This window comes from Neltuma alba, unplaced genomic scaffold (genome assembly GCF_004799145.2).
Source record: "Neltuma alba isolate B1F8T4 unplaced genomic scaffold, ASM479914v2 tig00005020_pilon, whole genome shotgun sequence".
Taxonomy (NCBI): domain Eukaryota; kingdom Viridiplantae; phylum Streptophyta; class Magnoliopsida; order Fabales; family Fabaceae; genus Neltuma; species Neltuma alba.
In genome coordinates, this window is record NW_021633946.1 from 1 (window position 1) to 71,925 (window position 71,925).

The window sequence follows — 71,925 nt, forward strand, 5'->3', positions numbered from 1 at the left end:
ACAGAAGGAAAATGCTTCCTCTGGGCAAGCTTTTTGTCCAAACCCAGAAAACCTTCAAGCAGCAGAAATAAATTTCACAGTGAATGTGAGATTGTAGAAGGACAACAGAGGGAAAAAAGCAAGTCTTAGACACTGGATATACAGACAGGGTTCAACAATTTATGGGTGGGGGCATTCTGAGGCGCCCTTCATTCTCCAGCAGTCACTCCATTTTGACGACCATATTAAAAGCACATTTTACCTGAACTATGCTGAGGGTTGCAGATGTCACAGGATCTGAGAAATCTCCTCCAGGCGGAGAAACAGCACCTACAATTGTGACACTACCAGTGCGTTCAGGACCTCCAAGGCATTTTACTTTGCCAGCACGTTCATAGAAAGAGGCTAAACGTGCAGCAAGGTAAGCAGGATATCCACTATCAGCAGGCATTTCTGCCTGTTTAAAAAATAAAATAAAATAAAATTAGTTAAGCTAAGCAAATTGAAGCAAGACAAGTGAATTTGCATTTAAAAAAAATATATATATACTGATCAATGTCACTCAGATGCTGGAAATGCTATAGGCTATTCAGCAAGATAATAGAAATTGCAAGTAGATCTTCTAGTTCTAGATCACATGAATACTAAAATCCAGTAAGAGGGAAGAAAGAATCCGATGAATAATTACATTGGAAATTGAAAATTGAAAAATAAATTAATGACATAATCCTCACCAGCCGTCCAGAAATTTCACGCAATGCTTCTGCCCATCTGGAAGTTGAATCTGCCATCATGCTGACATTGTGACCCATATCTCTAAAATACTCAGCCAGAGTGATTCCTGAAATTACAAAATAAATCAGTCACAAGATCGTCTCAAATAAGTTCACTTTCTCCAGATAATATATCAACCACGTTAATGTACCAAATTTGGAACAGTATTTACCAATGACAAATAAATCAATGCTTAAGAAGCATTGAAACAGTGAAAAGTTATACAGTAATATTAGATGAAGATATAAAGACAGACTTCTTGTTACGATGCTTTAGTATTTTTCCAGTTTAGTTACCACCTAGGATTTATCAATGTTACCCACTGAATACTTAATTAAGTCTTGAGAAATATAAAAAGTGACTATCATTAAAAAGCTACACAATAATATTAGATGAAGATATAAGACAGACTGCCCGTTAAAACCATGTGAATGACTCAGCCCGTAAATATGAAAACAGCATTTCTTTAAAATATGAGCAAATACCCCAAAAAAAAAAATTTCAGTTTAGATGGGAAAATAGAACTACAGACTAGTTACATATCATGTAACACAATGCTTGTCTCTCCTCAATTGTTGACACCATAAACACAGATCAACTATGAATTTGACTTATTGCTTTGATTTGTACAATACAATTCTTTTGACTGCAACAGTAAAAAACTTTTCATGACAAATATAAAAATTCTGATAGATGACAGCAAAAGAATTAGCAAATAAACTAATAGCAACAATAAACCTATTCACGGGGATTTAAGAGAGAAATCACCTGTATAATTGAAGCCTCACGAGCAGCCACAGGCATGTTTGAAGTGTTAGCCACGAGGGTTGTACGCTTCATGACAGATTCTTCACGACCATCAGGCAATGTCATTGTAAGTTGCGGAAGTCCATAAGAACCTGAGGATTTATTATATTCGTTTAATTAGCTGTGAAGATTAAATAGATATTTACTAGAAGTAGAAAGAAGGAAAACATACTTCAGCCATTTCATTTCCACGTTCCCCACAACCAACATAGACAACAGCATCGGAGTTGGAATACTGAAAATAAACATAACCAGAAAGGTGAATTAATTAGGGAAGAGATTTAATAATGACAAAATCATTATGAATTGATGGGTCATGTGAGGTTCACCTTAGAAAGAGCCTGACTGATGACTGTTTTGCCACAACCAAAAGCCCCAGGAATAGCACAAGTCCCACCAAGAACAGAGGGGAAGAGGGCATCAAGAACACGCTGATACAAGACAGAGTTATCAAACATCACAGATATCAAAGCAACATGGACAAGACCACCAACATCAATTAAGTTTACCTGACCAGTGAGCAGAGGAGTATCAGCCGCCAGTTTTGATGCAACAGGCCTTGGTGTACGAACAGGCCAAGTCTGCAAATGGGTGAAGTAAATAAAAACTATGAAATTTTTGCAAGGGATAACAAAAATATTCAATATCAGGAAATAAGTAACTAGAAGAACAAGGCAGGTAACCTGAAGCATGGTGAACTGTTTTTTAACACCTTGAAACTCAAGCTCCAACACAGTGTCCTGCATGAGTACATAGAAAGAGAAAACTAATGTGCCGCAAAAACAACAGGAAGCTTCTGAATAAACTAAAATTTGGAAATCTAATAAGCAAATAGTGGCCACAAACATGATGATTAAAATTTTTTTTAAATTTGATATCATTAAAGGACTCAAAAATCACAAAGTGTGTAGGTCGAGACAAAACAGTGAACAGTCTAAAACACAAACCTTCAAGGAATATTGTCCAGGTGGTGCAATGAAAGTAATTTTCCCATGGCATCAGGAGGAAGTGCAACATGATGCTGCATTAAACTGTTCTCAAAAACAGTCTGCAGTGGAAATGATTTACAAAAAAGCCAGGATACATCTGATAAACAAAAATAAAACGATTTGCAAGCTCATCTATATGGACAGGAAATTTACAGCATAGAGATCTCCACCAGTTAATAGGTCTCCTTCACCTGTCACCAAAAAATAAAGTTGAGTCTCAGAGAAAGATGACCACAACAAAAACTCTTTTCTACTTAGCAGGAAAAAATGATTAAGTTTCTCTGATTACCAATTTTTTTAGGGCTGAAACTCCCAGAGCGTATCTTTATCAAGTGCTGGAACAGAGACACCACGAGGAATGTAGACATCACCAGATCGTTTAGCAATAGTTTTCAATGGCCTCTGTTGCAATCAATAAAATAAAAGTTGTAAAAGAAGATAAAATAACATAATACAGAAAAGAAGAAACAAATCAGATGAAATTGATTTAGAAACCAACTGAATTAAGTAAAAAAATATTGCTTCAAGCAAAGGAACGACAAACCTGAATGCCATCAAAAATGTTTCCCAATATTCCAGGCCCCAACTCCACTGATAAAGGCTGTTATATAATATAGTGCTAATCAGGTGACAGGCATCAAGGTGCTAATAAAATCAGTAAATAACTAGAGTTCACTGAAAAAAAAATCAGTAAATAGAAATTACATATCTCACCTTGTGTGTTCGTAAGACAGGATCATTGACCATTAAACCAGCTGTTTCCTCATAAACTAAAATTGTACAGAAACAAGAAGCTTGTTGTCAAAACTCAGAAAAAGAAAATATCATACCCCTTATGTAACCATAATACATTGAGTAAAGTGAGGCAAATAAGCATGGACAGTAAGCACACATGATGAAAAATAACTCATAGTATGGGACCTTGGATAGTAGCAGAATCCCCTTCAAACGAATAATTTCACCAATGAGGTTGTCACGACCGACACGCACTAGCTCATACATAGCAGCTCCAGCCATGCCATCTGCAACTACGACTGGTCCTGATACCTACAGTAGCAGGATAAAGCATAATGATACAACTTTAGCAGCCATGGAACTTGTGTTTAATGCGCAGCTCAAATATCTTGATTCACAGTAATGGGGCATGATTAACAATTTGACGTAGGGGATATAGCTAGGAGCTACCATAACAACTCCATCATCCCCAGATCTCCAACTAAATGAAAAAGGCAATTATATCAGTGTGTACAATGACAGCATAACAACATCCAGATGCCGTATTATTCATCGTATCCAGCAACAAACGATGATCCAGATGCTAAAATAAAGACAATGGCCAGAGATCAAACTTCATAAAGGACAGTAATTTTACAATAAAACCACAGATTCAACTTAAAATGCAATCATTTTTATACTAAAATACGCAGCTGAGTCAATAGCTCACACTGCAGAGCATGTAAGAGGGCGTTAATCAAGCCTTCAACTGAACTTGGACAGACTAAACATAAGCACCGATTCTCGATCCAATCATAACGAAAATTAATATACAGATTGAAATATATAGAAGGGAAAAAAATCAGCTGAATCAATTAGATTACATTTGTGCTAGCCATTTGAAACTAGTACAATTGAACAGATCGAGAATTTGAACATACCTTACGAACGTAACCATATTCACTCTCCTTCTCGGAGTCTTCGAAGGTGGTCATGCGAGCTCCGTAAACAGCCGGCATTTTCAGGCAGAGACTGGATCGAACGACAGACGATGAACAAGGACAGAGCAAGGAATCTCAGATTGACCTTGAAGATCAGAGGTATTGCACGACTAAAAATGATCAAAACCCCCGAATTTCGATCGAATTGGGCAACAGAGATGGAAAGAACATCAAGTTTCAGGAAGAGGGAATAGATAGAGGAGCGTTAATCATTGACGGGGAAATTTGCAGCAGAGGCTCCGATGTGCGATTTGTCATTTGTCATTTGTGAACGTGGTGGTGAAGGAGATCGTGATCACATGCGTTCAGATGTAGCATAATCGCATCAAGCCAAGGAGAAACGGTGCGTCTGGATTTTTTCTTTTTTTTTTTGCCAGACGTGCAGATATTTATAATATCAAATTTAAAAAAAATCAATTTTTTTTTGCAGTCATATACATATCAATCAATATCAATATTTATATTTCATAACAACTGTACATAACTCATGTTTCACACTAAAAGTGAAAATAAGTGAAAGAATTTTAATCAAAGTCCAGTACAATTTTAGGGATAAAAATTATTTTTTTTTTAATTTTTATCTTTTAAATTATTATGAATGTGAATGTGAATTAGGCTTAATGAACGCTTCAATAAACCAGAGGCTCACTTCAGGCAATTTAAAAGACATGCTTTCTTTTCATAGGCTTTTGAATAAACTTTCATATCAAGCCAGATTTTTAACAGGTCCAAATTCAGCGGAAATAATATAATTCATGCACATAGAAAACAAATGTTAAACAAAATTAATTTGTTGTTAAGGTAATATTAAACTAAATTTATAATTCATAATACATAACATGTGAATGATTGACTTGTTTTATTACTGGAAAGATGCATTTTACTCAAAAATAAAAATACATTACGCGTTGTTTGCCAACATAAAAGGCTTAGCATCGATAATAAAACTTGATATTATATTAATCCTAATCCTTAATATAAGAGCTAGTTGAATAATTTGAGTGGATTAAGAAAACTAGCTAAATTAATTATTTGTAATACTACCTCCAGTCCTAATTATAAGATCCAGTTGACTAATTTGAGGAGATTAAGGAAGTAAGTTAAGTTAGTTATTTGTAACAAATAAGTGTTGTCATTCCTAAAATATCCTTGCTAATTAAGTGTGTTGGCTAGAACTATCATTATTAGAAGGATTATCTTGGAAAAAAATGCATAAATATGAGAGACAAAATGGATTGGGGTCTTATAATTAGGACCAAACTAAAAGTTAAACGGGGTCTTATATTAAGGACCGGAGGTAGTAAATAGGTACTACCTCTAATTCTTAATATAAGAGTTAATTGATTAATTTGAGTAGATTAAAGAAACTAGTTAAGGTAGTTATTTGTAATAAATATGTATTGTTTTTTTTTAAATATTCTTACTAATCAAGTGTATTAGCTAAAACTACTATTATTACCATTACAAGGAATATCTTCAAAAAAAAAAAAGGATAAAATAACAGGCAAAATAAATTAAAATCTTATACTCCTCTGATCCCTAATATAGGACCCAATTGTTGAGTTGGTTTTGGTGGAGAATTGTTACCAGATTTGATCCAAAAAACACACGGCGGAGTTACCATAATGGTCCTAAATATAAAACACATTTTTCATATTTATCAATTTTAAATTACCTCTATGGATACTCCCTCAACTATAATCAAGTAGAAGAGGGAGATGAGGTATTAAGAAAAATGATTACTACCTCCAGTCCTTAATATAAGACCCTGTTTGACTTTTATTTTGGTTCTAAATATAAGACCTCAATCCACCTTGTCTCTCATATTTATATTTTTTTTTCAAAGTAACCCTTCTAATAATGATAGTTCTAGTCAATACACTTGATTAGGATATTTTAGGAAAGAAAATACCTATTTATGACAAATAACTAACTCAACTTACTTTCTTAATCTCCTCAAATTAATCAACTGGCTCTTATAATTAGAACCGGAAGTAGTATGATGTTTTAGGAAAAATGTGTCACATTTTTTATAATTAATTAACTTACCTAATTTCTTTAATCTAATTAGTTAAATAGGTCTTATATTAAGGATATGAAGAGTAATTAAGATTTAAATGAGTTTTTATTAAAAACCTGGAGGAAGTACAGTCGAAGACATTTCTAAGCAAAACAAACTGTGCAACTATAGTCTCAGAAATACTAGATTAGTAGTAGCCGTTCACAGCAGCAAGCTTCCATTCAGCTTCAGATCACTGTTCGTGTCCAAAGGATCAAACCGATGATATTCAAAATCATATCAGGAAATATGTGATGTTGCACTGTTCAAATTATCCTCCATTAAACTACTTTTTTTTTTTTAAAAAAAAAAAAGCTTATTTTGGGACACCTAATGGACAATCCTTTTGGTGAATATTGGCAAGAAAAAAGATTCAAGTCACACAAAAACACAATGAAATATTATTAAGGTATTAATTACAATTCAATATATTATTAAAATATATTGCAATGTAAATAATATGTCAATAAATATTATACAATAAAAAATAAAATTGTAATTTTTTTATCTAATTTTTTTTTCAATTTTTGTCTATTTGATTTTTGAAAAAAATACATAATTAATAGGTGTTAATATAATCATTAATTCCTCAAATTGTCTTTATTTTAATTTTGATCTTTCAAATTTCAAACCATAAATTCTTATCCCTCAAAGTCAATGAGCAAAATGATCCAAACTTTTATTAAGTTATAAGAACCAATATTTTAAATAAAAAAAAATTGAAGGATCAAAACCTGCTATTTAAAATTTAAAAAACCAAAACTAAAATGAAACTAAATATAAGAAAAAAATATTAACGTAATAACAGGACTCATATTTTTGGTGTCCACCACATACATACAATTTAATTTTAATAAAATTCCATTCATGTAATCCGTAAGGAGAAGGAGAAGTGTTCATCCTAAATATAAATCATTTATAGTTACTTTTTTTTTTATCTGGAATTACTTACATTACTTTCAGTTCTAATTATAAAAGTTAGTTAATTAATTTGAGAAAATTAAAAAAATAAATTAAGTTAGTTATTTGTAATAAATAGGTGTTGTCTTTTCTAAAATATTCTTGCTAATCAAGTGTGTTCGCTAGAACTACTATTATTAGGAAGACAAAAAATATACATAAATATAAAAGACAAAATAAATTAAAATCTTAAGATTTAAATAAAAATTAAATAAGATTCTATATTTAAACATAGTTACTCGTATTCAATACGATTTGAGGCTGACAAGCAGAAAACTGGAAGGGATTTTGTTTTTTTGGGGCCCCGGGGGTGGGGGTAGGGGTGGAAACAGGTCAGGCCAGACCAGGCTTCACCCTTAACAGGCCTGGCCTGTGAAGAGGCTTGTTGGCCTGAGCCTGTGTGAAAGGCCTTTTAATAGGCCTGAGCCGGGCCTGTAATCAGGCCTGGCCTGGCCTGTAGCCTGTTAAGAGGCCTGTTTTTTTAATAAATTTTAAATACATATAAATCAATTTAAAATTATAATAATTCAACCCAATTTATCTAAAATACAAACAAAAAATATGAAATTATCAAATTAACACAATTTGTAAAACATGTCTCCTTAGGCCAAAAAAAAAATCTAATATGAAAAATTATTAGAAGACATAATTTCACTCTGGTATAAAAATATCACTTCATCCCATCTCTAGTATAAAAATTAGTTGATGACTAGATCTAGTTTAAAATATGAAACATCCTTAATCCCTTTTATCTTTTAAATTTATCATTTGTTCAAACTAATTTACTAACAAAATGATATTTGATTCTATTGTTACACATGGTTGTTTTTAAAAAAATATTACATTTATTATTTATTTATTTATTTAAATTAATTAAGCAACTATTATAATAAGAATTAGATTGAGCACACATATATACGGTTTAAAACATAATAGGTCAATATATATATATATATATATATTCTATATAAGATTAATATGAAAGCATGAATCAAATAAATGAATGATGCTTTTATTTTTTTTATTGCACTTATGTTTTCTTTCTCTATTTAAATATGTGTCATTATACATACATCAATTATTTTTATTATAGAGAATGGAAATGAAATGAAGCATGCAATAGGTTCTGGATAACAAGTTTATGTGGGTTGAGTTTGCTCAATTAACCAATTAGAATAACAAATTCCCTCCTGTCAATTTATAATTTTAACTTTAAAAAAAAAAAGATAACAGGCCCAGGCCGCCTGACAGGCCTAACAGGCTTACTATCAGGCTTGAGCCTGGCCTGATAAAGTAAACAGGCCTTTTTACAGGCCTGAGCCTATTCTAATACCTAAATAGACCAGGCCAGGCCAGGCTATTTACAGGCCAGGCTATAGGACAGGCCAGGTTATAGGTCCTGACAGGCTGCCTGGCCTATTTCCACCACTAGGTGGGGGTGGGGGTAGAGATCCGACTTTGATCATCAACATAACTAGGGGTGTTCAAGGCCGGCCCGTCCCGGTCGGCCCGTTCCGGTCCCGGTCTTATTGGGACGGGACGGATCCGTCCCGAAATTTTCGGAACGGGACAAACCAGAACGGGACAAAAAAGGGACCGGGACGGGACCCGGGACGGGGTCGTCCCGTCCCGGTTCCTTTTTTTTAAAAAAATTAATTTTTTTATATAATATCATTTTTTTCATATTTTTTTAAGATTTGATACTATTGTATGGAACTATGGATATATTTATTTAGAGTTTTTATATTTGTTAATGATTTGAGATTATTGATGATTAAAATTTTTAGCAAGTTTTTATTGTGTTAAAAGCTTTTGTTTAGAGTTTTTAATAACTATTATATGTAATATTTTGAGCTTTTGTTTAAAAGTGCCCAAACAAATAAAAAAGATGTTTTTATAAGATTTAAACTCAAAAAAATATAATTAAAAAAAATTAGATTTTTTAAAAAAAATTAAAAAAATAAAAAAAATTAAAAAAAATTAAAATAAATTATTTCGAGACGTCCCGGTTCCGTCCCGTCCCGACCGGGACCGGGACAACCCCGGGACGGGTCAGGACACGAGACAGAAAATCTGTCCTATTACTGTTCATCGGGACGGAACCGGGACGGACCTGTCCCGGTCCCGATCCGTCCCGTGAACACCTCTAAACATAACGGCTAGCGATGTGTCGAAGCGAACTTCCTTTCGTCCACCCATGTGAGGTCCACAAGTCACGACCACAACCACTCGTGGATTCGGGGGCGAGCCACTGTGGTTACCCCCAGAAACTTCGCGGAACTTCAGTAATAAACAATCACTCGCAAAAGGTACTTCGATTTTTGTTCTTATTTCACTTTTTAATTGTGGATTTCCTCTTAAATTTTGGATCGTTATGATTGCTGTGCGCATTACTATTCTGATTTAGATTCCGAATACTGAGATAGTCCATCGTACGGGCTGAAATGCTCAGACAAACTGATAACTTCACTTTTCTCATTCCTTGCCGAATTGAATGTAGCAATTTGAATTAATCATGAAAATTTGAAGTTTGCCCCGACCCGAAGAAAAGAAAGGGTTCTTTATTCACTTGACCTTTTTATGGTATGCCCAAGAAATTGGAGTCGAATTAACATAGATTCGATATCTTGAATTTTGTGTCAAGATTTCCTTATTTATTTCTGAAGATGAGCCAACTATAGGAGCCGATTCATTCATATAATGGAAACAGTACAGCTTCAGTCCTGTATTGTATGACGTTGGCTATAGGCCTACACGGACAGCAATTATTTTGATTTTTTTCGTGTGATAGAATTACGGTCATTATAAAATTCGAGCTCCGGAAAGTGAGAACCTTGTATTGTAAAATTTGCAGCTTTGGTACATGTTTTTACAGACTCCAAAACCTTATTTGTTGAAGTGTAGATTCTGTCAACATGCGAGCCGGAGAAGTTCATTTGCTCTAACGCAGATTTAGGTCGCTGGCTTTCGTAGTAACGGGCTATTGGAATTGTTTATCATCAATGCAGGAATGAGCTTGGCTTTCTCTTCACCTGCTTATTATCCACGTTCTGGAAAGACGGCCAATGGCCAGGTTAGGCCAGTCTTTGGTACCACCAGGAAATTCTTCAGGCCTAAAATGTTTGCACGTTCGGCATCAATAGCCACCCCAGACACTCAGGTTGGCCTTATATTATTTGTTCCACAGTTTCTATTTTAGTTTCAACTCCTTTTTTTGTTTCATCATAGTCGGCAATGTTTGGGATTGTAGGCATATGAAATTGAGTTAGAGGACAAGAAGCACATACTTTTAAGTGCTATCCAGGAGACACAAAGGGGACTCTCCACAACTGCTGAGCAACGCTCTTCCATTGAGGAGTCTCTGGTCTGTTGTTTATTTTCTTTGTTCCCTTCTTCATTATGATCTATGTCAGCCTTCCTCTTAATCTAAATTCTTTGCTAGATATTGTGGGGACCATTTAGGATGAAAACCACAAAGGAAAATGAAGTTGGTTAATATAAAATTTTCTTGGTATATGCATTTGGCAGGTGAATGTGGAGACGTACAACATGGGCGAGCCAATTGATTTGGTAAAATTGAATGGAACATGGCGCCTGCAGTATACTTCTGCCCCTGATGTGCTCGTTCTTCTGGAAGCTGCTGCTAGACTTCCTTTCTTTCAAGTATTAATAATGAAATTTAGTATCTTTCAGTCAAGTCTTGGGAGTTCTTTCTTTCTTCTGACTGAATACTCTGCCTGCAATGTCTTTTCTAATTATAAAAAACTATTTCCATTAACCATTAAGTAGATGAGGGTTCAAATAAAATTACCTTTTATCTTCTGCATTTATTGGATGACGGTTGAACTTGTCAGTACTTGGTAGTCGGTAGTGCCTTGCTGCATCAGGATTCTGTAAAATAAGGTCATGTAGGACTGTGTTAATGTTTTTTCCTTTGTTCTATGTCTTTTAATTTCGATCTCTTAGCATTTTATTAATCTCCTTGCTACTCTGTTGTGATAGGTTGGACAGATCTTTCAGAAATTTGAATGTCAAGATCAGACTAATGGAGGTATTATTCGCAACATTGTCCGATGGAGTATTCCAAATTTGCTGGAGGTAAAAACAATTCCTTCCTTTGGTTTACCCTGTCTTTGTCAAGAGGCTTTAACTCGGATATGAATACAAGCTCTGCAATTCAAAACTCAAGTTGCAATTTTTTGTTTCTCTCAAACTATAACTATGACACTTCTCTTCTTAATTTCCTCTTCCATTTCCACTATATCATGGACTAACTTCCTAGATTGGACTCCTCAAGTGATTATGAAATATGCAGACCTTGAATTAAAGATGGCTAAGTAACTAGTCATTTCTATTCCCGTTACTTTTGATAATTTCTCATTGGGACCATGCTTTTTGACCTCTCGAAATATATAAGAGAAGGAATCCTATTTGTATTGGTTTTTTCAGTAATAAGATAACCAGAATTTTATACCAGAAATATTTCGAAACTTCAAGACATATTAGTTGTCTGCCAACTGGAATGACGTTTCAAGTGCATACTGTTAGGGTGTTTCCAAGTCGGTTAGAAATTTGAGAAAATTCTCCTTGATCTTGGCATTCTAAAGCTTCTTCCATTTAGCTTTTTCCAGCATTACATTTTCCATTTTACCGTACCAATTGGCCTAAGCTTGATAGATGAGCAAAGAAAATTGGATGAAATGCTTGAGCTGTGGTGCTGCACCCTTGAACCATTTTAATAAAAATTTCTTGCCCTTTCCCATATACAGGACCAAGAAGGTGCCACATTGCTTGTATCTGCCAAGTTTTCTGCTGTATCTGCACGTAATATCTATCTTCAGTTTCAAGAGGTAATAAGTCTGAATTCCAGGAGTTTGCTTTCTACAATATTTGAGAAATAAACCCTCTCAAACAGAAACTATTTGTCATTATTTCATGATAAATATATGCATGCTTTTTTCCGTCTTAATGACATATTTCTCCGTAAGTTAGATCATACTTCAACTTTAACTTATTTTTTTGTGCATAGATTATGCCTTATCTATCAAAAGTGATTTTACTCTTTTAGCATAAACTAAAGATTAAAGCTCTATTATATAATGATGGTGATGCTGAGGTACTAATTGCCGGAACAAATGGACTTCTTGTTCAGGTTGAAGAAACGGGCATCCCTCTCAGTTTTTTATTTTTCTATTTTCTTGAAGACTAACTCAAATGATTTCATAGTGAAATGGGTAGTGCAGATAACTTGCACATACAAGAAATACTTATAAAGATATGCTATCTGAAGGCTCAAGGGGAAAAAATTTAAGAGACCAAAAGTTTATCTCTGACAGCTATTGAGTGGCAGAACCATATTTTTTAATAGTCATTCAACGGTTAATATTTTGGCAAACTCTCCTCTGCCCCATGGTTAGATGGCATTCAGTGCATGCATCTAATTTAATTTCTTGAAGGAAGTTTTAAAGCTTAATATATATGCATAGTTTAACATAAACTGACAAGATACACGTGGAGATGATGTTGTCCTCAAAATTCATATGAGCATCATCTCTGACACAGAAGAAAAGACTCTTCCACTATTGATATTTATTGTAAGTGATATCTTCTTCTATAATCAGTGTTTTATGTTACCCAATATTCGCAGATCACACTCCAAGATATAATTATTAGCGAGGAGCTACAGGCTGCAATAGCTCCAGCAATACTACCACGGTCTTTTATAAGCTTGCAGGTAATGGATTCAACATTAAGCAGCTGTATTTGGTTTTTCTACTTCATACTAGCATTCGAGATCTCATTGACATTCATTAAATTATTCATGAAGCAGAGTCTGTTAAAAAATCTGGTGACTCACCTTTTTTTTGTGAAAGACTCACTTTTTATATGAATGAATGAAGTTTTGTGTGCACTCGCACGCAAGCTGTTACTTACAGACTTCATTTTATTTTTTAATTATGTTATGTATACATGCCTGTGCAGATATTACAATTCCTCCGTACTTTCAAAGCTCAAATCCCCGTACGGGACCCTGGAAGGTATGTAATGTGCTATTCTAGTAAGGGAAAAAAGCCAATTATCATGGGACAAGTCTAATAACTGTTTTTTTATTTGGAATTAGGCAATCAGTAGGAGGGCTATATTATCTATCTTATTTGGATAATAATTTGCTTTTGGGTCGTGCGGTTGGTGGAGGAGGAGTATTTGTGTTTACCAGAGCCCAGTCTCTTTACTGATAAGCAATACTTGCGATAATTGGAAACTGTTCTCAGCAAGCCAATATTTATGCAAGTAGCAAAGCAATACGGAGAGCAAGTAATCAATTCTTCAGGCAAACTGGCAAAGGCTTATATGCCCAGAATTATTGATGTTTTCTTATCCTTGCATCAAGTATCTCAGTCGTGGTAAATATTCCATTTTCACGGCCAGTGAACTATGTTTTGCTCTGTGTTTCTCTCAAGAAAAAGGTTCGATTTTTATTTTATTATGCTGCTTCATAAAAATTGCAGGTAACTTAACAGCCCTTTTTTGTTCGTTGAATCCTCACACACTCATCAAAATAACATGTATAATCCACATTTAATTGGGTGGTTGAGGGCTTCTATCATTTGTTTGAGGGTCTCATTCTAGCGAAATCATTTGGTTGAGTAATGAATATTGAATAACTTGCCGGTTCCGTGCCTCTTCTTGTTTTTTTTTTTTGGGGGGGGGGGGGAGGGAAGAGGATAAAGAAAGTTTTCTTTCTCCATCATTGTTTTTCTTTCTTCCCAAAAAATATTTACTATCCCCCTTCTAAATATAAGAGCTATTTGAAATTTCAATTTAGTCTTAAATATAATACCTTAATTTACTTTGTCTTTTAGATTTATTCATTTTTCTCCTTATTATAATGGATCAACAAGTTAATTCACATAAACTAAGAAATGATAGTTATATCATTAAATGTGTTCCCAAAGTATAAAGTTTTTCAAAACTACCCTTATAGCAAATTTAGAGGGTGTTTGGATATAACCAAACTATGGTTTAGGGAATAACTTCTAAAAAATGGATTTTTAGGAGAATAGATTTTGTGAAAAAGTGATTATGATAAAATAAGAGTATTTTGATAGTTGTTAACAGAAATATTTTTTATATGTGCAAATTACTAAAAAAGACATAGGTTAATATGATAATTATATAAAAGATAGATTTTATAATATATTTTAATTTGAAGAAATAAAATGGTTAATAGTATATTTTTACCAACATAATTAATAATATATAAGATAATATAAGTAATAAATAATTAATATGTGTATATATATTTATAAAATATAAAATTAAATATGTTTGTAAAAAAATAATTGAGAGATGTTAAAGTCATATTATTATTAAGATCTATTTTAACAGGCGCAATCATATTTTCCAATTTGAGCCAAAAGTAGAATGGATTCACTTTTTTTGAAACCATCGTTTTGAGTTCAAAATCATGGTTTGTTAATCCCTCGGTTTGACAAATTTGGGACCCAAACTATAGTTTCTTATGTTATCCAAACAGGCCCTTAAAAGAGCTAATGAAAAGTTATTTACATGAATAATAATAATTTGTAATTAGGGGTAAACAAGGAAAAAATTATTAATAACCCTGTTGACTCTTCATAATAAAGATCAAAATTTTCTTCTAAATAACCCCTTTAATAAGGATCTGGGGGAGTAATTGTATATTAAAATGTTTTTATTCCAATACATATGATTAACAACAGTATTTAAAAAAAAAAAATACATTGGTTACAAATAATTAACTTAACTAATTTTATTAATATTTATAAATTAGTTATTCTTATTCTTAATATGAGGACCCGAGCCAGATATCATATATGGATTCTTCCAGATAAAAGTATAAAAACTTTCATGTATACGATGAGTCGACCACAATTGAGACCAAGTATGGGGGAAAAAAATATTTGCACTTTGTTCCCTCCAGTTTGCAGATTGTTTCCGCCCAAAAAACTGGAATTAATCCCTCCACGAATAACAAGTTGGAGTGTGTTGGAGAAGGAGCCTCAATCTGAATCTGAAACTCAAAGCAGGAATGGTGATGACAGTGACGTTGTTATCAATAGGTGAGTGATAATTGATGAAGATCGGACGCCATCAAAGCAGAACGGCGACCCATTCCCTTGACGTGAAGTCCTCAACTGTAGCACATTAATTTACTCCGCTTACCAGATTCACTCCCGAGTTAAGATTAGATCTTGTAAAATAAAATATTATTTTCAAGCATCTAAGACCAATGATCAATTGAATCATATCAGAATAGATGAATGTGCTTGAAACTCAAAAGTGATGATATCCAAAGCTCATTCAAGGGTTCTTTAAGCATGAAGGATGGAAAGGAAACCTGACTCCAATTTTTTCGGTACAAAAAAAGTCTAGATAAGTTGCATCTTAAGAGTTTATCAAGATTAGGACATGCCTTTATAATCAAACAAAACTTGCAGATTGTTCACTAACAAAATTCTTGTGTCAGTAACGAGATTCAAACTCACAACTTTATAAGTGACAAGCTGATTTTTTACCACATGGACTAATAAATTGACTCAGAATTTTTACTACGAAAGCTCACAACCTAATTCTACACTTCATATTCATACAGATATCTCATAAAAAACAGTAGGCGAAAATCATTCAAATGAGTTATAACAAGATAACTCAAAGAGGCAAAATAGCATAATGCATCCAATCACTTGTACATGTTCAAGTGTAGACTCCAAGATTAGGGGTGTGAAAAAACCCGGTGATCCAATCCAGTCCAGTCCAACCTGAAGTGGCCCGGTCCAGTCCAGTCCAAATAAACTATATAATGAAATTAGAATAGATTAGACAAGTCTGGTTGATTAGGTTGGAGTGGGTTTCGGACCAAGTGATCAGACCACATGGATTGGTCTAGTTCAGTCTAGTCTAGGTGAATTTTTTATTTTTCAATAATTTAATTTGGATGTTACCTTTAATTTTTTAATGTTTTTAGAGATTTTTATGTATTTATGATGAAGTCTTAATATTTTAGGATGAGTTTCATATGATTATAGGTATTTTTTATTATTTTACATTGTATTTATCATGTTGAAATCTTACTTCCCATAAAGAAAAAAACTTAAAAAAAATTAGAAACCCGGATTGTCTAGACCAGTCCACCAGTTTGGTGGACCAAGTCTAGTCCAACCTGATCTCAGTTTACCACTGGACTAGACCTGACCACAGACTGCCAAACCCAGCCCAACTAAAAATCAGACCAGACTTCGGGTTGGGCTTTGGTTCTGTCCAGTCTGTGCACTGTAGCCCTACCTAAGGTTATAAACAAGACAACAATGTCATTGTCAACACCATACCTGTTTTTATAATGTAACTTCAAGACATTATTGTTTTAGACATGTAACCATGTAGATATAAATTGAGCAATGTTCTCAAAGAATCTTTTTTTTAATATTTAAAAACGATAATTACCACCGTACTTAACACTAGTTGTTAGTATTAATAAGTTATAGGAATAATACAATATTTTTAGCTACATATTTGGATACGCTCATCATTCATGTATAAATTTCATTACCAGGACTGTTACAAATAAGTTCCACCTAAAAGGGGTTTTTACTGTAATAAATGTTAAATTTTGGGAACTGATATGTGAGTCCCCTTTTTCATTATTTTATTTAAATGACACTATCACCAACGTGACGCTTGCTCTTTCTGTTTGTCCTTTAGCCAAATAACGAAAACCCAGTGCGAGTTGTAATTTTTTTTTTCTTTTCCGTTTTTTTAATATTTTCTTGTCTTTTGGTCGTTTGAGAGAGGGGGGACGAGATCAACAGTAACAACAGAATCAACATACGTCCTCAGCCACTGCCTACCACAAATGGAGTTTTCAAGTTTCAACACTTCATAATATTTCAGAAAATTAATTTTTGCTTTCTTAAAATAAGATTAAATGAATTCAAAGGGGGGAAATATGACGTAATAAATAATCAGAATGTGAGAACAAAAACAAATCAATACTTCACCCACCGTCCATTGCGTGAGAAGAAATCATTTCACGAGTACCAAACTCAGCTGGAAACTCCGCAGTCCGAAGCTCACCGCTTTCTCTGATTTCCGCCGTCTGCTTCTGGAAGCACGTACGTCCTCTGGATTCCTCCAATTTACATAGCTTCAGTGTACTAACTATAAACAACACCTGAAAATTTGTGTTTCTTGTGATAATCGTAGTATTTTCTCGAGGAAAGTAGAGGACTTTGAGTTCGTTCGATTAGAAACTAACATGGGTTTCTTCTCGGATTCTTGTTTGGTGATTCTCTTTGGTTTCGTTTGTTTGCCTTTTCTACTTCGTTTATAGTATTTTCGAGATTCTTTCTATGCAGATTTCTAATGACCAATAATTGTGATGAAGAGGATTCTTTGTCGAGCGAAAATCTATTTGGAAGGCTGCCTGATCATTTGTTGATAGAAATTTTCGTTAGAGTCCCAGTTAAAGACTGGCCACAGATATCTTGTGTTAAAAGCACTGGGCCAGTCTTTTTCGTCGTGAATGCTTGTGGCAGGCAGCTTTAGCTAAGAATTTTCCTTTGGCAGATCAAGCTCGAAGATGGCCTGGGCCTATTCCTCGAGGTTTAAGCAGGAGGTAGCATTTTTCTAATTCAATACTTTCCTTGTGACACATTACAACCACATCGAACATCTGGAATTATTTAACATCTCAAAGCCCAGTTTTATTTTATGAAGACTGAGTTATTTGATTACTGCTTGACAAAATGCTTCAGCGAATCTCGCTTCCACAAGTATATATGATGCTTTGATACCGTTTGTCCTAAACAATAATAATATTGACAATTATCTATACATCTGTCATTCCTATTGTTTTACAATATTCATATCATAGTATGTAGAATTCGGTTCTTACTTCTTGCAGTTACTCAGACAGGATGACTGTATTTCTGTAATGACTTCTGTCAGAATCAAATACTCATTTGCAGACAAAAAATTTATAGCTTTATATGTTATTTTGATATTTAAAGTAATCTAAGCTCCCCAGTTCTATGCATTTAGGATATGCAAAGCATGTGTTTCTGACATTGTCTTCATATCGTTTCAGGAGATTTATGGCCTTTTATATAAGTAAACAAATATTTGCTTTGGACAGTGAGGTAGATGAGATTGTTGGCCATGTTTATCTATTTTTGAAAGAGCAGCTTGAACTTCCAACTATGCCACCTCACAGCGGAATACTTCATGGAACCATTATTGGTGTGGCCTCTCTGCTTTCATTTTGTCTTCTTTTTTGGTATTCAAGGCCTGTGCATCATCGGATTGCATTTATAATAAACACTAACATAGTCAAAATAAAGAACATATATTAAAATTTTCTGTCATTAACTGTTTTTCAACTGAACTGTTTTCTGATCTTAACTGCTTCTTTATTGTTGATTTCCTTTTGCTTTTGAATGCCTATTCCACACGATGCAACAGATCTTTGTGCATATATATAGACTCTAATCAAATTAAATCTATACGGTAATAACGTTGATCTTTTTCCAGAACTGCGAGTTAAACCAACCAAGCCCTGTCAAGCCTTTTTGTATGATGTCGTCTAGCTGACATTTTGTTAATGCCTTGTATAATTGTTTGTAAAAATTACTTGGCTATTTACAGATCAGTTCATTGCTTGTGGGAAATCAAGAGACTCAGCCCATGAGCTTGCGTCACTAATATGGCTAGCTGTTCTAGACAATTTGGAGGAAAATGAGCGCACATTTGCCTTACTTAAACGTCTAGCCCAGGAGGGGGATGTAAGTGTTGCTTTTACTACTATACCTGCTGATTTTTTATTTATTTATTTTTAAGTATGGCTATTTGATTGAATTAGATCTAAATATTATTGGGTTCAATTAGGGGTAGCTCTCCTAAAGACCTTTTTTTTTTTTTTGGGTGCGTTTACACGGACCTGAACTCAGGACCTCATGTTTAAGCAGTCAAAACCTCTTCCACTAAGACCAATGCCCGTTAAGTTTTCTCCTAGAATTTCCCTTTCTTTCCTCGCTAGCCTTATCTTTTGGAAGCTACCTGGATGCATGACCTAGTTAAAGAAAACGAGTCTTGTTTTAAGAGCTGTACTGATTTTATTTTTCAAAAAAGGTTATATTTCAAAGAAAAAAATTTCAGTTCTGCTGATTCTACTATTCAACCTGGTAAAGTGATCGCTTTTGAGAAAGCCTGAGACGTAAATCTAGTGTTAGCTGTTGCCTATTCAGAGTATATTAATACGTTGTGTTATTTCCAACACCATCACACACACACACACACACACAGAAGCGTTGATATGCAGATGTTCTTGCTAAGAATGCTCATGATGCTAATATAACTCCCATGTATGTTGACTCCGTTGTTCTAGTCTGTGCAGCTCAATATGCACGTGAAAGGAGATAAGACTCACAAATCTACTCTCCTGATTTGTATCAAGCTTTTGCTTGCTGTTCCCAATTGAAAAAATAAAAAGAGTACCTTGTGTTATTGGAACCTTGCGATAAAATGCTCTGCACAGAACCATCCAATTCCATGAGAGAATCTAATTTTGATAAGAAGAGCGTACATGTTGGTCTTACAAAATATTCTTCCCACGAGGCTAATACAACCAATCTTTTTGTTCCTCATCGAGAATCTGAATATTAGTTTTATTTTTGGGTTTACTTTCAGCAGGTTTTTCTGCCATATCCATACACTAGATCAGTCAAAGTCCAATGGAGGGTGTTTGAGAAGCTATTCACTGATTTCCGTGATTGCTTCAACCATGTAGATTACTATGATACTTTAGCATGTGCCAAGAGCAGGTTTCAGCCAATACCACCTACTTGGTTGGGATTCTAACGACGGCTAATCTATAGCTCCTTTCAAGTTTCAGCCATTAAAGTGAAGTTTGCCAAGCCTTGGGAGATTAGGACTGAGCAAAACCATGAGAGAAACTAGATTCGACTGTGGCATTTATAAGACTATCCTTCAATCGTTGAATGTAATAATTTTATTATATAACGTCATGGTAATAGATGTTTTGTTCTATTAATAGGTTCATTTCATTTGTGAAATTGTACATCTTCAAATTTTCTGTAAGACTTTCACCCAAAAAACAAATTTCTGTAAGACTTTGATTATTAGAAACTATTCTATTATATGCCCCCGCCTTCTGAAAGTAGGTTGACCTAAGATTTCTCAGATCCCCCCCAACCCAAAAGAAAAAAGAAAAAAACAGTTAAACACCATTACGGGATTACTTTAGATTAAGCTTCATTGAAAATACGTTGTTATTTTCATTTAATAATTGCGAGGTTTGAAAGAGGGAAAATTCAAATAGCTTCCCGTCATTATGATCTATTTGCAGATACACTCTTCAATGTAAAATTGGATATGCACTCTCCAGCAAACATACAAGTATCTCATTCGAAGTTCTCTTCAAATTTTTGCAATAAAAAAATGATAACTTTGATTTTTTTGAAATAAGATCCAAGAAAAATCTCTGAAATGTTTGTAGAAATGTGATGATTCATGATTTTGCATTTTTCTTCATGTCAAATGACGTATTTGTGTTAAGAAGAAATAATAAATATTTTATTTATAAGCCATTGTAAAATTCATGCATTTTTTTTTTTTAACATGTATGCTATAACTTGTCAAGTATTTATATTTATTTTTTAAAAATCTTTTTGACGAGTTGGCTTGCTGATTATACATATAAAAGGATACATGTGTGTGTGTGTATATATATATATAAACATAAACATATATGCTTGTACTATATCCTATAATCTTAAAAATTATTGTATCACATGTAATATGTATACTTGATTCTATGTACTAAGTGAAGAACATTTGAATTAATCTTTCATATTTATAGAATTATGTAAATCAATATAATAAAATATAAAGTTTATAACAAAATTATATAGATGTTATGAATATTACGGTTCTTTTTAAGACTTGCATGCACAAACTTGTATATACTTTTGAAGAAAGAGGATGTAAAGTTTCTTAACCCAATCAGCATGAATTCCATTAGATTAATGATGTTTTATTGCTTGATGATTAATTAAATAACGGGGTATTTTTCATATAAAATTGTGAAGTTATTTGGCAGCGCATTGTCATCATTCCGTTGTAGTCTAGTCGGTTAGGATACTCGGCTCTCACCCGAGAGACCCGGGTTCGATTCCCGGCAACGGAACATTTTACTTTTATTCGTTCCCGCTAAACGCCCGGACCAGTCCGTCATTATGAAGTTTGACGGAGGTCAAAAACATAATTTCAGCCTCATTTACACGAATCAAAATCACTTTTTCCCGGCTTTCTTAATGCCTGACTGACAATATTCTCTGTACGATAACACTGTCTCCTCCTGTGACACTCTCTTTCTAGGCTTTCGCGCTCCCGTTCCCGGAAAAATCCAATACGTTAATGCATCATTTTTTTTAATTCATCTTTCACAATATCCTTTTTTAATTTCAAAATCAATCCTCACCGGAAGTAATTAGCGAGCTTAAGGGCTCTCATTTATTGCATTTCTCTTCCCTCCATTTCTTCACTCTTCACTGAGCTAGCTCTTTCTCCGTCTGTCTATCTAGGGTTTCTCTCACCAAGTCTGCACTCTTTTGTGTTTTCACACTGCCTACAGCTCCATTCGTCCTATGGGGCATTTGGTTTCTGCATGTACTTTTTAATCATTTATGATCTTTTTCTTTTTGGTGGATTTATTCCCCCCTCTTTTCTTCTTTTGAGACGTTTAAATGGCGACAAGTTGGTGAAGGGTGTATCGTGATCGTTATCGCTGCTTGTGATGCTTCTTGCTACTTTTCAAGAACATCAATTTTGCCGGTTGCTTTCTGTCTCATGCTGCTAAAGCAGCTGGATTCATTCACATCAATATAGAATGAATCTGCAAGTGGTCATCAGTAGTTTGGTGTTTTATAGATGTTATCCCCATTATTCCAAAGGTATATGCTTCATCTTCTGATTCTGAGCATCATTCAAGATGCAATTTCTGGAATATTCTTGAAAGTTCAATCCCTTAATCACCGCACTTGGGGGGTTTCAAAAGTACATCCCCCCCCCCCCCCAAAAAAAAGCAAATATATATGTAGAAGGAATGCCATTTTCCCATCAATTTTTTCTTCCTGATACAATAGGTCAGTAATTTCTTATATTAGTGGAGTTAAAATATCCGAAAGTTTCCTATCAGATTTTTGGCATTACAACTTAAAATGAGTTGAGCTCTTGTGCTTCTTCGGGCCTTGTTGTTAAACATCTTGTTCAAGATATATTTTTTTGAAGAAAAAAAATTCAAGGCAGAAGCAGAATTTGTGAGCAAAATGGGGCATTTGGGTGTACCCAGTAATTTTAGTCTATTTATTTAGTCATTTGATTTTGATGTTATTGTAGGTTTTGAACTTAAAGAAAGACCAGCATTCGGAAGTTTGGTTTGAAAAAAAATTTAGAAGAATAGTTTGTAAAGCATGGATTTTTTCAAAATCAAGAAGACAAAGAAAGCTCAGAAGGCGCATGGAGAAAATGATGTAGCGGATAAGCCAGTTTCAGAACATAGTGAGCCAAAACTTGATGACGGTGGTGATGATCAAACTAAATCAGTTAATGCAGATCTTGCTGCTGAAGCGGAGGATGACGACGATGATTTCATTACAAATGAAGTAAAGAGGAGGCTGAAGGAACTCAGAAGAAACAGTTTCATGGTATTGATTCCTGAAGAAGAACCTTGTCAAGAGGAAGATGAAGATGAGGAAGAGGAAGGAGAGTCAAGCTCTAACGAATGGAGGGATGTAGAGGCAGAAGGTCAGCGATGGTGGCGTGGTTTCGATGCTGTGTTTGAAAAATATTGTGAAAGAATGCTGTTTTTTGATCGGATGAGCACACTACAGCTTAATGAAGTTGGCAAAGGTATATTGTAACCTATTGCTCCCTCCTTACTGCATAAACATTTTCAAATACTACCTAAGTTTCTGAAGATGTACTTGGATTTTGGGTTCAGTTAGTTAACTTGGATTTTGGGTTCAGTTAGTTAAAGGCTGCCTTTTGTGTCCTAAATTTATCATTGCATGATACCATGTTCTAAGTTCATATAATGATTGTTCTTTATCTTGCCATTCTTGAAGCAGGAAGGTAGAATTAGTTCTGATTGCTTGTTAACTGAAAAGTTTATTATTTGGAGATAGCAACCTGGATACTTCTGTTTTCTTATTAACTATATACACTATGTGGCGCCTCTGCATCACTATTACAGGTTCCCAGTACCTTTCTTCTCCATCACCAAGATCAGCATCGAAGAAGCTGCAATCACCCCTTCGGTGTCTTTCCTTGAAAAAGCTCGAGGAAGCTGATGATGATACTGAGCATCTTCAAAAGCCTGAAAATGATCCCTACATGGATATTGAAACAGCATACGTTGGTCAGATATGCTTGACTTGGGAATCACTTCACTGTCAATACACCCAGCTGAGCCAGAAGATATCTTGGCAACCTGAAAATCCTACTTGTTACAACCACAGTGCTCAGCAGTTTCAGCAGTTCCAGGTTCTATTACAAAGGTTTATTGAGAATGAACCGTTTGAGCAGGGTCTCAGGGCTGAAGTCTATGCTCGAACAAGGAACAGTTTGCCTAAATTGCTTCAGGTTCCTAATATTCAAGGTGAGTTTTCCTCAAATCATTTTCATTCAATCAGAGTGCCATGGATATATCTGCATTTATAAATGTTTCTAGGAAAAGTTATTTTGCTCTGAAATGTTCAACATGAGTCTGTCTCTGGTGTTTGTGGTTAGTATGGATAAGTGCTCAAACGTTTGAATCTGTTCAGGTTTGGATCAACCGTCAGCAGAAGAAGATTCGGAGATGAGAGTTCTCGCTCCTGATCTTATCGGGATAATCGAACATTCCATCCTCACATTTTATCTGTTCCTGAAAAGAGACAAAAAGAAACCAAGTGGTGTCATCAATCTGTTTGGGAATCAGAACCATCTGGCAACTCCTCTACACCAGGTCCAATCTAGTCTTGAAAAGGTAAAATCAGATGCTATACCTCCAACTCCAAGTTTGCATCATATGAACAAGAACTACTTATAGTTTTGAAGTGTTTGTTATCATATTCCTCTAGGACAACATGACAAATTATGTCTTTTACTACTCAAGACACATGATTCAATATTTGAAAAACAATCCTCTGCATGTCATATTTTTAGTAGAAAATCTGATATCAAAGACCTAACATCTAAAGAACTGTATCCAAGTGTTATCATTTGATTAGCCTTCAATGCATGTACCGTACAATGTGAGCTTGGCCATCTGTCCGTTCAATTGTAAGACTTGTTATAGGCAATTAACTTGCTAATTGGTTAAATATTGCATTGCGTTATTGGCTTATATTCCATTATCCACTAATTCTGTGCATGAGTAGCTATTTTACACTTCCAAGGTCTGGTTTAAACTTATTCAAGAATCTGATCATGGATGATCAATTATGTAACCAAGGGAATGTCTCTAGTGTTAATTTTTACTTCTGAATGCAGAAAGCAGTGAAACTGAAAGAACTGACCAGAAAGAAGAGCTGGAAAAAGAATTCTTGGCCCCAAAAGCCTGAAGACATTCAACTATTTCTTGGTCTTATTGACGTCAAAATCATATCAAGGGTTCTCAGAATGACAAGAATCACTAAAGAACAGTTATTTTGGTGCGAAGAAAAGATGAAAAAACTAGATTTATCAAGCAGTAGGTTAGAGAGAGACCCCAGTCCTATCCTCTTCCCATGCTAATATCAATTGTAGTTTGTAAGATAAACAGCTGCTTAGAATCAGCATGTCTAGTTACTTTTTCATGCCATACACAATTGCAAATTGCCTGTTTTCAGGAACTAGAGGCAAATTTGGAGTTGTATCAACGGATAACAATTTGAAAATATTGAAGGGTTTTCTGCGTTATCCTACCTGAAATCCATAATTATGTCAAAAAATCGTGGTAAAGGTTTCTTTCCTAGGTTGTGTTGTCCAACCCTTGGTGGTAATGCATAGCTTCTGGCTTTTTGAATCTCGTGACGCAGTTGTGCTCCATTTGATAAAGATACGCTGCTCAAAACTTGTCTAACTTGTCTTAGGAGGTGTTTAGAAGAAAATTAAATTATGATTTTAAAAGTGATTTTATATTATGATTTTAAAAGTGATTTTATAATAAACAAAATAAACAATAAGTTTTATTTTGATTTGTGTGAAAGTATTTTTTAAAATTATCTTTTGTGATTACCAAAGACCTTAATTTCAGACAGTCCTAGCATTTAATCAAAGTTGTCTTGATATTGTTGACGGCAGCAGCTAATTTTCTCCGGTGTCAAAATAATCACCTGTGCGCCTAAATGCCCTTTGTATATTTAAAAAAAAATATTAAAAGGAATTTTTAAACTTGGAAGTCAAAGATGTAGCTGGATATATGAGTTACAAAAATATTAAAATATATATAGTATTAATTATTTTTTTTGGTAGAACATATAGTATTAATTATTTTGTTATAAAATATATGCAATTCAACATATAATCTAGAGTTAGGCAAGAGATGAGAGAGGGAGCATTGAGGGGTGGGCGAGAGATATGAGTATTCTCAGGGAGATGATTCTGAGAATGGATGCAACATTAGAGCAGATGCAGAAACATGCAGCCAAATCTCACACACTAGAAACAGAACCTAATCAGAATGTATATGGCACCGCAATAATAAATTGTTGAAATACTCCCTCCAATCCTAAATATAATATATATATTTTTTAGTGTAATTTACACTATAAAATAGGTTTTATATTTAGAATTAGAAAAGTATTTTAGGTGTCGAACAAAGGCATAGATTTTGCCATTCCCATTGCATGTAGAGAAAAAGAGAGAAATATTTGATTCATAAATCAAATTAATGAGAAGAGTGCAAATAAGAAAATAACTATGAATTTAACAAGAGAAATATCCAATCACCGAAGCATAATAGGATTCGGATTCATCCTGCTAGCAGCTAGTTACTTCTCTTTGCATTAACTATGAGCCCATTATAATAATAATAATAATAATTGTTAAGCAATGGAAAATAAAGATGATCAAATTCTCATTAATAAAAAAAAAAAAAAGTGAAACCATAGACCCATTAAAGGCGAACGATAAACTCCACTTGGGGCTTAAGAAAGGACCTATATTAGATGAGAATTTTACCATCCCCCACATTTAACTCAGGCAAAGACCCTACATATACACACTTTGGTCGTCACCTAATACAAAATCTTAATCAATATGATATTTTTTTTATAATTAATCAATATGATATTGAGTAAGCTTATTATCTCTAAGAGCAATTACTCCTAAAGTGTCCTAATTATCGGCTCTCATGTTACTCTCGTCATTCTTGGCGCATGTGAGGTGTATTTGCTCTTCCGTCCATGGCGTGGCGTTTCCGCCCGTCCCGCCTCCCTCTTTTCTGTGCCATCTCCTTCTTTATCCGTTGTTGAACATGTCTCTCGTCAGTTTTCCTTTCTTGCTGCACATACACCTGAGAATTCCACAGAATATTAGAGTAGGTGAAAGCACACTGAATTCCTCTCAAAACATAACTAAAATACTATCTCTGATCCTAATTATAAGAGCTAGTTGACTAATTTGAGGAGATTAAGGAAATAAATTAAGTTAGTTATTTGTAAAAAATAGGTGTTGTCTTTCCTAAAATATTTTTACTAATTAAGTGTATTGGTTAGAATTACTACTATTAGAAAGATTATTTTGAAAAAAAATGCATAAATATAAGAGACAAAGTGAATTGGGGTTTTATATTTAGAACCAAAATAAAAGTCAAATAAGGTGTTCTATTAAGAACCGGAGGTAGTATATGGAATTTAAGCTCCAATATAAATATTTTATAAGGTATAATTCGGGTTTATCAGCTAAGGGTAGATATGAAAAGGTCATTGAAAATGTATTCACAAATTTGCTTAATAAATTTTACAAAGACTATAACAGAGATTGACAAGTATCACTCCCGGATTTACAAATCAATTTCAGAGGTGAAAAGTAGAAAATTCACAGTTGAACCAAAAGACTTTTTTTTAAAAAAAAAATTATAGTATTTTAACTAAATTCCAAAAGGCTAGTAGGAAAATTCTTCAATAATTGGATAATACCTGCTGAGATTTTAAATGCATTCTCTCATTTGTGGATGGAAAATTTAAAAGATAAATTACCTTGGTGGTTCTTGTGAGAAGGGCTTTGGACGCATAAAATCTCGAATTCGATTCCATGTAAATGCAGAAAATGCTTTTGACAGAGTTACTCTCAATTGAGCCCGATAATACTCGAATCTGAAAAGTCATATAAAAATACGGATTAACAAGATGATGATGATTATGGAGTTATTATTAGTCTCATGAAGGCTGAAGAATGCAGCACGACGTAAAATCATATCTATAGATGTTATAAACAAGTTAGATTTTCTATAGGTATATATTCATTGTTTTTTTTTTTTGAAGGAAAGGAAAAATATTTACAAATAATTTACTTATAATTTGTAGAGGAGAGCTTACGTATGTGGGGGAAAAAGGCAGTGAGCTTACGTATACATTTAAAAATATATATATAGGGAGAATTATAATAATGTTCCAAGAAAGAAAAAAATACAAAACAAGAATAAGAATTTGTTATCTTCTACTATGTAACGACAAATTTCAGAATGTTTAAATTGTTATAAAAACCTTTTAGTAATTGTTTTTAAAGACTTGGTTGTAATTCTTCTAAAGATATATTTGTTTTCGTTCTATGTACTTACCTCGTCGGAGTTGAGCTCATTGTGAATTTTTCGCGCATCCTGCGGACCACTTCACCTGGAATTGATTTAATTCCTGCAGAGTAAAATGTTACCAAAGACTGAGAATTCTGGACTTGTTCACCTCCGTTTTCATTACAAGGAAAAAATATAGGAGAATGAGACTAACCCCTCATTTGGATTGAGAATAAATGAGTAAAGAACAGAACTAAGAATAAAAATAAGAAAAGAAGTGAGTTTTTCCTCATTTAGATATAAGAGAAAAAGCACGAGAAAAAACAAGTTTGAGAAAAATGGGTGAGACGCGCTCTAATTTTCTTTCTACATAAGGAGAGAAAATATGAAGGAAAAAAAAACAGGGAGAGACTCATTTTCCTTTCATGCCAACTATCTTTTATTTTTTATATCATATTTTTAAAATTTATTAATAATATTAAATAACATATAATTTATTTATTTATTTTTATTATATCTAATTTCAAAATATTATCCCCTTTTCATTTGTTTCTTACCTCAAAAAATGACATTTTTATCTAAATTATCTGATTTTAAAATATAGTAACATCAAACTATAACTTTATCAAATAATTTGAATTTAAATTATATTTTTACTAAAGTGATATTAAATTATTTGATCATGCTAATATCCATATGATTTTTCAATTGCAGTATTTAATTTTGATATTAAACAGGATATATTTTTTATATGAAAAAATATTTTAGTCATTTAGGTATTTACTCTTTTTTATATGATGAAAATATTTTCTTCTGTTTCTTTCCTTTCTATTTTCTCTCTTCCCCCCTTTTTTTTTTCTTCCCACTTAATTCTTTCCATGCAAGATAATCAAAGGTGGAAATTTTAAGCACCATGTGTGTTTCATATGGAAACGGAAAAATTAGGAGAAAAGTTCTCTATTAAAAGTTTTATAGGTGAAAATGATCTAATAAATTTTTATACACAAAAATACTAATACTGTATGAATTTCATACACATGAGGTATCCATAATTTAATTTGGATCTTTCTAAAAGTTTTTAAGGAAATTTTTTTCCCAATTTTCCCTATCTAAGTCATAATTTCAATTTCAGCCAAGTAAAAGACTATAGGCGTGGGAAAACAAAAAGGGAATGCCCTAAATCAATACCGCTATATCTAAACTAGTAGTAGAAAGTAATAATAACTCCACAAGAATTAGATAACTAATTTATAAATATTTAAAAAATTAATTAAATTAATTATTTATAATAAATATTATATTTTTTAATATTAATTATGTGCATTTAAACTTTTTGATAGTGACTTTTTACCATTGCTCCTACTCAAGCGCCTCATCGCTTTAATCTTATGAAGTTCCCAAGCTAATCTGACTTGGAGAACGATCTGAAACACAGTCTGCGTTATACAATACCTAAGTTAGATTTGAAAAAACATATTAGATATAACTAAGGTCCTATTTTCCCCCGGGGGGAGACTTGTTTTCTAGTAGTCATTATGAAAAAAAAAGCTACAATTTTTTCTATTTAAAGAATCTAATATACATTAAATTATTAATATTATTATTCAACAAAGAGGTTTTTTTACCCTTAATAAAAAAGGCAATTTGATATTGAACAAGGAAAAGAACAAAGTTTCAAGAGTCCTCACTCTCCCTGGTTTTTTTTTTTTTTTTTAAATTTTGGCCACAATCCAAGAATTCAAGTCGGATTGATTAAAACATAAAGAGTTAAAAGTCCAAATTGGTCATCACAAGTTTTCACTCAAAGCTACTGAATAGCATGAAAGTTTAAAATAATAATCATATTGCTCTCTCTCATTTAAAAATACTATTTTAACAGTAAACATTAATTATGATTTTAAATTTTTTGTTCACAGAACAAAAAATTTGGGTGTGTAGTATTCAGTAAAAACTTTCAAAATAAATCTACAGTTTAATCCAAACATGGATGAAAATCATCACCTTATAGGAAGAATGGGCGGACGAGGCAGTCAGGCCCGTAGTAAGATTTGAAGAATGCCCATTTTGGCTGAGTGACGTGAGCATCTGTTTGGTCTCTTTTGCGATCAGCAATGTCTGCTTTTGATCCCTTCCCATGTGAGGTTGCATGAGGATAATGAACTTGACGATTTTGTTATCCAGCTCCACCAGCTTCTCTCGCTGACGCGACTGTTTGAAAAAATCCCATCTTGGTATTTTAGAGCACTTGGAAACAAGCTTCGTTCCATCTTCAAGCAATCTCTTCAACCTTATGGTTTCCCTTGCATAATCTGTCCTGTTTAATCGCCTGTTTAGGTCTCCAATCTCCTTGACCACAGGATATAATAGATCCAGGGTTTCTTTAAGTTCTTCCAATTTGGGTCTGAACGTCGCAATAATCTTCACTATCCCTATTTCCCTTAGAAGTTGATCGAACACTAGTCCCAGAACAGCACCCCCAACCATCTCCAACGGCATTTTTTTCACTGATTTAACCCAAGTATCAGCCAATAAACTATCTCTGAGAAACTAAAGTCTCTCCAACTGATCGATTTAGGATCCCACCTTCTCTCTGGTTCTGTTTTATAGAAGTGGCCCGTGCTTGGATGTGGGAGAACAAGTCAAGACAAGTGAACTTGTTCCTTCCGCCTGGATCATCCCTTGTCCGTTTTGTTTTTGTTTCGTTTGACAAGCGCGTGGGCCTCTTTTTTATTGGGCAATCATCAAATGATATTTACGGATGCCTGACTGCTAACCCCAAGAATTAGGGCTGGTTGGTCAACAGAACTGGGGGACCAGTGTCACCCAGCATGGAAAAACGGCCTGGTAGCGACTTGTGAGTAGGAATGTTCAACTGTATCCTGTATACACGTCTCGACGTCCCCTTCCTGTCTCAGTCTCGTCCTGAGAGTTTTTTAGACGGGATGAAATTGTTTTGGAACGGGATGAGATACAGGACAAGGATATCCTGTCCCGGTCCCGTCTCAATATATTATCTTTATTTTTAGTTGTTATAAATTTATTTTATTTATCACTATAATAGTATTTTGGTAATGATATTTATCAATTGTTATTTTTATTTGCTCATAAGTTGTATTTGCATGGGTTACATGATATTCTTTATAGTGAATATTTTATGTTTATTTATTTTTTGTCTCTCAAGATTACGAAAAATATTTTTCTTTGCCATTATTTTCTCATTTTTATCTATTTTCTTTGCATAGTTTCTATTATAAGTTCTTGCACTTCATGTATAATTAGTTTTCAAATTAAAAAAATTTTAAAAAAAACTCAAAAAAAGAGATTGGATATCCTTGTTCCATCTCAGTTATGTTCTGTCCCAACTGGGAAGGGACGAAACACGGGACTGAAAAGCCGTCCTGTCCCAATTATCAGGACGGGGCTAGGATGGGATTGTTCCTATCCCGTTTTGTCCCATAAATACTCCTACTTGTGAAAAACTATTTTTCCCCAAATAATGAATTATTTTTTCCCTTTATCTCTACAATGCTAGTAATTATACCGAGTAAATTTAAGAGAAGATGGTAAAATAATACCTAGTGAATTTTATAATAATAAATATGTGATTTTGACATGTCAAAACTATTAAAAAATGGTTAATATGACATATTTAGCATTTTAAATTCAACATGTATATTTTTGTCATTCTTCCTAAATTCAAGGGTGTTTGGATTAATTTATTTGAAGTGATTTTATGCTGTACGAGACAAATATGTAAGAAAAATTTTGTTGTGTAAAATGCAAGATTTTTTTCAAAAATTATGCCTTGGTTTTCTTCTTGGCCAAATGGCCTAAGATAATTCATTTATTACTTTTCAATTTCTTCTTTTTCTCGTTTTTATGTTCACCAAAGATATACATTGGCAGGGTGATGTCAGGTTTCTTTCGGTAGGAAGTATTGAAAAATGAAAATGATAGATTAGGATTGTAATGGTAATTGAGAAAATCTATTAAAAGAGTATTTAATATAAGAAATTGTTTGTTATATGGGATTAGTCAAATCATGTATGTAAGATTGGAAAATACCATGGGAAGAAGTGGTATTCCCCAATTCCACCTCTATATGTTTGTTTAATCCCGTATAATAAACAATTACTTATGCTAAATACTATTTTAATAATTTTATTTAATTACAATCTCAATCCTAATCTTTCATTTTCAATGTTTCGTACCAAATGGGACCTCAAGTAATTTTTGGACATTGAGATAAATTATTGGAGATATCTAAATCCTTTTCTAGCAATTTTGAACAAAAAGCCATCCTCACTCCTAATGTCTTTTATTCCTTTGTTTTTTTTTTCCTGGTAAACACATGTATCCTCCTATAGTGCTATTAAAAGTAATCAGTAATCCTATTTGAGATACTGTCAGATATTAAATATAAGCACATTTTTTAGTAAAAATTTGAACATCCATTCACCACGCTATGAAGATTAACCCCTTCTGTTAGATCGAACCCTATTGATAATTGTCTTTTATCTCTATTGCTTAGTTCAAACCTCTTCTTACCCCACTCCAATCGCCAAGCCCATCACTTCCCATCGAACCCTCTTCTAAGGCGCTGAACCCCTTATACATGAGAGTTGGGACTCCACGTACCTTGTAAGCTTTGAATCAAAAGTGTGCTGATGTGGCTTTTAAGTGTGACAACAATAAGATATTTTGTGTTGTGTTTTTTATTTGTTAGAATAAATTTGAAAACATGTATTTTCACGTCTATACTTCATGATCAGATGGAATTTCAATCTTTTTTACATTCATTGTCAATTTATGCCACCATATGCTTTTGGTTAAAAATTGGATTTTTGCACCGTTTTTCAATGTTGATGGGTGAAATTGCACTATAACATAGTTCTTACAATGCATGTAAACTCCTCACATATTACTTTATAGGTATTTTTGCCTTAAACTCATTTAATTATGTTACTGTATGCGAGACTCACCACTGTTAAAATGAACACGTGGTCTCTGATATGGATTGAGGATGTTTTATAATATTTTTGAAGTTTTATGGGCAAAACTGTATCATAGCACTGCACTCCGACTCTTAATATAAAAATTAGTTGATTAATTTGAATAGATTAAAAAATTATTTAAGTTAATTATTTTAATAACTAGGTATTATCTTTCCTAACATACTCTTAATAATCACGTGTATTAACTAAAATTATCATTTGATAAAATCTTTAACGTATACAACTAGGACTACCTTAAAAAAATAGATAAATATGAGAGACAAAGTGGATTAAGATTTTATACTTAGAACCAAATTAAATGCCAAACTATCTTTTATATTAAAGACGGGAAGTAGTACTACCTCCGGTCCTTAATATAAGACTCCGTTTGACTTTTTGTTTGGTCCTAATTATAAGACCCCAATCCATTTTTTCTCTCATATTTATGCATTTTTTTCCAAGTTAGTCCTTCTAATAATAATAATTCTAGCCAATACACTTAATTAGCAAGGATATTTTAGGAATGACAACACTTATTTATTACAAATGACTAATTTAACTTACTTCATTAATCTCCTCAAATAAGTCAACTGGGTCTTATAATTAGGACCGAAGGTAGTATGATTTATCATTTGTATTTCTCTTGCAAAATATTTTATAAGTATTTTCGTCTCTTAGATCCAAAACAAAAAATGTCTAGTCATAACTCCCTTGCCATAAATGTATCCTTTGATATAGTTTTTTTTTTATCATTATTTTGATATTATTAGCAATTTTATGTAAAGTAATTTTATGTAAAGTCCTCTTTTTTCGTATCATTATTTTATTATATCTCTTAACTCATTAATTTTTTTCAAGAAAAATATTTTATTTCTTGGGTTACAGGTTTTTTTCTAATTTTATTACTATTTAGTATTTATTCTCGATATGAATACCTTTTATTTCATGTAAAATATATTTTAATTTATCTATAACAAGTTTGACTATAGTCCAACAAGCAAACCATGAATAGATAGTCTAATCAGTATATTTTTCACTTCTCTTTCATGACATGAGAATTTCAGTATTGGAACAATATCATCATTTTGTGTATTCCTAACTTAAAATTGCTATAGCATGAGCTGCCAACCTATCCATATACATTGACAAAGTTTAATCCTATTAATGGAGGCAAACAATAAACATCGCTATATCAACCAGTTAGAATATTATTGACAAATGATCAACGTGAATTTGATATTAAATGACATTGAAGCGATCTTTAATGTTCAAACATGTAAAAACCCAGTCTCTTAGGAGAAGCTTTACCAAACTTACAACACAAAATGGCTACAAATAAGTGAAAGAATAATGAAGGATTGCGCGTCTAGAAAGTGTGATTCACAGTGTCAAAACCAAACCTCAGTGGTATTGGGATTGCAAAGGAGAATCTTTTTTTTTTTTTTTGTTGAAAATTTATGATTTAATTCATGTGCATCATTAAAAATATTCTTAGCATATCTTAAAAAGTTATGAACCATTTAATTACTATAAAAATCAATTATTTAAAACTAACAATTATAAGAGAATTAAGTGTTTAGATTAGTTTTTTAAAAGTAATTTTACCATACACAAAATATGTATATGAGAGATGTTTTGTCTTTTTTTTTTTTTGATCTGAAGAGATGTTTTGTCTTGGTTTGTATGATAATATTGTTTTTTGGAGTGATTCTAAAGATTGCCAAACTCTCATAAAGCTTTGTTTTATAAATTTTGAATTAATATTAGTTTTAGTCCATGAAATTAGATATTATTTTTGTTTCAGTTCCTGAAATTTTGTTTTTGTTTTAGCTCCTAAAATTTTAAATACTTCTCCAATCCTAGACCCTTAGTATGGAATTGAAAACTCAAAGTGAAATTATCACATGTCTTTATCTGTATTTTTTCAATTTTAGGGCTTTTTTTGCAATTTCCCCTATTTTAAATTTTAGGTTTTAAATTCAAGATAGGGCGAAGTACTGGAATTAGTTGAAACTTGAAGGAGAAGTCCAAAGGAAAACTTGGAAGGCAGGTTCGCTGATTTCCATTTGTCTATGTAGGGACGTGGTACGAGGGAGATCGGTTGTCTGGTCGCGAGAATTATGAAGAGCAGAAGGGGCGAAGTAGGGAAGCCGATGATGCTGTTGTTACGCGGCACCCTGTTATACTATCACTGTGCCTGCCGGAATTCTATCCTTGTTTCTTTGGTCTCCGATGAATCGTTCTCCTCTGCTCCCTCGCCATTCTCGGCCTTCTCTTCCGTCTGATGAACATATCGTAATCACCCAAGTTTGTTCTTTTTCCTTCATCTTCTCGTTGTCGCTTAATTTTTCAAATAAGACCATCCAATTAGGGTTCTTTTTCTTCCTTTTCTTTTCTTTTTCAGTCTGCTTTTCTGTATAAAACGATATTTCGGACACAATTTAGTCTTAGTTCTTAGTTGCCTTAAACATGGATGACGGCATTTCCTATTTCTCAATACTAATTGCTAGCATAATCAGTTAGAACAAAATTATTTGGTCCTTTCGATTTTTGAATTTTTAAAATTTTGAATGATCGCCTTGGTTGGCGGCTTGGACATCTGCTATGATTTCATAAGAAGTGTATTTTTAGTATTGTCTCTGTCATGCTTATGTCTTTAGTCTTCTTTTTCATCAGATTCACGCTTAGATGCAGAAGGAAGATGTGTGTTCTTCATTTGCAAATTGCCTTCATATTTTCAACTTATCTAATACACCCTGTCCCCTTCTGAAAAACTGTTTTAGGTTCCCAGTCGATCCACTTGAATGGCAGATAACTCGGGACACTGCTAATAGCATTGTTGCGTGGTTCGTTAATACCATAGGTGCAGCCGAGTCTGTATTAAGAGTCGCAGCAGCAGGGCATGACAAGAGACTGTTTCTAAAGGTATTATTTAGTTTATGCAACTTAAATCTATTTTCACTTAGTACAAAACATCAATTCAATCTCCAGAAATTGTGGCCTTTCCTTTTTGTTTTATGTCTCATGAGTCTTTATTTAATGTTTATATAAGAGAAACACATGAGCATGACCTATTTGAATTCAAGTTTTGCCAAGGCATGAAACTATGGATGTTGAATGCGAAGTTATTGGAGCAAATGAAGATGAGCCACTATTGGCTCATGGTTATGGACGTGGGACGTGCCTTTGAGAAGATTGTGAGGCAACTGACCATTGCATCTGATGGAATGTCATTAGTTTTGCAATTTATTCATCTTTTGCTTATCTTGACTGCATGTTAATATGTTTTCCATTCATTCGCAATCTGTTAACATCCTCTGCCAACATTCAAGGTTGTTTGATCATTGAATAAGAATTCATTCACCCTGCCATTCTCTCAAAGTATTGGACTATTTGTGTGCTTAGATTCCGGAAAGCACTGGTTCATTTTTGACAGTTATAATCCCATAGTAGCTGTCATACATTTGATTTTGCTTTTGATGAAGAGGCATGTAAAAGAACTAATGGTTTATGTACATCTTATTTCAGGTGATTTTTTTGCCTTTATGTATTATCTGCTTTAGGAAGATTGGCTCTGGGTGCAACAGTTGCCTATGCTGGTATGTCACCTTAATATCCACTTATCTTGTTCCTTCTTTTGAGCTACCACAGTAATTAATTTTTTCTTTTGACCTTTTTCTCCTGAAATAGTGTAATGATTTTGAGTTCTAGATTTTCTCTGCTTTTCTAGTCCCCAGCTGTTTGGCGTCAACCTTGGCAATGCTGTTGTACAGTTGCAAATTGTTGGATGTATCTTTTTTGATGCAGAGATGAAAACTGGAGCCAATTATGAATAATTATATGTCAAAAGAGCCAATTAACTAGAGCTATAACACGTTGATATGCTGTCAATTTTGAATTCCAAATCCTTAAAATGGAGTGTTAGAAAAATGCCTGGAACCTTTGGGGGAGGAAGATTTTTGTTCTAGTTCTATATTTTTGGCTCATTTTATTCTTTCTACCGATGGTAAATCTTTTCTGCACAAATTGCAGATTTGAATTTATGGTTTAGCTGAGATTTATGTCCTTTATTGCAGGATTATGCTTGTTTTGTCTTTATATGTTTATGGAGTGCTCTCATTCACTTAGCTCATGTGTGGATGATAGGACTCCAAGTCAGCACATTAACGCACCAGAGAAGAAATAGGGAGACTGGAGTAGTGGTTGAGTCTGCTTGCATCTTTTTAGGAGAGTTGAATGAGTCTTTTAGGTTTTATTGATTTTATTAATGATTTATTAATTGAATAAGGGGACTTTAGGTTGTTAGAGGTCCACCAACGTCTCTTTCTGTTATTTCCAAGATATTAGGGATATTTACTTAATTCTTATATTTATTCAATTGTAATTTCTGCATTATAAATATGTTAGCCATCCTATAAGCTAACATATGAGAGAAATAAATATTTGTTCAGTAATTTGGAGATTCTCCTTTTGGCTACTAAATCTAGTTAAGTGAGATCCTTGCTTAAGTAAATTTTAGTAGATTTTATCCCGGCTATTAGTGAGTAGAGAGTGAGATTCTTGCCTCAACCCTCTACTAGATTATATTTCAGCTTTTTTTTTATTCACTTAATTATCTAGCCATTCGGGTTCTACCAGTGGACTGGTTCTTGGGAAAAAGAAATGACAACGGGGAAGAGGAAGACACAATGTAGCATATTAGGTTTGCACTTGACTTGTAGTGCAAGATTTTGTGTGTACATTGAAAGTTAGGTATTGTGAATGATTTTTTTTTTGTAAATTATAAGGATCAGAGGGGATGATTATGCTGCTAAGTAAACTGTTCAAAAAGCCCGAGCGGGCCGCTTCACATCAACTACAATTCTTTTGACATGGGAATAGAAAGAGATGAGTTAATTGTAAACATTTGTTATTCTAGTTAATACTATGCTTGGTTCTCTTCTCAGCCACAATGCCCACATCTATGCCCTCCTCAGGTCGGTTTTAAGCTCAGTGCAGAACGAGGCACTTGATTGTGACACGACTTTTAGGTTACACGGCTGCTAAAATTGAATCACTGGGATTTTAATTAAATCGTGTTCCATTGGAAAAAACCTGGATTGTTAATTACAGAGCGTCATGTTTTGCTGAAATTAGGTCCAAATATAACAAATGAACATGATGGCTTTGCATTCAGGTTTCGAGAAAGGTATTTAGCTACCTTAAAATTCATTGACAAATGAAGAACAAGCAATGACAAGTTTTAAAGAAAAGAATGACAATAGATTTAAGTTGATTACTTATTATTGAGATTTTTTCGTCATTAAATTTTTTTCTTGAAATTTCTTAATAATTTTTTCTAGAATATATGGAATTAAACATACTCTAGAGTTATTTAGAATGCAAGAGTAATCATGTTATTGTACTATTTACATTAATTTTAGGTACTTTATCTTGTTTAGAAACAGCACATGAACACTTTTCCCCAACCTCTATTTTACACACAGTGGATTCCTTGTAATTTAATGATAAAAGGAAAAGGTGGCAACAGAGAGATGGGTGTTGCTTTTGGTGCCCCAAAAGATCCTCATCTTTCTTTTTCTTTTCTGTTTTTGGTATGAAAGTGTGTATTTTATTCAAGTAAAACTGTACAGTACTACAGGGAGACAGGTCAAGCAAGCAAAAGTAACACCAGGATCGTAAAATTACAGAGAGGCCAAGCATAATAAAATTTAAGGAGCCTGCGCATAGTTTATAACCATTGAGCACGCCCTGAATCTTAATTTTCAGCAGAAAAATATACTCTTTTTTTTTTGTCGTCTTTGAAGTAGAGTTGTGTCAGTTAAATAAAAAATCAGAGCATTGTTCTTTTACTTTTTAATTTTGATTCTATGTTAGTAGTGCCTTTCCTTATCGTAGTCTTTTTCTGAAATGCTCAAAAGCCTTCGGCGCCATTGTTGGATTCCCCAGCTTTCTCCAATAAACTGTCCTAATTTGATTCGATGGAAATAATGCCTGGATGATTGATGGCACTTCTACGCGGTTGAGAGAAAATTGAAAGGCCGGGGGGGGGGGGGAATTGCATGGGGTCCCAAAATAATGCCTGGATGATTGATTATGCGGTTGTTTATTCATTTAAAGGTAAAATAATATCCAGCATCCTAATCTTATTATAGTGCATCCAGCAGACTGCTTGATGTAAATAACTTTATAAAAGAAATGGGAACTCTATATGTTACAATTTCAAAAATTTATCACCTTTCATTTCTAAGTTAAATTTGCTCTTAAAAATGGGAACATCATTATATTAAAGTTAACTTTTGGAGAAAAGAAAATTCAAATTAACCTTGAACAATAATAGTAAAAGTAAGAACTACTCTATCAACCCTTTATTTTCCTTTGCACTGTTATTGTATGTCTAACATTTGAACTCTATTAAGACAATAAGACTATGTAGAAATACGTGATAGAAAGAAAACCATGATTCACTTCCTATTGATTTTATTCATCTCTTCCTAGTTTTTTCTTTTTTCTTTCTTTTGTTTTTATTCCTGGGGCGCCTCCCGAGGGGAATGAATTGCAAGCTTTTTCTTCTTTATTTGACAGAAATTAACATGGTTTCCATCTTAAGCTTCTGTAAGTTTTCCCTCCATGATGTTCATATACAAAATCAAGCTGAGGGATGATCTTCCAAAGTATGTAGTCTGCATATTTGAAGTATTGCAACCTCCATTGTTGATAGAATATGAGAGGAAGGATAATGATGCCAAGGCCAAAAGTAAATCCCAATTCAGCACTCAAAAAATTCCAATCAATGGAGTTCCCATCATTTGATTCAGCTATTTTTGAAGATGGTCTTTGCAAACCTGGAATCTCACCCAAACTACAACTCTGTGTGATTGGAGGTCCACATAAGGCTTCATTGCCTTCGAAACAATATGCTTCAAATGACTGAATTTGAGTCCCTGTTGGGATTTTCCCAGTCAAATGATTGTGAGAGAGGTTCAAAAATTCAAGGAAATACAAACTTGCAAGCTCTGTTGGTATGTCCCCTCTAAAAGAGTTCGAAGACAAATCTAAGGACTCAAGATACTTCAAATTCCCTATAGATGAAGGGATATCACCTGAAAAAGCATTTTGTGACAAATTAAGAGCATGAAGTGCTTTGAAATTAATTAGCTCTTTTGGTATTGGCCCTTCAAAATGGTTGGATGAGAAATCCAAAGATGTGAAGGCAGTAAGAATCTTAACCAACTTTAGTTGTCTTCCTTTGTTGACAATTGTCACCGAATCTAGGTAACTTCGACAACTGAAATCATACGCATTAAAATAAGAGAATAAGTGGCTAGTCACAAAGGGCGGTTCTACTGCTATCAATTCAGCCATTTTTGGTGCAAGATCTTTGTTCACAATTGATAATGCATTTTTTAAGTCCACAGCATTAGCGTTGTCATAGATGTCAACAGACAACTGACCAAATTTTGTGCCACTTTCATCTTCAGCTGGTCTCATCAATGCTTTCCAACTTTGCAGGAGCGCTATAGGTAGATTACCATTTAAATTATTTGAGGCTAGGTCAACAATTTGAAGTGTCTCCCACTTTCCAATGCTATTTGGACATTTAAGTGTCCCATAAAATTTGTTTGACCTCAGAATCATGATTCTCAAAGTGGATACATTCCCCAAGAAACACGGAAATCTATCAGTCAATTGATTGTTTCCTAGGTTTAAGACTTGTAGTTTTTGGCAATTAGCCAATGACTTTGGGATTGTACCACTTAAGAAATTTTCATTGAGATCCAGGAATCGAAGGGCACAAAAAGCTGAAAATGTATTAGAAACTTGGCCTTTGAGGTTGTTTCCAGCTAGATTTAACACCCTAAGTGTGTTACTCATTCTTGTCAAACACTCAGGAATGGTTTCATTGAAGTTGTTGTCAGAAAGATCAAGCACACGAAGAGCTGACATGTTACATAGGGATTCATGGATTCTTCCATGAAAACTGTTGTTTGATAAAGAGAGAAAATATGTGAAAGGGAGATAGTTGCCAATGTCTGGTGGGGCAATAGAGCTAAATCTATTGCTTGAGTAATCCAAATAGATCCCATTTTTTGGAAAAATAGGAGGGTGGCCTTTGAGTTGGTTGGAGTGGAGATCAAGAAAAAACAAATTAGAAGTAAAATTGTGAAAAGGACCTTCCAAATTTGTGAGAAAATTGTTGGAAAGATTAAGAAAGACCATGAAATCAAACCTCCAAATCCAATTGGGTATTGTTCCTCGAATTTGGTTGCTAGATAAGTCAAGGTACACCAAATTGGATTGATTTCTCAAAAAACTAGGAAACTCTTTCAATTGGCAAGAACCCAACATGAAATTGTTCAATTTGGGGAGTGATGACAGATTGTGGTTGTTCACCAAAGTTGTATCAACCAAGAAATTGTTGTTAGCCAGATCTAGTGTAGCCAAATTTTCCATGCTTCTCATCATACCCAAATCTATAGTTCCATTGAACTTATTTGAAGAAAGCTGGAGCAAAGTGAGTCTTTTGAGGTGAAAGATAGACACAGGAACAGACCCTTGTAAATTATTTCCACTGACATCAAGGATCTCTAATGGGGAGGAAGAAGCATTTGGAAATTCATCTAGAAGACCCTCAAATCTATTGTTAGAGAGAATCAGTTCACGCAATGATCGAAGTGTGAAAAGAGATGATGGAACTCTCCCATTGAATAAATTATCACCCAAATCAATGGTGATCAGATCTTCAAGGCCTGTGAAATGAAATGATGGAACTTGACCCTTCAAGTCATTGTGATATAGGGATAGATATGTGAGGCTCTTGGACAAATTGAAAGATGGAATAGAGCCAGTGAAATTATTGAATGACAAGTCTAGATAAACAAGTGAGGTTGTTTTGGAGATTGAACAAGGAAGTGTTCCATTGAATTTGGAGTTTGACAGGTCTAATGCAGACAAATTCCTCAAATTGTGAATAGAACTAGGTAGTTGCCCTAAGAACTTCGTATTGCTAAGGTTCATACTATGGAGAAATCTGTGATGTTGGAATTTTGGTAAAGAACCTTGAAGATCTTGATTATCTGACACATCAAGGACTTGCAGGTTTGGCATTTGGAAGACCTGTTCTGGGAACACTCCACTCAAGTTGCAATTTCTAAGTTGCAAGGTGGTCAAGTTGGTCAATCCCACAAGAGTCTTTGGCACTGAGCTTGCTATATTATTATTGTCCAGCCGAAGAACTAATAAAGATCGAAGCTTTGCAATTGAATAATCAATAGGGCCAAAGAGATTACAAGATGACATACTCACAATTTGAAGATTTTGCAATGTGGATAGTGCCTGGCCCCACTCTTTCCCTTGAGCAAACATCCTCACACCATCAAGATATAGCTCTTTGAGTTCTGTGAACTTCTGTAAAAGCATTGTGACATTTGGCTCCTCAAGTTTAAGTGTGTGAAGTGAGGTAGAAAGATCAAGAAAAACGAGCTTTGCTAGATAAGATATCTCAACTGGTATCTGACCCTCAAAGCCGGCATTTGACAAATTCAGATATCTCAAATTTCTCAACTTGTGCAGCTTTAAAGGAACCAAGGAATGAAACTTGTTATGAGCCAAGTTCAAATTTTGCAGAAATTGCAGGTTGAAGATGCCATTGGAACTGTCATTAAGTCCACCAGAGATGGATTCTCCACTTAGATCAAGAGCTATAACATGTCCCTTATCACATTTTACTCCATTCCATTGACAAAAATCATGACTTTGGTTCCAATGAACCAATTTTTTCGACTCAGAAGGGTTGAATATAAGGTTTCTTCTCAGATGAAGCAAAACAGATTTTTGATGGCTAAGACAATGGCTAGTCACAACAAAGACATTGATGCTAAGGTTTATGAAGCAGAAGGGTAATAAGAAAATCCATAAGATGGACCTCATGGTGCATAAATATTAGAGACACTTTCTACAAGTGATAAAAGTGAGGAAGATGAAGATGGATTTTGCCTTAGGGACTCAGTCCTTTTATATTAAGCTCATATGTTGATGCGTAAATTTCTTTGGAAGTCATCAAAACCTTGTGGTCTTTTCTCTTAATACTACTATGTGGTTATTGAGAAGTTCGGTGCTACGGAAATTTCAGAATGCATGGAAGAAAAACTGAAAAAAATTGAATTCCATGCTTCAAAAGTCTTAACTTGAAATGCAAAAGAACCAAAGATTACGAGTCTATGAAGTGAGACACAAGCTTTGAATGAAAAACCTCCTTATGTTTGTGTGTGTTAGCCATATGTGAAGTTATGTTCGTACTTGATGACCCTTTTCGTCAATGTTCAGAATGAAAATAAACGTACATAACTTTACTGCTTCTAAATGAAGATGAAAGCTAGGTGTCTGATTTGCAGAAATTTAGAAAAGTTAATTAAATTAGTTTTGTGAAAAATGTGTATTGATTTTTTAAAATACTCTTTTAATCATACGTATTGCAAATTGCCCCTTATGAAAACTGGTTCAATAACCTAGAATGATTTAAAGAACAAAATATAAATTTAAAAGTCAAAAGAAATTGGAATTTTATATCTTAGAGCCAAAACAAATTCTTTTACTAGTTTTTATATTTAAAACCGAGGAGTGCATACTGATTAACATAGGGGATATTAATTACTAGTTTATAGGATGTTATACTAAGGTATCTTAATAAGAACAAGTCACATTTATTATAATTAGTTATATTTTATTTTATTTTTTTGGTCACTCAAATTAGTTAAATAAATCTTACATTAAGTAAATGAGGGAATAGTTTGTTTACCACCATTAAAAGGGTATGAATATTGGATTTAAAAACATGTTAAAAGAGTTGTCTTTATTTAAACTCAACCATACTTGAATTTGGATTAATAAAGACTAGGTACTCTCAATTACACCAAAAAATTGTATAAGTATCTCATCACATACTATTTGTTTTCATTCATTTTCACAGAAATTACATTTGTGACATGTTGCCATCATAAATACAGGCATAGCAAATTAAATGTTATAATGTTTGACGTCCTAATTTATCTTCGGTTCTTAATATAAAAACTGCATAACTAATTTGGGGAATTAAAAAAATTAGTTAAGTCAGTTATTTGTAACAAATATATGTTGACTTCCTTAAATTACCTTTATTCAATCATCTGCATTGAAACTACATTTGGGTGGAAATACCTTACAATTAATAGGGATATTTTTGAGATTACATTATAAATTTGGGAGACAAAATAGATTAAAATCTTATATTTAGGATAACTAACTAGTTCTTATATTTAGAACTGGAGGTAGTATTAAGATTTGAAATATAAAAATATACCAGTCTGTTATAATATTTCTTGCATAGCGAGAGTTTGACTTTGAACTTTGATTATTACTTATAATGCATTTTATCTGTATCACTTGAATTAAGTCTTAAGTCAAAATATAATAGCACCTCATTTATATTTATAAGAAGAGGTCAAATAATTAAATATCACATGACATGTGTAATATACATACTATCTCATATCCTAATTATAAGACCTTGTTTGTACTACAAACTATATATACACATGTCAAATGAATTCAAAATTATAGTGTTGAAGCAATAATATAACAATAGAATTCAAAATTGAAATTCTTTTACAATAATACGTAACTTCACAGAAAATAGTTACGTATTTAAAGGGATGCAAAAATCTAGAAGAAATCACATAAAACGAAGTTTAAAATTATTAAATCCTAAATTAGATTTAATGACAACATTTTAATAGGTTGTGATAATACTAAATTTATAAATAATAATATATTTTGATAAAAATTTTATTTGAGATTTAGTAATTTAATTTTTTTTAAGGATTCTTTGAAGTCTTGTTCTAATAGTCACATGGAAAGCTCTCTCTCTCTCTTAGCCACACATAGGTCTTTTTTTCCTTTTTGTCAATCACACTCAGAAGTCACAAGTCTTTAGTCTCTTTGGAAAGTCAAATGATATTAAAGAAATTGCATTATTAGTTGACTTTCAAGGTTCCTCTTTCTTCACGAACGAGACTATTGAAATTGTTTTAGGGAAAATTTTGTTTAAGGACTGTAGTACATAATTAATTTCAAAGGGCTTCCAAAATTTTCTGAAACTTCACTGTATGACCAAAGGCCTAAACTGATATTAATTCCACAAATGAAATGATGTTGTTGCCCCTCATAATACTTCCCCCTGAAATTTGAAAATAAGGGCCAAAAAACAAAGGTCAAAAAGTCTTCCCTCTATCTCCATGCGAATGTGATCCCACTATGCGAAAACTCTTCCCTCTCCCTCTCTACGAATGTGCAACCACTTTGCGAAAACTCTTGCCTCTCCCAGATTGCCAACGTGCTACCAGTCTGAGAAAAATCTGCCCTCTCCCGCTTGCGAATGTGCTACTACTGTGATAGGATTCTTGGCTTTCGTAATCTGTGAAAAGTTGGGATGCTAAACCCAAAAATTCCGTCACCTTCATTCTGTGGGTTCGTGGTAGTCAATACAACTAGAAGAAGAACAAGAGGAGGTAGACAAAGGAGGAAACTTGCAAGGCTATCAACAAAGAAGGAAGAAGCAAGGCGAGAAGAAGTCACTGATTTCCTCTGGTAAGCTTTGCGGTCCACATTGAATGCAGTAAATTTCTTTGATTTTGTTTTCATGGTAGATTAAAAAAGAATGACCTACTGAAAGGTGGGTGTGTTTGGTAATGAAATTTGGGTTTTAACCGAGGAATGGTTACCAACATGTCACATAGTGTTCGGCCGTCACTCCTTTTGCCCTTTAGCAAATCCTTCTGATTTAGTGAGAGAAGGCTTATGAGTGTAGCCTTAAGAGTTTGTGTGGGAGCTAAGTATGAAATTTATTATGAAGAAAAAAAATTAGTATTAGTAGTTAATTGTATTGCTATACTGTTTGTAGGCATTTTGCAGGAATTAAAAAAAATTGGGAGGGGCAAATATTCTTGTATGGATTAGGCAAATGAGTTTGTTTTCTTTGGTTTATCCCCTTGATTGCTGGATTGTGACATCTAGTGGGCTAACAATGATAGTTAGTCAATTGACACGAAAAATTAGTTGAATAACCACTTGTATGTAACAACTTCCTGTATGCTGGAATGTGAAACTTAGATAATTTACATGAAGAATTAGTAAATTACCCACTATGTTTGTTGGAATCTGATCTGTAGTGGCCTCACAAGCAAAAATTAGGCAATTGACATTAGGAATTAGGAGATTATCCACTTAGCTGATGTGCAACGGTTTCATGTTTGCTAGAGTTTGTCAAGTTAGGCAATTCACATGAAAAATCAGTGAATTAACCATGTGTATTATAGAAATTCATGTTCGTCGGGATCTGATCTGTAGTGGTCTCACAAGGAAAATTAGGCAATTGACACCAACAACTAGTTGATTATCTACTTTACTAATGTGTAACGGTTTCGTGTTTGTTGGAATGTGAAAGTTAGGCAATTTACATGAAGAATCAGTAAATCACCCACTATGTTTGTTGGAATTTGATTTGTAGTGGCCTCACAAGCAAAATTAGGTAATTGACACCAGGAATTAGGGGATTATCCATTTAGCTTATGTGTAACGGTTTCATGTTTGCTAGAATCTATCAAGTCAGGCAATTTACATGAAGAATCAGTAAATTACCCACTATATTTGTTGGAATGTGATCTGTAGTGGCCTTACAAGCAAATTAGGCAATTGACACCAGGAATTAGAGGATTATCCATTTAGCTGATGTGTAATGGTTTCATGTTTACTAGAATCTATCAAGAATCAGTAAATTAACCACATGCATTACAAAAATTCATGTTTGTTGGGACCTGATCTCTAGTGGTCTCACAAGGAAAATTAGGCAATTGACACCAACAACTAGTTGATTATCCACTTCACTAATGTGTAACGATTTCATGTTTGTTGAAATGTGAAAGTTAGGCAACTTACATGAAGAATCAATAAATTACCCACTATGTTTGTTGAAATCTGATTTGTAGTGGCCTTACAAGCAAAATTAGGCAATTGACACCGGGAATTGGCTGATAATCTACTTATATCATGTGCAACGGTTTCTTGTGTGTTGGACTATGAAAGTTAGGCAATTGACATGTAGAATTAGTCAATTAACCTCCTATACTGTAGAATTTCAAGTTTGTTGGAATCTCATCTGTAGTGGCCTCCTAAGGAAAATTAGGCAATTGACACCAGGAATTAACTGAATTTCCACTTGGCTTTTGTGTAATAGTTTGATGTTTGTTGGACTGTGAAAGTTAAGAAATTTACATGAAGAATCAGTAAATTAACCACTTGCATTACTAAATTTGATGTTTGTTGGAATTTGGGCTGTAGTGGCCTCACAAGGAAAATTAAGCAATTGACACTAGGAATGAGATGATTATCTAATTAGCTTCTATATAACAGTTTGATGTTGGTTGGAATCAGAAAGTTAAGAAATTTGCATGAAGAATTAGTCAATTAAGCACCTGTATTACAAAATTTCATGTTTGTTGGAATCTAGCCTGTAGTGGCCTCATAAGGAAAATTAGGCAATTGACACTAGAAATTAGATGATTATCCAATTAGCTTCTATGTAACAATTTGATGTTGTTTGGAATCAGAAAGTTAGGAAATTTAGATGAAGAATTAGTTAATTAGTTACTTGTAGAATTTCATGTTTGTTGGAATCTAATCTCTGTGGCCTTACAATGAATGTTAGCCAATTTACACGAAGAATGGCTACATTATCCACTTAACTTGTATGTAACAATTTGATGTTTTGCTGTATAACAAGTAAAGTTAAAGATTTAACAATAATAATGAGTGTACGTACAATTTTGGGGTTGATGTAAGAGGAAATATTCGATGGTATGAATTTTGAAGTGCCGTTTAATCTACTAATTAATGACTTTGTGATTATTGCTTAAATGGTTAAGAAGATGGCAAAAAAGGAAGCAGAAGTTACCAGGTGGAAAGTATTCAAGGGAAAATTTTGGGAACAAAAGAAAGAGGAGATGTATTGAATAGGAGCCATCACATATACGGCTTCAACAATTTGGAATGGGATGAGTGATGCAGACAGGGAGCTGTACAAGAAGAAGGAGCTATACCTGATACAGGAGAAGAAGAAGAAGGAGAAATATGTGTCCCCATTTTCTACTTGTTGCTCCCCATGAAATTCAAGGACTAGCCATTCACAAGTGTCGTTCTTCACCTGAACAACGTGTCCTAGTGCCCTCCTTGACCTAAACAAGGTGTCCATTTACAAGTAGGACTAGCCAATTTATAACAACTATATATATATTCACAACTGGAATCAGTCCATTTACATGTGCCCTCCTTGACCTGATCAAGGTGTCCATTTACAAGTGGGATTAGCCAATTTGCAACACCTATACATATATTCACAATTGAAATCAGTCCATTTACATGTGCCTTCCTTGACTTGAACAAGATGTTTATTTGCAAGTGGGGGTTGGAAATTTGCAACACATATACATATATTCACAACTACAATCAGTCCATTTACATGTGCCCTCCTTGACCTGAACAAAATGTCCATTTGCAAGTGGGAGTAGAAATTTGCAACACATATACATATATTTACAACTAAAATCAGTCTATTTACATGTGCCTTCCTTCACCTGAACAAGGTGTCCATTTACAAAAAGGACTAGCCAATTTGTAACAGACATACCTTAATTCACATAAGGAATCAGTCTATTTGCATGTGGACAAATTCACCTGAAGAAGGTGTCTATGAGTGGACAGGTGGGGGAGAGCCCATTTGCAAGCAGGACTCGACAATTTGCAACATACATTCATAGATTTACAACTAGAAATAGTCTATTTGCATATGGATAGGTTCACCTGAAGAAGGTGTTTGTGAGTGAACAAGTGTAAGAGAGCCCATTTTCAAGTGACATTAGTCAATTTGCAACATACATTCATAGATTTACAACTAGAAATAGCCTATTTGCATGTGAACAGATTCACCTGAAAAAGGTGTCTGTGAGTGAACAAGTGTGGGAGAGCCCATTTGTGAGGACGTTAGACAATTTGCAACATATACATAGATTTATAACTAGAAATAGTCCATTTGCATGTGGACAGATTCACCTAAAGAAGGTGTCTGTGAGTGAACAAGTGTGGGAGAGCCTATTTGCAAGTGACATTGGACAATTTGTAATATACATACATAGATTTACAATTAGAAATAGTCTATTTGCATGTGAACAAATTCACCTGAAGAAGGTGTATGTGAGTGAAAAAGTGTGGAAGAATCCATTTGCAAGTGACATTAGACAATTTGCAACATACATTCATAGATTTACATCTAGAAACAATCTATCTGCATGTAGACAGATTCACCTGCAGAAGGTGTCTGTGAGTGAACAAGTGTGGAAGAGCCCATTTACAAGTGATATTAGACAATTTGCAACATACATTTATAGATTTATATCTAGAAATAATCTATTTGAATGTGGCCAGATTCACCTGAAGAAGGTGTCTGTGAGTGCACAGGTGTGGGAGAGCCTATTTGTAAGTGGAACTCGACAATTTGTAACAGACATACATACATTCACATATGGAATTAGCCTATTTGCATGTGGATGGATTCACCTGAAGAAGGTGTCCATGAGTGAACAGGTGTGAGAGAACCCATTTGCAAGTGACATTAGATAATTTGCAGCAAACATACATATATTTGGAACTAGAAATAGTCCATTTACATATGGAAAGATTACAACCTAACATAACCTAGGATAGCTATAGTCACTTTCTTTCATGAAATATTTCAACTATTCATAGCACTATACAAAATATATTCCAACCTACCACCAAAAAATCAAAATGGATTGTGATAGCTACTTCCTCGACAACTCCATAAATACATAGTGGGGCTCATTTATGCACAAAAGTAGCTTGTATTAAACCAAAAAAAAAAGACTATTTTCAGTAATAAAATCACCTAGGGTTCGGGTTATTGCAAGTTTTTCTAGTGTGACCAACTTCACCACATCTCGAGCAATGATACAATTTCTTTTGTTGGAATTGTGATTCAATCCTCCTAACTCTGGGCCTTCCAGCATGGCGAGTTGTGACAGGTGGTTGTAGGAAGATAGTGGACGAGTACTCTCCATATCGAAGGGAATCTAGCCTAGGAATGTCATGGTTCCCAACTAGGATCATGAGTCTGCCATAAATTTTCTTTTGGGCTGAGAGTAAAAAGTAATCCTTGACATATGTATATATATTACCACATACCTTCTTGATTGTAGCACATAGATGTGGGCAAGGTAGTCCTGACATTTGCCAACCTTTACAGGTACATTTACGTAACACAAGATTTACCTGTATATCTAGGTTTCCCCATCTGACTATGAAATTGTTCATTCCATAATCTTGTATATCCATTCTTTTTGATCTAGCCACATGATCCATCAACTTTTCCTTTATATTAGGTCCCACAATATTGGTCCAATTCCTTATGGCATATTTGTTGTTGTACATCTTTTTTACTAATTTTTTCCTATGCTCATGTATCAGAACAGCTATATCGTGATTCCTCTCACAAACAAGCCAAGCAGTAAAGGATTTAGCTAGATTTGTAGTGATATTGTCCCACCTCTTGTAAGGAAATTTGCTTTGTGCCCAACGCTCAATGTCTCCATTCGTTTGAAGCCATTATCCTAATTCTAGACAAAATCCCATTAGCTTGTCAATACTATGATCAAAGTCTTTATCAAGTTTTGCGTATGCAATAGAATCAAATAATTTTAGTGCATATACAAAATCAAGCTGAGGGATGATCTTTCAAAGTATGTAGTCTGCATATTTGAAGTATTGCAACCTCCATCGTTGATAGAGTATAAGAGGAAGGATAATGATGCCAAGGCCAAAAGTAAATCCCAATTCAGCACTCAAAAAATTCCAATCAATGGAGTTCCCATCAGTTGATTCAGTTGTTTTTGAAGATGGCGTTCGCAAACCTGGAATCTCACCTAAACTGCAACTCTGCATCAATGGAGGTCCACATGAGGCTTTATTGCCTTTGAAATAATCTGCTTCAAATGATTGAATTTCAGTCCCTGTTGGGATTTTTCCAGTCAAATGATTGTGAGAGAGATTCAAAAATTCAAGGAAATACAAACTTGCAAGCTCTATGGGTATGTCCCCTCTAAAAGAGTTCACAAACAAGTCTAAGGACTCAAGATACCTCAAATTCCCTATAGATGAAGGGATATGGGCTGAACAAGCATTTTGTGACAAATTAAGAGCATGAAGTGCTTTGAAATTAATTAGCTCTTATGGTGTTGGCCCTTCAAAATGGTTGGATGAGAAATCCAAAGATGTGAAGGCCATAAGAATCTTAACCAACTTTAGTTGTCCTCCTTTATTGACAATTGTCACCGAATTTAGGTAACTTCGATGACCAAAATCATTGGCATTAATATCATAGAATAAGTGGCTAATCACAAAAGGTGGTTCTACTGCTATCAATTCAACTAGTTTTGGTGCAAGATCTTTGTTCATAGTTGATAATGCATTCTTGAAGTCCACAAGATTAGCATTGTCATAGATGGCAAAAGACAACTGGCCAAATTTTGTGCCACTTTCATCTTTAGTCGGTCTCATTAATGCTTTCCAGCTTTGCAGGAGCGCTACAAGTAGAGTACCATTTAAATTATTTGAGGTCAGGTCAACAATTTGAAGTGTCTCCCAGAAGGGAGACCCCAATCCTATCCTCTTCTTGTGCTAATATTATCAATTTTACTTTGTAAGATAAATAGCTGCTTAGAATCAGCATGTCTAGTTACTTTTCATGCTATACAAAATTGCAAATTGCCTATTTTCAGGAATTAGAGAGGCAAATTTGGAGTTTTGTGAACAGATAACAATTTGAAAATATTGAAGGGTTTTCTGAGTTATCCTACTTGAAATCCATAATCCATAATTATGTCAAAAGATGTGGTATAGGTTTCTTTCCTAAGTTGTGTTGTCCAACCCTTGGTGGTAATATATAGCTTCTGGCGTTTTGAATCTATTGTCACAGTTGTGCTCTATTTGATAAAGATACACTATTCAAAACTTGCCTTAGGGAGTGTTTGGAAGAAAATGATTTTAAAATTGGTTTTGTGATATATGAAGTAAGTATGTGAGATGAGTTTTGTTTTGATTAGTGTGCAAATATTTTTTGAAAGTGCTTTTTGTAATTACCAAACACATTTTTAGTTTCAGACAGCCCTAGTATTTAATCAAAGTTGTGTTAGGGTGTGTTTGGATTAGCGGTGGAAAAGTATTTCAATCTGACTTTTACAGAAATCAGATTGAGTAAAAGTCAAATAGGGTAATGTGATTTTTGTTTAGATTGAGTTTTAGAAAAAAACCAGTTTGAGAAGCTGAAACTTATTTGGATGATAAATGTAAAAGTAAGTTTGGATGTAAAATGACTTAAAAGGACATGAATTCTATTAAATAGCACATATCTAATATTAGATATATATATATATATATATATATAAAATGTGACTATTTTTTAAGAAGTTAGGAAAATAAAAATTATTAAAAGTAAAGAAATTTAATTTATTATTAGAAAGAAATTATATATATAATGTGACTATTTTAAATAAAGTAATAAAAATTAAATTATTAAAAATAAGGAAATTTAATTTATTGTTATAAAGAAATTATATATATAATGTGACCATTTTAAAAGAAGTATTGAAAATAAAATTATTTAAAATAAAAAAATTTAAGTTATTATTAGAAGGAAATTGAAAAATAATAAAATACTTAATTAAATATATGTAATGGATAAATATATAAATTAGAGGTCATACATACGTAGCATTTTTAAACTAAATACATCAAATAACTAATTGGATGCCATGCTCAATACAATTTGGTCTCTGATTGTGTGACGCACATGATTCATTTGTCTTGATCTAGGTAAATTTGAAGAGGATGTCTCACTAGCTTCATCATCATTGTTTTCGTCAATTGTACTTTTAGATTGAGCTTGTATGAAATTTCTATCAGTTTCAGAATTTCTTTGGAGGAAATTACGTATAGCCATTGTAGCACAAACTACTTGGACTGGAGTTTTATACTTGTAACTTGGCATCTTCTCTAAGATGCGAAACTTATTCTTCCACACCCCAAAAGTCCTTTATATACTGCACCTCAAACTTGAATGGTAATAATTGAAGACTTCGTTATAATTTTCAAATCCCGGTTGTCGCCTGAAGTCTGGAAGGTGATAGTGCTCATATTTGTATGAACCAAGATATCCTAGTGGAGTTGGATAGCCAGCGTTGACCAAATAATACTTCCCTAATAAATCATGAAATTATGTTGACATTGTGAAATTAATGAAAATATAAAATGAATTCGATATAATTAAAATTGAAACTAATGAAAATATACCTGGAGGTGGATGAGGGAAATCCAAGGCTGGAGTTGAGACAGCAGTGTTAAACACACGAGCATCATGTGCAGTACCTTCCCATCCCGCCAACACAAAAGTGAAGCACATGTCCTAGTCACATACAACCATGACATTCTGTGTCAGATATCCCTTTCTCCTGATATATTTGTCTTGCTTTGAAAGACTCACCACACATCGTACATGAGTGCCATCAATTGCTCCTATTGCATCATTGAAATATGGCGAATATCATTTATCGTTTTTTATTTTTGGTGAGTTACAGAAAACGTAGGATCGAGTGGTTTGATATATTCCCTAGATAGACTAAGGCAAGCCTGTAATACTTTATGAAAATGCCTGTTTACAGTTTCTCCTGAATGTTGAAATCTTTCTTGAATCATCCTATTACATTGTCCATGACCAACCGTGTTCAAAAACATACCAACAATTTCTTCCACTCCCAGATACTTAGAATTTTGTAAACCATGTTCGACTAGTTTAAAGCATAATCACATGAACATTTCTTTTTCCATTCAAAACATGTCATAACACCAAACTTCATGATCTCGCAAAATTTCTTGCACCTATAAATTACTTGTTTGCTGACTAGTTCTTCGTGGCTCTTTGCACACATAAAGCATCACATATTGACTCACCAATTTAGCTACCTCTTCATACTGTGTTATCTCTTCATCTAAAAAGGAAATCAATTGAGATTGTTCATCTTCCTCTGACTCCTCTTCAGACTGTTCATCTTCCTCCATCCACTCAAACGTAAATTGATTGTTCCAATTTGCCATAGGTAGGTAATGTCACCTGTGAGTGTGGTTAAATTCAACTGTAAGAATTTTTTTAAGCGACAAATAAATATTTTTAGTTATGTGCAAATAAATATTTCTTTTGCTGTTAAACATGCAAACACATAAAAATTAGTCTAAAAATATTCATAAGCTGCAATTACCACTATAAATAACACATTTAACTTAGAAATATTCAAAACATTCATAATTAGTCAACAAGTTACATAATTTCATAGTTCCACAAACATTAACTTAAAAACATATAATAACAACTCTGGTCCGAGTTAGACAAAATAAAGTCATAACATGCATCCTAAAATATAGTTCAAGCAGGCGGGAGTTTCAACCATGATGGTGGATTGTATGCCATATCCTATAGCCATGCAACCAAGTATTCCAACTGTCCTTTTAGTGAAACAACCATTTCCTGAACACTCTTGTGCAACAAAAGTCTTAAGTACTAGTTTCGGAAATTACAGTTACTTGTAATTTCCTCAAGGCAGAGCACTTCGGTCGTAACCTCAGAAATTGATACCTCTTTTATTTTGTTTAGAACCGCTGTTCTATCCTTAGATGCAGTAGCTATTTCACTAACTAAATTTGCTATTTGTCTTGAGGCTGGAATTTTTTTCTTTTTTTGCCTGCTAGACCCTTCGCCTCTCTTCCTCTTCCTATGGCTTCTTGAACCACTAGGTGCAGTATTTGCTATTAAGTTTACGCCTACCATCTCATCTGTAACTCCTACACTAGCACCTCCAAGATCTTCTTCGCTATCCCCCGATCCTTCAAGGAGATCTATACCAACTCTATACACATTCTCTTCGTCATCCTCTTGTGTCTGAGGTTGGGTTAAAGACTGTGCCAACATATCCTCTCTAGATGCTATCACACCCTTGAATATCGTGTTTAATCCATGAGCAAACTTTAACCCTTGGTACCTAAACTTTTCATACTGGGGATTCTCCTGCAAGAATACAATCAACAAAAATAAAAAGCCTATAACAAGTAATAACACAGTTCATAACTCAAGATTAACAATTATATACCTGTTTTTTCTTCTCCCACAACTCATTTGTTGCCACCACTGTATTGTTTATAGGGTCTCAACCTACACAAGTCTCTTTGGTTAAATCAACCCATGTCCTCCAATCCTTCCTCAAGCTATCGAGCCTATTTTTCAATTGCTTCCTCTCATATGATTTTCCTGTTTTTGCATTGAATGCAGAGTGAATGTTGTTCTACCCAGGCTTTGAAAATGATGTTCCTTGACGATTTTTCTGGTAGATTTGCTCCATGCATTCTTTAAGTAACACCTTTGTGGTGCTTGTATCCCATGTTGCCTTACCTTTTTCTTTGTTCATAATTCTATTAAAAAATGTCAATCAAGAATGCAAAAGGGAGTTACAGTGAACCAAAGCACTTTTCTTCCAACAATGCAGAAATATTATGTTTCTTTTGTAAATAAATATGAGAGGAAATATCTAATATATATAATATTTATAAATTATAATCTCACAATCATATATATTTAGGTTTGTAAAACATACTTATCAACAATAAGCATCATTGATGAATATATACGCCACTTTTTAGAAACACCGATCTTCAGATTTTCAAACTAAAAAACGCATACTTTTCGGAGCTTGTGGCAAATAATTAACAGGAAAGGGGTAGTCAGTTCACCAGAACAACAAATCATAAATAGAAACACAGAACTACAAATAAATAGAAACACAGATCTTCAAATTTTCAAACTAAAATGTGCCAACGAGTTTGAGCATATCGCAAATAACTAACAGGAAAGATAGACTAAACACACAGAGCCAAAAAACCACATTCATCGATACTACCAAGTCAGTTCTTCATACTACACTGCTACCAAGTTCGACAGCCAGGCCATATTAATCGAAAGAACATTAGATCAAAGAGCAAGAACATCATATCAACACTCCTAAATCAATAACAGCTATGGGTCCAACGGTAGCCAAGAACAAGAATCGAAGACAAGCAGATTTAGGACCAAAAACATGTATCTCTTACTAGGTGAACAAACAACACTCTAACCAGTGTGGATCAGAAGCAGATGCGATCCGGCGACGGTGAAAACGGATGGTGACACTTGCAACTGAATAGAGGAAGAAGATGAATGACAATGATATTTGAAGGATCTGAACGAACGACCACAGTCCAGCCAGTCCCACACAACAACCAGAACTGATGAGACGGTGGAACACGGCGGAGACGGCGACGACAACGAATGGTGACGCTAGAAGAACTGAACGAACAGAGGAAAGAACTTATGAGACAGTGGAAGAACTGAATGAACGACCACAGTCCACCAACTCCCACATAAGAACCCAAATTGTTGAGACGGTGGAACACAACGGAGACACGACAGTAGACGGCGGGGGCATGGCGGGGATATGGCAGTAGACGTCGTGAGGAGTTTAGCTTCAGAGCGTCTTTCAAAATGAGTGCGTGTGTGTCTTTTTTTTTTCTTTGAGCTGAAGTGAGAGAAAAAGCATGTAGGAGGGTCAGTTAGGTAAAATAATTAACACCATAATAAAATACTCCAATGGTTTTCTCAACGTAGCTGCGCATTCGGAAAAAAGCACCCAAAATAAGCTTCTCCCAGAAGCCCATTTGTGCCTCACAAGTTAGATAGCACCATCACAGATCCAAACATGTAAAACCACAGTCACATTAAAAGCCAAATTGGGACGCACGTTTGGGGGCCCAAACATAGTCCCAAACAGACCCTTAATATTGTTGGCGGCAGCAACTAATTTTTTCCACCATCAAAATAATCAAGTGTGTGACTAAATGCCTTTGTATATTTAAAAAAATTCAGCATTTAAAAAATTCCAATCAATTGGAGTTCCCATCATTTAATTTGATTCATTTGTTTTTCAAGATGGTATTTGCAAACCTGGAATCTCACCCAAACTGCAATTCTGTGTCAATGGACATCCCCGGAAGGATTCATTGCCTTTGTAAGAGAGGTTCAAAGGTTCAAGAAAATACAAACCTGCAAACTCTGTTAGCATGTCCCCTCTAAAAGAGTTCACGGTTAGCATCACTTTTGGAAACCTGGGAAAATAGATGCTAAGGGAAAGGTACTTTTTTGTTTGGCAGAACTTTGACCTGCTATTTTGAAAAAGAAAATAGAGAGTAAGGTAGCTATATAGCTGTGATAGTTAAAGTCTATCAGTTCTAAATTGTGAAATTCACTTTTTGAGTCTTCAAATCCTTCCTTTGCTTCAGAGAGGGGGAATAGGAAATCTATTGGAAGAATGGTAAGGTTTTGGAGAGCCCTGACCTATCGAAAGTGTAGAGTTATTGTGTTATGTGTCTGTATTTTTTTTCCCCTGTATTCTGCAATGAACTTATTGTCATTCTTATGTCTACATTTTGCTATCTATCTCTAGTTGTAATATTGTTGACATATTTGTTTAAAGCAGGGTCCTAACATTTTGGTATTAGACCAACCCAATCCTAGGGGCAGAGTAGAGAAGAACGGGGGAAAGTGTTCATCTGGATGTGCATGAGTTAGGCCAAGGGATGAGAGATGGAGCATTGAGGGGTGGGCAAGAGATATGAGTATTGTTAGGGAGATGATTCTAAGAATGGATGCAATATTAGAGCAGCTGGAGAAACATGCAGCCAATCTCACACTAAAACCAGAACCTAATCAGATGTATATGGCACCGCAATAATAAATTGTTGAAGTACTCCATCCGCCCTAAATATAATATCCATTTTATAGTGTAATTTCCACTATAAAATGTGTCTTATATTTAGAATCAAAAAAGTATTTCAAGTGTCGACCCCAGATAAAGGCATAGATTTTGTCATTCCCATTACATGTAGAGAAAAAGGGAGAAATATTTGATTCATAAATCAAATTAATGAGAAGAGTGCAAATAAGAAAATAACTATATGAATTTAACAAGAGAAATATCCAATCACCGAAGCATAATAGGATTCGGATTCATCCTACTAGCTGCTAGTCACTTCTCTTTGCATTAACTATGAGCCTATTATAATAATAATAATAATAATTGTTAAGCAATGAAAAATAAAGATGATCAAATTCTCATTAATAATAAAAAAAGTGAAACCATAGACCCATCAAAGGTGAACGACAAACTCCACTTGGGGCTTAAGAAAGGACCTATATTAGATGAGAATTTTACTATCCCACACATATAACTCAGGCAAAGACCCTACATATACACAATTTGGTCGTCAACTAATACAAAATCTTAATTAATATGATTTTTTTATAATTAATCAATATGATATTGACTAAGCTTATTATCTCTAAGAGCAATTACTCCTAAAGTGTCCTAATTATCCGCTCTCATGTTACGCTCGTCATTCTTGGCGCATTTGAGGTGTATTTGCTCTTCCGTCCATGGCGTGGCGTTTCCGCCCGTCCCGTCTCCCTCTTTTCCGTGCCGTCTCCTTCTTTATCCGTTGTTGAACATGTCTCTCATCAGTTTTCCTTTCCTTCTGCACAATATACCTGAGAATTCCACAGAAGATTAGAGGAGGTGAAAGCACACTGAATTCCCCTCAACACATAACTAAAATATTACCCCTAATCCTAATTATAAGAGTTAGTTGACTAATTTGAGGAGATTAAGGAAAGAAGTTAAGTTAGTTATTTGTAACAAATATGTGTTGTCTTTCCTAAAATATCCTTACTAATCAAGTGTCTTAGTTAGAACTACCATTATTAGAGGATTATTTTGGAAAAAAATGCATAAATATGAGAGACAAAGTGAATTGAGGTTTTATATTTAAGACCAAATAAAAATCAAATAAGGTCTTATATTAATAATAAGAGGTAGTATATGGAATTTAAGCTCCAATATAAATACTTTATAAGGTATAATTCGGCTTTATCAGCTAAGGGTAGATATGAAAAGGTCATTGAAAATGTATTCACAAATTTGCTTAAAATTTTTTACAAAGACTATAATAGAGATTGACAACTATCACTTCCGGGTTTACAAATCAATTTCAGGTGAAAAGTAGAAAATTCACAGGTGAACCAAAAGACCCCCCCTTTTTTTTAAATTATAGTATTTTAACTAAATTCCAAAAGGCTAGTAGGAAAATTCTTCAATAATTGGATAATACCTGCTGAGATTTTAAATGCATTCTCTCATTTGTGGATGGAAAATTTAAAAGACAAATTACCTTGGTGGTTCTTGTGAGAAGGGCTTTGGACGCATAAAATCTCGAATTCGATTCCATGTAAATGCAGAAAATGCTTTTGACAGAGTTCCTCTCAATTGAGTCCAATAATACTCGATTCTGAAAAGTCATATAAAAATACGGATTAATAAGATGATGATAATTATAGAGTTATTATTAGTCTCATGAAGGTTGAAGAACGCAGACGTAAAATCATATCTATAGACGTTATAAACAAGTTAGATTTTCAATAGGTGTATATTCATTGTTTTTTTTTTTTAGGGAAAGGAAAAATATTTACCAATAATTCACTTATAATTTGTAGAGGAGAGCTTGCGTATGTGGGGGGAAAAAGCAGAGAGCTTACTTGTACATTTAAATATATATATATAAAGCGAAATTACAATGAGGTTCCAAGAAAAAAAATACAAAACAAGCTTTAAAGGTTATTATCTTCTATTCTGAAACTTATCATTAAAGGTTGCTCAACTTGTTATTGAGATTTTTTAGTAATTATTTTTTTTAAGACTTGATTGTAATTCCACTAAGATATATCTGTTTTTGTTCTATGTGCTCACCTTGTCGGAGTTGCGCTCATTGTGAATTTTTCACGCATCCTGCGGAACACTTCGCCTGGAATTGATCTAATTCCTGCAGAGGTGTCACCAAAGACTGAGAATTCTTGACATGTTCACCTCCCTTTTTACTACAAGGGAAAAAAATATGGGAGAATGAGACTAACCCCTCATTTGGATTGAGAATAAATGAGGAAAGAAAAGAACTAGGAAGAAAAATAAGAAAAGAAGTGAGTTTTTCCTCATTTAGACATGAGAGAAAAAGCATGAGAAAAGAAAAGTTTGAGAAAAATGGGTGAGACTCACTCCAATTTTCTTTCTACATAAAGAGAGAAAATATGAAAAAAAAAACTCATTTTCCTTTCATGCCATCTATCTTTTATTTTTTATATATATATTTTCAAATTTATTAATAATATTATATAATATCTAATTTATTTATTTTTTTTATTATATCTGATTTGAAAATATTATCCCCTTTTAATTTGTTTCTTACCTCAAAAAATAACATTTTTATCTAAATTATCTGATTTTAAAATACAATAACATCAAACTATAACCTTATCAAATAATTTGATTTTAAATTATATTTTTACTAAAGTGATTTTAAATTATTTGATCATGCTGATATCCATATGATTTTTCAATTGCAGTATTTAATTTTGATATTAAACAGGATATTTTTTATATGAAAAAATATTTTAGTCATTTAGATATTTACTCTTTTTTTTTTTTCCTATTTCCTCTCATTCAACCCAAAAAAATGATGAAAATATTTTTTTTTTGTTTCTTTCCTTTCTATTTTCTCTCTTCCTATATTTTTCTTCCCGCTTAATTCTTTCCATGCAAGATAATCAAAGGTGGAAATTTTAAGCACCATGTATGTGTTTCATATGGAAACGGAAAACTTAGGAGAAAAATTCTCTATTAAAAACTTTATAGGTGAAAATGATCTAATAAATTTTTTTACACAAAAATGCTAATACTCTATGAATTTCATACACCTGAGGTATCCATACTTTAATTTGGATCTTTCTAATAAAGTTTTTAAGGAAATTTTTTTTCCCAATTTTCCCTATCTAAGTCATAATTTCAATTTCAGCCAAGTAAAAGACTATAGGCGTGGGAAAACAAAAAAAGAATGCTCTAAATCAATATCGCTATATCTAAACTAGTAGTAGAAAGTAATAATAACTCCACAAGAATTAGATAACTAATTTATAAATATTAAAAAAATTAATTAAATTAATTATTTATAATAAATATTATATTTTTTAATATTAATCATGTGCATTTAAACTTTTTGATAGTGACTTCTTACCATTGCTGCTACTCAAGCGCCTCATCGTTTTAATCTTATGAAGTTCCCAAGCTAATCTGACTTGGAGAACGATCTGAAACACAGTTTATATTATAAAAAACCTAAGTTAGATTTAAAAAAACATATTAGATATAACTAAAGTCCTATTTCCCGCCGGGGGGAGACTTGTTTTCTAGTAGTCATTATGAAAAAAAAAACTATAATTTTTTCTATTTAAAGAATTTAATATACATTAAATTATTAATATTATTATTCAACAAAAAGGTTTTTTTACCCTTAATAAAAAAGGCAATTTGATATTGAACAAGGAAAAGAACCAAGTTTCAAGAGTCCTCACTCTCGCTGATTTTTTTTTTTTTTTCATTTTGGCCACAATCCAAGAATTCAAGTCCGATTGATTAAAACATAAAGAGTTAAAAGTCCAAATTGGTCATCACAAGTTTTCACTCAAAGCTACTCAATAGCATGAAAGTTTAAAATAATAATCATATTGCTCTCTCTCATTTAAAAATTCTAAATTTAAATGCTACTATTTTAACAGTAAACATTAATTATGATTTTAAATTTTTTGTTCACAGAACAAAAAATTTGGGTGTGTAGTATTCAGTAAAAACTTTCAAGATAAATTTACAGTTTAATCCAAACATGGATGAAAATCATCACCTTACAGGAAGAATGGGCGGGCGAGGCAGTGAGGCCCGTAGTAAGATTTGATGAATGCCCATTTTGGCTGAGTGACGTGAGCATCTGTTTGGTCTCTTTTGCGATCAGCAATGTCTGCTTTTGATCCCTTCCCATGTGAGGTTGCATGAGGATAATGAACTTGACGATTTTGTTCTCCAGCTCCACCAGCTTCTCTCGCTGACGCGACTGTTTGAAAAAATCCCATCTTGGTATTTTAGAGCACTTGGAAACAAGCTTCGTTCCATCTTCAAGCAATCTCTTCAACATTATGGTTTCCCTTGCATAATCTGTCCTGTTTAATCGCCTGTTTAGGTCTTCAATCTCCTTGACCACAGGATGTAATAGATCCAGGGTTTCTTCGAGTTCTTCCAATTTGGGTCTGAACGTCGCAATAATCTTCACTCTCCATATTTCACCTAGAAGTTGATCGAACAATAGTCCCAGAACAGCACCCCCAGCCATCTCCAACGGCATTTTTTTCACTGATTTAACCTATGTATCAGCGAATAAACTATCTCTAAGAAACTAAAGTTTCTCCCACTGATCGATTTAGGATCCCACCTTCTCTCTGTTTCTCTTTTATAGAAGTGGCCCGTGCTTGGATGTGGGAGAACAAGTCAAGACGGGTGAACTTGTTCCTTCCGCCCGGATCATCCCTTGTCCGTTTTTGTTTCGTTTGATAAGCGCGTGGGCCTCTTTTTTAATGGCCAATTATCAAATGATATTTACGGATGCCTGACTGCTAACCCCAAGAATTAGGGCTGGTCAGTCAACAGAACTGGGGAACCAGTGTCACCCAGCATGGAAAAACGGCCTGGTCGCCACTTGTGAGAAGGAATGTTCAACTGTGTCCCATATACACGTCTTGACATCCCTTTCCTATCTCAATCCCATCCTGAAAGTTTTTTGGAGGGGATGAAATTGTTTTGGAACGGGACGGGATGCGGGACGAGGATATCCTGTCCCATTCCGTCTCAATATATTATTTTTATTTTTAGTTGTTATAAATTTATTTTATTTGCCATTATAATAGTATTTTGGTTATAGTATTTATCAATTGTTATTTTTTATTTGCTTATAAGTTGTTTTTGCACGAGTTACATGATATTCTTTGTAATGAATATTTTATGTTTATTTATTTTTTGTCTTTCAAGATTACAAAAAACATTTTTCTTTGCCATTGTTTCTTCATTTTTATATTTTCTTCGTATAGTTTCTATCATAAGTTCTTACACTTTATGTATAATTAGTTTTCAAATTAAAAAGATTTAAAAAAAACTCCAAAAAAAGAGATTGGACGTCCTTGTTCCATCCCAGTTATGTCCCGTCCCAATTGGAACGGGACGGAACAAGGGACTGAAAAACTGTCCTATCCCAATTATCAGGACGGGACTAGGATGGGGTTGTTCTTGTCTCGTCCTGTCTCATAAACACCCCTACTTGTGAGACACTATTTTTCCCTAAATAATGAATTTTTTTTTGTTTTTCTCTTTTTTCTCCAGGCGGATGGATAATACCCGGAATAGTTATTTATGATACTATGCAATTTGTGCAACCAGATGTACAGACCGTAGTACCGAGTAAATATAAGAGAAGATGGTAAAACAATACCTATTGAATTTTATAATAATAAATATGTGATTTTGACATGTCAAAACTATTAAAAAATAGTTAGTATGACATATTTAGCATTTTAAATTCAAAATGTATATTTTTGTCATTCTTCCTAAATTCAAGGGTGTTTGGATTAATTTATTTGAAGTGATTTTATGCTGTACGAGACAAATATGTAAGGAAAAATTTGTTGTATAAAATGCAAGATTTTTTTCAAAAATTATGCCTTGGTTTCCTTCTTGGCCAAATGGCCTAGGATAATTCATTTATTACTTTTCAATTTCTTCTTCTTCTCCTCGTTTTTATGTTCACCAAAGATATACGTTGGCAGGATGATGTTAGGTTGTGTTTGGTAGGAAGTATTGAAAATGAGAAATTAGGATTGTAACTGTAATTAGGAAAATATATTAAAAGAGTATTTAATATAAAAAATTGCTTGGGTTAGCCAATATATGTAGGATTGGAGAATACCATGGAGGAAGTGATATTCCCCAATTTCATCTCTATGGGTTTGCCTAATCCCATATAATAAATAATTACTCATGCTAAATACTATTTTAATGATTTTATTTAATTGCAATCTCAATCTTAATCCTTTATTTTCAATGCTTCATACTAAATGGGACCTCAAGTAATTTTTGGACATTGAGATAAATTATTGGAGGTATCTAAATCCTTTTCTAGCAATTTTGAACAAAAAGCCATCCTCACTCCTAATGTCTTTTATTCCTTTGTTTTTTTTTTCCCCGGTAAACACATGTATTCTCCTATAGTGCTATTAAAAAGTAATCAGTAATCTTATTTGAGATACAGTCGGGTATTAAATATAAGCACATTTTTTAGTAAAAATTTGAACATCCATTCATCACGTTATGAAGATTAACCCTTTCTGCTAGATCTAACCTTATTGATAATTGTCTTTTATCTCTATTGCCTAGTTCAAACCTCTTCTTACCCCACTCCAATCGCCAAGCCCACCACTTCCCATCGAACCCTCTTCTAAGGCGCTGAACCCCTTATATAGTGAGAGTTAGGAGTCCACGTACCTTGTAAGCTTGGAATCAAAAGCGTGCTGGCGTGGCTTTTAAGTGTGACAACAATAAAATATTGTGTGTTGTGTTTTTTATTTGTTAGAGTAAATTTGAAAACATGTATTTTCACGTCTATACTTCCTGATCAGATAGAATTTCAATCTTTTTTACATTCATTGTCAATTTATGCCAACATATGCATTTTGTTAACAATTGGATTTTTGCACCGTTTTTCAATGTTGATGGGTGAAATTGCACTATAATATAGTTCTTACAATGCATGTAAACTCCTCACATATTACTTTATAGGTATTTTTGTCCTTAACCCATTTAATCATACTACTGTATGTGAGACTTATCACTATTAAAATGAACATGTGGTTTCTGATATGGATTGAGAATTTTTTATACTCTTCTAGTCCTTAACATAGGATCTAATTGTTAAATTAATTTTGGTTCTAAATATAACACCTATTTCTCATATTTATTAATTTTTTCTAAATAACTCCTATGGATATTCTCTCAATCATAATCAAGTAAGTGAGGGAGGAAGAATATTAATAAAAATTATTATGGTATTTAAGGAAAAACATGTTATATTTCTTATAAGGGATAATTAATATATAAGTCCTTATAGTTTCAACTGGTTTTTAATCAGGTCCCTATAATTTTTTTTCTTTTTATGAAGTCCTTATACTTTCATATATTTTAATCAAGTCCTTATAATTTTTTTTCTTTTTATCAGGTCCTTATTGTTTTACTTTGTTTTTAATTAGGTCCTTGTAGTTTTTATTCTTTATTTTACAAATAATAACATTTAAAAAATATATAAATTATTGTAACAATCTTATGTTAGTATTCTTTTAAATTTTTAGTTAAACAAATACATTATTTATTTTCAATTCGAATTTTTATAATTATAAAATTCAAATTATAATAATAAATTTTTCTAAAATTAAAATATGATTATAAATAATTTATATTTAAGTATAATTATTATTCTGATTATTTATTAATTACTAAATGATTATATTAATTATTTTGTCCAACTATATAATTATTAATTTAAAAATGAAATTAATTTTAAAGAATAAAGTTAATAAATAATTTTTCAAAAACTACAAAGCACCTAATTAAAAAATAAGTGAAACTATAAGGACCTGATAAAAAGAAAAAAAAATAGAAGGATTTAATTAAAAACACACGAAAGTAAAAGGATCTGATAAAAAGAAAATTTTTTATAAGGATCTAATTAAAAATCAGATGAAACTATAAGGACCTGGAGATTAATTATCTCTTCTTATAATTAATTAACTTACCTAATTTTCTTAACCTAATTAAATTAGTTAAATAAATCTTATATTAAATATGGGAGGAATAATATTTTTGAAGTTTTATGAGCAAAATTGTGCTATAGCACTACCTCCGGTCCTCGCTATAATAAAGTTCTCACGATGCATGTAACTCCTCACATATTACTTTATAGGTATTTTTGCCTTAAACTCATTTAATTATGTTACTGTATGTGAGACTCACCACTGTTAAAATGAACACGTGGTCTCTGATATGGATTGGGGATGTTTTATAATATTTTTGAAGTTTTATGGGCAAAACTGTATCATAGCACTGCATTCCGACTCTTAATGTGAAAATTAGTTGATTAATTTGAGTATATTTAAAAATTAATTAAGTTAATTATTTTAATAACTAGGTGTTATCTTTCCTAGCATACCCTTAATAATCATGTGTATTAACTAAAACTATCATTTGATAAAATTTTTAATGTATGCAACTATTATAAGAACTATCTTAAAAAAATAGATAAATATGAGAGACAAAGTGGATTAAGATTTTATACTTAAAAATAAATTAAATGTTAAACTATCTTTTATATTAAAGACTGGATGTAGTATAATTTATCATTTGTATTTCCCTTACAAAATATTTTATAAGTATTTTCGTCTCTTAGATCCAAAACAAAAAATGTCTAGTCATAATTCCCTTGCCATAAATGTATCCTTTGATATAGTTTTTTTTTATCATTATTTTGATATTATTAACAATTTTATGTAAAGTCCTCTTTTTTTGTATCATTATTGTATTATATCTTTTAACTCATTAATTTTTTTTCAAGAAAAATCTTTTATTTCTTGGGTTACAGGTTTTTTTTAAAAATTTTATTACTATTTAGTATTTATTCTTGATATGAATACCTTTTATTTCATGTAAAATATATTTTAATTTATCTATAACATGTTTGACTATAGTCCAACAAGCAAACCACGAGTAGATAGTCTAATCAATATATTTTTCACTTCTCTTTCATGACATGAGAATTTCAGTATTGGAACAAGATCATCATTTTGTGTATTCCTAACCTAAAATTGCTAGAGCATGAGCTGCCAACCTATCCATATACATTGACAAAGTTTAATCCTATTGAGGCAAACAATAAACATCGCTATATCAACCAGTTAGAATATTATTGACAAATGATCAATGTGAATTTAATATTAAATGACATTGAAATGATCTTTGATGTTCAAACATGTAAAAATCCTCAGATAAAAAAAAAAACATGTAAAAACCCAGTCTCTTAGGAGAAGCTTTACCAAACTTACAACACAAAATGGCTACAAATAAGTGAAAGAATAATGAAGGATTCCACGTCTAGAAAGTGTGATTCACAGTGTCAAAACCAAACCTCAGTGGTATTGGGATTACAAAGGAGAATCTTTTTTTTATTTTGAAAATTTATGATTTAATTCATGTGCATCATTAAAAATATTCTTAGCATATCTTAAAAAGTTATGAAACATTTAATTATTATAAAAATCAATTATTTAAAACTAACAATTATAAGAGAATTGAGTGTTTAGATTAGTTTTTTAAAAATACTTTTACAATACATGAAGTAAGTACATCAGAGATGTTTTGTCTTGGTTTGTATGATAATATTTTTTTTAAATGATTCTAAAGGTTGCCAAACTCTCATAAAGCTTTGTTTTATAAATTTTGAATTAATATTAGTTTTAGTCACTGAAATTAGATACTACCTCCGGTTCTTAATATAAGACCTTGTTTGACTTTTATTTTGGTCATAAATATAAAACTCCAATCCACTTTGTCTCTCGTATTTATGTATTTTTTTTCAAGATAGTCTTTCTAATAATAATAGTTCTAACCAATACACTTGATTAGTAAGGACATTTTAGGAAAGACAACACCTATTTATTACAAATAACTAACTTAACTTTTTTCTTTAATTTTCTCAAATTAATCAACTAACTCTTATAAATAGAACCGGAGATACTATTATTTTTGTTTGAGTTCCTGAATTTTTTTTTGTTTTAGCCCCTAAAATTTTAAATACTCCTCCGGTCCTAAACATAATACTCTTATATTCACAATATAAAAGTCTTATATTTAGGACATGAGGAGTACGGACTCCTGTCCCAATTTTAGTTCCTGAAGGTAGTAAATAGTTTCAGTTTCTAAAATTTGATTTTATTTTAGTAAAGCTGTTTTAAATTCAGGATAAGGTGCGGTACTGGAATTAATTGAAACTCGAAGGAGAAGTCCAGAGGAAAACTTGGAAGGTAGGTTCGCTGATTTCCAATTGTCTATGTAGGGACACGGTAAGAGGAAGATCAGCTGTCTGGTCGCGAGAACTATGAAGAGCAGAAGGGGCGAAGTAGGGAAGCCGATGATGCTGTTGTTATGCGGCACCCTGGTATACTATCACTGTGCCTGCCGGAATTCTATCCTCGTTTCTTTGGTCTCCGATGTCTTCATCGTTCTCCTCTGCTCCCTCGCCATTCTCGGCCTTCTCTTCCGTCAAATGAACATATCGTAATCACCCAAGTTTGTTCTTTTTCCTTCATCTTTCTCGTTGTCGCTTAATTTTTTAAATAAGACCATCCAATTAGGGTTTTTTTTTTCCTTCCTTTTCTTTTCTTGTTCAGTCTGCTTTTCTGTATATAACGATATTTCGGACACAATTTAGTCTTAGTTCTTAGTTGCCTTAAACATGGATGACGGCATTTCCTATTTCTCAATGCTAATTGCTAGCATAATCAGTTAGAACAAAATTATTTGGTCCTTTTGATTTTTGAGTTTTTAAAATTTTGAATGATCGCCCTGGTTGGCGGCTTGGACATCTGATATGATTTCATAAGAAGTGTATTTTTAGTATTGTCTCTGTCGTGCTTATGTCTCTAGTCTTCTTTTTCATCAGATCCACGCTTAGATGCAGAAGGAAGATGTGTGTTCTTCATTTGCAAATGGCCTTCATATTTTCAACTTATCTAATACACCCTGTCCCCTTCTGAAAAACTGTTTTAGGGTTCCAGTCGATCCACTTGAATGGCAAGTAACTCAGGACACTGCTAATAGCATTGTTGCGTGGTTCGTTAATGCCATAGGTGCAGCCGAGTCTGTATTAAGAGTTGCAGCAACAGGGCATGACAAGAGACTGTTTCTGAAGGGTATTGTTTAGTTTATGCAACTTAAATCTATTTTCACTTAGTAAAAAACATCAATTCAATCTCCAGAAATTGTGGTTTTTCCTTTTTGTTTTATGTCTCCTGAGTCTTTATTTAATGTTTATATAAGAGAAACACATGAGCATGACCTATTTGAATTCAAGTTTTGCTAAGGCGTGAAACTATGGGTGTTGAATGCATCTGATGGAATGTCATTAGTTTTGCAATTTATGCATCTTCTGCTTATCTTGACTGCATTTTAATATGTTTTCCATTCATTCGCAATCTGTTAACATTCTCTGCCAACATTTAAGGTTGTTTGATCATTGAATAAGAATTCATTCATCCTACCATTCTCTCAAAGTATTGGACTATTTGTGTGCTTAGATTCCAGAAAGCACTGGTTGATTTTTGACAGTTATAATCCCATAGTAGTTGTCGTACATTTGATTTTGCTTTTGATGAAGAGGCATGTAAAAGAACTAATGGTTTATGTACATCTTATTTCAGGTGATTTTTTGCCTTTATGTATTGTCTGCTTTAGGAAGATTGGCTCTGGGTGCAACAGTTGCCTATGCTGGTATGTCACCTTAATATCCACTTTTCTTGTTCCTTCTTTTGAGCTACCACAGTAATTAATTTTTTCTTTTGACCTTTTTCTCCTGAAATAGTGTAATGATTTTGAGTTCTAGATTTTCTCTGCTTTTCTAGTCCCCAGATGTTTGGCTTCAACCTTGGCAATGCTGTTGTACAGTTGCAAATTGTGGGATGTATCTTTTTTGATGCAGAGATGAAAACTAGAGCCAATCATGAATAATTATATGTCAAAAGAGCCAATTAACTAGAGCTATAACACATTGATATACTGTTAATTTTGAATTCCACATCAATGGAGTGTCAGAAAAATGCCTGGAACCTTTGAGGGAGGAAGATCTTTGTTCTAGTTCTATATTTTTGGCTCATTTTATTATTTCCACCGATGGTAAATCTTTTCCGCAGAAATTGCAGATTTGAATTTATGGTTTAGCTGAGATTTATGTCCTTGATTGGTGCAGGATTATGCTTGTTTTGTCTTTATATGTTTATGGAGTGCTCTCATTCGCTTGGCTCGTGTGTGGCCTGGTTCTTGGGAAAAAGAAATGACAACGGGGAAGAGCAAGACACAATGTAGCATATTTTAGGTTTGCGCTTGACCTGTAGTGCAAGATTTTGTGTGTACATTGAAAGTTAGCTAATCACCAATCAAATAACCTATTGTGAATGATTTACTTTGTAAATTATAATGATCAGAGGGGATGGTTATGCTGTTAAGTAAACTGTTGAAAAAAAGCCTGAGCAGGCCGCTTGACATCAATGGCAATCCTTTTGACATGGAAATAGAAACAGATGAGTTAATTGTAAATATTTGTTATTCTGGTTAATACTATGCTTGGTTCTATTCTCAGCCACAATCCCCATATCTATGCCCTCCTCAGGTCGGTTTTAAGCTCAGTGCAGAACGAGGCACTTGATTGTGACACGACTTGGAGGTTACACGGCTGCTAAAATTGAATCAGTGGGGATTTTAATTAAATCCTGTTCCGTTAGAAAAAACCTGGATTGTTAATTACAGAGCATCATGTTTGCTGAAATTAGGTCCAAATATAACAAATGCACATGATGACTTTGCATTCAGGTTTCGAGAAAGGGATTTACCTATCTTAAAATTCATTGACAAATAAAGAGTAAGCAATGACAAGTTTTAAAGAAAAGAATGACAATAGATTCAGGTTAATCATTTATTATTGAGATTTTTTTGTAATTAAATTTCTTTCTAATTTTTCCTACAATATGTGGAATTAAACATACTCGAGTTATTTAGAATTCAAGAGTAATCATGTTATTGTACTGTTTACATTAGTTTTAAGTACTTTATCTTGTTTAGAAACTACACATGAACACTTTTCCCCTACCTCAATTTTGCTTAGAGTGGATTCGTTGTAGTTTAATGATAAAAGGGAAAGGTGATAACAGAGAGATGAATGTTGCTTTCGGTGCCCCAAAAGACCCTCATCTTTCTTTTTTCTTTTCTTTTCCTTTTTTTGAGGGTGAAAGTGTTTATTCAAGTAAAACTGTACAGTACTACAGGGAGGCAGGTCAAGCAAGCAAAAACAACACCAGGATCGTAAAATTACAAAGAGGCCAAGCATAATAAAATTTAAGTGGCCTGCATATAGTTTATAACCATTGAGCACCCCCTGAATCTTAATTTTCAGCAGAAAAAGATACTCTGTTTTTTTCCTTTTTTCTTTTGGTCTTTGAAGTAGAGTTGTGTCAATTAAATAAAAAAGCAGAGCATTTTTTTGTTACTTTTTAATTTTGATTCTGTATTAGTAGTGCCTTTCCTTATCGTAGTCTTTCCCTGGAATGCTCAAAAGCCTTCGGCGCCATTGTTGGATTCCCTAGCTCTCTCCAATGAACTGTCCTAGTTTGATTCAATGGAAATAACGCCTGAATGAGTGATGTCACTTCCACGTGGTAGGAAGAAAATTGAAAGATAGGAGGAAAAAATTGCATGGGGTCCCAAAAAAAAAATCTCATTACTCATGATAACTCTTATAAAATTTTATATTTACATTGATATTGATGTATTGATGATTATAGGGTTGTTTATTCATTTAAGGGTAAAAT

General features: G+C 33.4%; 6 protein-coding genes, 1 non-coding gene and 2 pseudogenes across 7 annotated transcripts in view; 6 read left to right on the top strand and 3 right to left on the bottom strand.

Moving 5' to 3' along the window:
• Positions 1–149: 149 nt before the first annotated feature.
• LOC114746472 (V-type proton ATPase catalytic subunit A-like) lies at positions 150–4,500 on the bottom strand (annotated as a pseudogene).
• Positions 4,501–9,537: 5,037 nt separating this feature from the next.
• LOC114746474 (probable plastid-lipid-associated protein 10, chloroplastic) lies at positions 9,538–13,729 on the top strand. The gene is made up of 9 exons (XM_028934690.1): positions 9,538–9,592; positions 10,292–10,443; positions 10,534–10,647; positions 10,812–10,946; positions 11,286–11,381; positions 12,053–12,133; positions 12,931–13,017; positions 13,266–13,321; positions 13,405–13,729. Exons 2-9 carry the CDS (start codon positions 10,294–10,296, stop codon positions 13,517–13,519), a joined length of 834 nt encoding a protein of 277 aa, XP_028790523.1. The 5' UTR covers positions 9,538–9,592; positions 10,292–10,293; the 3' UTR covers positions 13,520–13,729.
• Positions 13,730–17,394: 3,665 nt separating this feature from the next.
• LOC114746475 (uncharacterized) lies at positions 17,395–20,510 on the top strand. Its single transcript, XM_028934691.1, has 5 exons — positions 17,395–17,434; positions 17,889–17,937; positions 18,409–18,560; positions 18,966–19,102; positions 20,007–20,510. Exons 3-5 carry the CDS (start codon positions 18,416–18,418, stop codon positions 20,175–20,177), a joined length of 453 nt encoding a protein of 150 aa, XP_028790524.1. The 5' UTR covers positions 17,395–17,434; positions 17,889–17,937; positions 18,409–18,415; the 3' UTR covers positions 20,178–20,510.
• Positions 20,511–21,452: 942 nt separating this feature from the next.
• Positions 21,453–21,525, top strand: TRNAE-CUC (transfer RNA glutamic acid (anticodon CUC)). Its single transcript has one exon. It is a non-coding gene; the product is annotated as a tRNA-Glu (tRNA).
• A 1,285-nt stretch (positions 21,526–22,810) lies between these two features.
• On the top strand, positions 22,811–25,268 carry LOC114746482 (uncharacterized). Its single transcript, XM_028934698.1, has 4 exons — positions 22,811–23,249; positions 23,593–23,997; positions 24,164–24,366; positions 24,873–25,268. Exons 1-4 carry the CDS (start codon positions 22,811–22,813, stop codon positions 25,113–25,115), a joined length of 1,290 nt encoding a protein of 429 aa, XP_028790531.1. The 3' UTR covers positions 25,116–25,268.
• Positions 25,269–35,209: 9,941 nt separating this feature from the next.
• Positions 35,210–37,835, top strand: LOC114746479 (reticulon-like protein B22; annotated as a pseudogene).
• A 1,842-nt stretch (positions 37,836–39,677) lies between these two features.
• On the bottom strand, positions 39,678–43,019 carry LOC114746480 (receptor-like protein 7). Its single transcript, XM_028934695.1, has one exon. The coding sequence runs from the start codon at positions 43,017–43,019 to the stop codon at positions 39,678–39,680; it is 3,342 nt and encodes a 1,113-aa protein (XP_028790528.1).
• Positions 43,020–58,703: 15,684 nt separating this feature from the next.
• LOC114746478 (uncharacterized) lies at positions 58,704–60,194 on the bottom strand. Its single transcript, XM_028934694.1, has 3 exons — positions 60,125–60,194; positions 59,550–59,666; positions 58,704–58,869 (listed from the first exon to the last, which is right to left on the bottom strand). Exons 1-3 carry the CDS (start codon positions 60,160–60,162, stop codon positions 58,719–58,721), a joined length of 306 nt encoding a protein of 101 aa, XP_028790527.1. The 5' UTR covers positions 60,163–60,194; the 3' UTR covers positions 58,704–58,718.
• Positions 60,195–68,444: 8,250 nt separating this feature from the next.
• LOC114746477 (reticulon-like protein B22) overlaps positions 68,445–71,925 on the top strand; it is a 40,682-nt gene continuing 37,201 nt past the window's right edge. Inside the window, exons 1-3 of the mRNA XM_028934693.1 lie at positions 68,445–68,623; positions 69,116–69,258; positions 69,767–69,835. Of these exons, the coding sequence (XP_028790526.1) occupies positions 68,445–68,623; positions 69,116–69,258; positions 69,767–69,835 (391 nt within the window). The remainder of the gene's footprint in view (positions 68,624–69,115; positions 69,259–69,766; positions 69,836–71,925) is intronic.

What these genes read in the sequence shown, in the direction of transcription:
- LOC114746474 (XM_028934690.1), top strand. Translation starts at nt 10,294, where the DNA reads ATGAGCTTGGCTTTCTCTTCACCTGCTTATTATCCACGTTCTGGAAAG. An exon ending in GTATTCCAAATTTGCTGGAG is followed by an intron (nt 11,382 to 12,052) that starts GTAAAAACAATT and finishes TCCCATATACAG; the next exon opens with GACCAAGAAGGTGCCACATT. An exon ending in CCCGTACGGGACCCTGGAAG is followed by an intron (nt 13,322 to 13,404) that starts GTATGTAATGTG and finishes ATTTGGAATTAG; the next exon opens with GCAATCAGTAGGAGGGCTAT.
- LOC114746475 (XM_028934691.1), top strand. Translation starts at nt 18,416, where the DNA reads ATGGCCTTTTATATAAGTAAACAAATATTTGCTTTGGACAGTGAGGTA. An exon ending in ACTTCATGGAACCATTATTG is followed by an intron (nt 18,561 to 18,965) that starts GTGTGGCCTCTC and finishes GGCTATTTACAG; the next exon opens with ATCAGTTCATTGCTTGTGGG. An exon ending in GTCTAGCCCAGGAGGGGGAT is followed by an intron (nt 19,103 to 20,006) that starts GTAAGTGTTGCT and finishes GTTTACTTTCAG; the next exon opens with CAGGTTTTTCTGCCATATCC.
- LOC114746482 (XM_028934698.1), top strand. Translation starts at nt 22,811, where the DNA reads ATGGATTTTTTCAAAATCAAGAAGACAAAGAAAGCTCAGAAGGCGCAT. An exon ending in GCTTAATGAAGTTGGCAAAG is followed by an intron (nt 23,250 to 23,592) that starts GTATATTGTAAC and finishes TCACTATTACAG; the next exon opens with GTTCCCAGTACCTTTCTTCT. An exon ending in TCCAATCTAGTCTTGAAAAG is followed by an intron (nt 24,367 to 24,872) that starts GTAAAATCAGAT and finishes TTCTGAATGCAG; the next exon opens with AAAGCAGTGAAACTGAAAGA.
- LOC114746480 (XM_028934695.1), bottom strand. Translation starts at nt 43,019, where the DNA reads ATGAGGTCCATCTTATGGATTTTCTTATTACCCTTCTGCTTCATAAAC.
- LOC114746478 (XM_028934694.1), bottom strand. Translation starts at nt 60,162, where the DNA reads ATGCGTGAAAAATTCACAATGAGCGCAACTCCGACAAG. An exon ending in ATGAGCGCAACTCCGACAAG is followed by an intron (nt 59,667 to 60,124) that starts GTGAGCACATAG and finishes ATGACTTTTCAG; the next exon opens with AATCGAGTATTATTGGACTC. An exon ending in TTCTCACAAGAACCACCAAG is followed by an intron (nt 58,870 to 59,549) that starts GTAATTTGTCTT and finishes TGGAATTCTCAG; the next exon opens with GTATATTGTGCAGAAGGAAA.